We start from the raw sequence: 72089 nt of genomic DNA, 5'->3' as shown, positions 1-72089 counted from the left end.
TTTTGACCTGCTTGAAGCTATAGAAAAAAATTATGACCAAGCCACTAAGGTAGTGAGAAGAATGGATGGTGAGGCTTTAGTTACCATGAGTCCCAAGGAGATTAGGAAGGTTTTCATTCTGGGACCTCTGACTATGTATCATGTGTCCATCAATTTGATAGAGTTGGAAAAAGAATATATGTCCAAAAGGGATGTAGTTAGACAAGGTGCACTGAAAGCCCACATAGGCCAGATTGGAGGCCTCCCAACCATAACATTGTCTTCTAAAGAACCATTCAAGAAATCATGCTTTAATGCCAGGGCAGTAGAGATATATAGCACCCTGTGCAGAGTCTTCGGAGGGGGAGGCACTGCCAGTCCAATTATGGAGTGCAGACATGACTTGGGAAGCAGAAAATGCTAACTTTGTTAGATTTGATAGGCACTTTGCCTCCGAACTAAGATGTCTCATTTTGAGCGATAATCCCAGAATTCTTAAGGCACTAATGCATCTTGTTAGGCCTATGGACAAACCCCATAGTCTAAAAGTTTCACATAATTAGGGAGATATTATCCCATATTCAGTCTCAACTGTCATTAGGGTCTATGGATTCAAAGGAACACCCCATGTACTACCCTATCAGGTACCTTTAAAGGTAGGGATAGCTGAATTTTTGTCGCAGTTGGGAGGAGTGGAGGAGGCTTTTTTGCACAAAAGGGGAACAGGATCAATTTTTCCTACTTGCACTATAGCCCACCAATTTGTGATACCTAAAGAAGGGTGGATCTTTCTCCACAAAATTTTGGATCAATATAAGATGGCAGTGTCTCATGCTCATTTTTGTGATATAGAAGTTTTCTTTAACTCTGCTCTTAGACTTAGAATCAAGCTTCGTCCAGTTCAGCATGAATTCTATTTTCCTGAAGATATAAAAAGAAATGAATATTCTCTCCATGAGCAAGAAATAAAGAAAGAAAAATGGAGAGTCTATTCAAAAGTTTTGGAGTTTATTAATTGTTTTGATAAAGATTACAGTCCTCTTAGTAATGCTGCAACCAATGCAGATAAGATAAATAAGCTCATGAGTACTTTCTCTGAGATAATGGAAGTAATGAATGAGAAGAAACAAAATTTTATTGATTCTTTTCTAGATAAAGCCAGAGAGGTTATGAGAAAATTGGGTTTCACCACCAACATTGGAATGGGCCCATTGGTGGTACGAAAGAAGACAGGATATACTATTGTTCAGCAGCAGATGCCCATTGTACACAAAGAAAAATAGGTAGTTGAATCTACCAGTACTGTCCTGGAAGAAAGACCCCCTGAACCTTCTCCCAAAAGAAGAAAAATAATAAGGGAAGAAGAATCCGCTAATGAAGGTTACTCACCTTCTCAAACTCCAATGACAATTGAGGAAGAGCAGCTCACCAATGAGCAATTTGAACAAATGGGGTCACAAGGAGAAATTTTTGTTACACAAGCAGAAATTGATGAAGGGAACCCCCGGGGAACCTCCTGTGCCAAGTTTTGAATTAACTATAAGAGATTTTAGAGGAAGGGAATTGGACCCTATTTTGGAACAAGCCAGTCAGTATTTTTTGTCTGATAATAGTTTTGTAAGATCTAGGGCTTTCCATCAGTTTGCATGGAGGGTAAACATGCACATTTTTTAGCAAAGTTGTAAGAATATGAAAACAGAGCATCCAAAAATGGATGAGGCCTCCATTCAAAATCAAATAAAGGAACAAATGATGCAAGAGTTCCAGAATATAACCCCTGATGAGGGTAGACAGATGGTAAAAAATGCAAATATTTTATTATTGCCCAATTGGGATATTGCTGATGCATTAATTTTTTATTCTGTATCAAATAATTTAGGACTACAAGACCCAAATAAAGAGGAATTCTTGGGTACAACATTCAGCAATGATCAAGCTGACCTTGTTATGTGGTCCTTGAGAAGAGGATCCAAGACTACTTCATCATAGCCTGATGATTCAGGACTAACAGGGAGTATCATTGTAAGGAGAGTTGTTGATACTTCAAATGTACAGGCAGCCCACATGAATGTGGATTATTCTAAATTTTCCTTGGCCACTGCAAAAAGAGAAGAGAAGGAAATGATTGATATGCACAATAAATATGAAATAGTGGTGCATGCTTATAATCAAGAGGTAAAAAGGAGAATTGAGATGGAAAACAGGGTATCTCAATTGGAGAAGATACTTGGAAAAAGGAAAGTGGGAGAATCCAGTACACTGAGAATTGCATATCCTCCACAGTCATCTGTTGGATTATCCCCTATCATTGAAATACCTAAAACCCCTGAAAGACCCCAATTCTATACTGTAGAGGAATTTGAAGCAGAAAAAACCAAATTACATGAGTGGCAGATAGAATTTAGAAATCAGCAGGAAGAAAAATGGAAGTAGGGTGTGACATATTTGAGGGATAAAATAAAATGGTCAACTTTTTATGATTAGTTGACAAGGATTGTAACCCTCATGGATGAGTTGAATAAAGAAAAGGATGGACTAAATTCTCTTGCACAGAAATGGAGACAGAGAAATAATGATATTACAATTATATGTATATCTGCAGTCCAAATGCCTTATCATCAAGTTGAAAAGATTTTTGATTTATTGAATAAGTTAGAAAATTTTGAGAATGAAAGAGATTCTTACAGAGAAGATTTATACTCTGTTTTTCAAAATATCTTGCTGAAAAATTCACCCTATTTCCTTGTGCTTTAGAATCTGTTGATACAATAAAGGAAAAAGAAAAATGGAAAAAGGAAATGGATGAATTATTCAATAATAGAATAATAAGCATCATCAGTGAGACTGGCCATTGGTTTTGGGCAAAGACAAACGAGGAGTTGGTAAAAGTACAATTGTATTATACTACTATGAGAAAAGAATTTGATGATTTAGAGGAAAATGCAAATTCTTTAATAAAGATACAAAGAGAAACTCTAAGTTTTGATTGGCCAGATGATGACACTTTTAATAAGTGGAAAAATTAGTTTAGTGAACAGATGTGAGGAGACAATGAGGAAGAAGATGCAAAAGTAATAGTTACCCTTGTAATCAGCAATGATGACATGGAAAATCCCCAGGTTAAAGTGAGTTTGCAGGTAATAGAAGATGATACATCACTTACAGACCTCATGGGTATGTACTCTGAAAGTGAAGAATGACTGCAAGGTCAGATCGTGCTCTTGTCTCAACAATTCAGAAGCATAACAGAAAGGGACCCGCCAAGAAATGTTGTTAATCTTTCTATTATTTTGTTTTTGTCTTTCTTTTGAAAGGACACCTGTCACCTTCTTTAGCCTGAAGCTTGTTGCATCTCACACTATTTAAGTGAGATCCCAAGGCTAAAGAATGGTCTGAATTCTATTTTTACTAAGTATTGTTCTTAGTCCTTTTTTTGGTCCAAACATTTGGAAAGCAAAGTTTGTAGTATACTTTTCTGTCAAAATTTCTTAGAATACATGAATGTAGAAAAAACTGTGCTTCTTTTCTGAAGGTCTTTCTGGGTCTATTGTAAAGGATATACCATTTTCAAAGGAAATGAATACAAATTATGAACTGTCCCCATATCAGTTCTTTCTAAATTTTGTCTCCTTTTAAATGCTTAGCTACCTTGATGTTGTGTGAGTAAAAGCTTATGCAATTGATTGCAATCTAGTAGGGTTGTACATCCATTTGTTATTGTTGTTAATTCAATGGATTAAATAAGGGCTCTGATGAATGTGATGAGATTGCTTAGGTATTGAAAAGGATTTTTGAATGAATAAATTCTTATAAGAATTGCTGATAAGAATTTGTTGCAAAGCAACAAATTAGATCTAAGAATTTACTATAGACTCTGAACCCCAATGGATTAGGCACTAATCGAAAGTTTTTCAGCCAAAAGAGAAGTATATTATGACTGGTTTTTTCAAATACATCATAAAATCAAATTTTACTTTTATTTCTTGTAAGATATTCAAAGTTGGCCAGCACTTGCCTGCATGGAATGTTTTAGCTTCATTTAGCCATTGCTGTTGAAAACATCTGTAGATCTATAGAAGATTTCCTGGCCATATCTGTTCAAGGGATGTGTTTACCAATTTGGTAAGAGTTATGTATATGTTTGAGGATTTAGAAATGAAAATAAAAATGAAACTAAGAATAATTCTCATACAATTGTTCCATTTTGAACCATCCCCGGGTACACCTGCCCTGGTTTTTACAGAGCCAAAATAGTAGAAAACCGTTTGAGGTTTTGTTGAAGTTGGGTCCTAGTACTTTGCATATGCAAGTGACAATGAGAATTGGCTATTCTTTAGGTTGTGTATGTACTGATATCTAGGTATTAAGCCTTTTGTTGCTTAGTAGTTTTAGCACTGTTTTAACATTTTCAAACATCAACAGATTCATCCATTCCAAAAATCTTGCAAAGAGAAAAATACAATGCATGAGCCCTAAGGTTAAAATGCATTCTTAGTAATGGTTTAGGGATGTTGGTTGTAATCACATGCAAAGTACCAATTTTAGCAGCATGCTCGTGCAGTGGCCCTATTCTTATGTAAACCCTTTGTGCATCATAACTCGCTTGAGAGTCATCCATATCAATAGATTCATGCATAGCATGGTTAGGGTTGAGATTCAAAACTTCTCTAATTAATTTAGGGCAAACCCTAAAAAGGTTTACTCTAGCATGGTTCTTTACCCACCCCGTAATTGGATCATATTTGTCGGCAAAATCCATCAACAAGTCACTATCAAAGAAAACTATGGGGACTATTAATTTACCAGTGTCAAACTCCCATACATTGCTCATAGGAGTGTCCAATTTTTGTTCTGAAAACCATTTTCTAAACAACTCTAGACCTTGCACGGAGACCTGGGCATCTCATACTCATTTAGCCTTGTCATAAAAACCCTCTACTATGGCTACCCTAGGGTGTTTAGGAATCAACTCCCTCCCCTTTGTTCTTTCATGTACAGATAAAGGAAATTGTTCTAAAAAGTCATCATTCAGAGAGCGCTTCAGATAATTAGTCTGTCTAGCTAACTCTTTACATGGAAGCATTTTGAAATCTTAAAATTTCTATCTCACCAAAATATTACTATTTAGAAGCTTTAAAAGCACTTACCTGCGAAATTTTTCTTTGCTTTGTGAAATTCTTTGCTACAATTCATTGGATTTCCTTGTGAAATTTTGTGCCCTAGCTCCACAAAATTTTTGTGTTCTAATAGCCTTTTGCAATTTGGTGGTTCAATAAATGATGAGATCATGAATTATATTTGAGCATTGAAATCACACAAACAAGCTTTGAACCAAATTAACTTCCATTAGCCATTTTTTCTCAAGCTGCATCAAAATTTCAAATCTCATCTATCGATTTCACCGGATCAGATGGCTTTAATTCATAAATGTAATAAGCTTTATGCCCTTACAAGTAGGGCCACGTATTACATTACCACTTATCTAAATTGCTTAAATTTATTGCATCTTAAAATAGTGGGTAAGTGCCAATCTTTGATCTTCGAAAGATCAATGTTGACACTGATTTACAGTTGACTAAGGCCTAGTGAGCCATTTTAATTAATAGGAAGTCTTCGTGTGAGTTTATGCCTTCTGATAACCTCCATGCAAGAGGGTCCCATATCACCTTCTCAGTGAATGAGTACTTGACATCATTCTTTCCATGTGTCAAGTTGGTGCATTCCCTCTTTCCTTATTAAATGAGCATCTTCAAATTGCAAGCTTGCACCAGTCGTCAATTTTTGAAAGATCAATGGTGGTAATGCTAGAATTTTGTAAACCTTGCAAGATGGTAGAAGTGACGTTACCATGGACACATGTTTGCATGGTGCATACCTACTTTGTTTAAACTTCACTCAATGTTCTTTATGCAGGAAAGCGCCCTTCGTTGATCAGGATAGGATCAACGGTGTGAAATAATTCTTCATTTTATGTTCATATCATCCATTGGGACCAATAAAATGACTCTTCTTATCCCTCATTCTTTGACCCACCTAACTACTGCATTTATTTTTGAGGTTTCCATGCCTATAGAAAAAATACTTCCAGCTAAGGACAAGTGGAAAAACCACATGGCATGACTCAGTGTTCTTCCATAATTTGGCTGCACTATGACATGCGTCACAAAGGCGCATACATGCATTCCTTATTTCCTAAGTAGTTTCTTAATGCAGGCATGCACCAGCCCTCAATCTTTGAAGGATTTATGGTCTAATAAAACTTCAGTTGATTTGGAAAATTAAACACTTTATTTGCATAACTGGTAGTACATATCAAAAATTGTTTTATAGCTTGGCACACCGTAGTACACACTGACAATTCTTGGCTCCACCTTGCTATGTGTCAAAAAATTGCTTGCCTGCATTATTTATCTCTCATGCAACTTGAAAATGCGGGCATGCACTAGCCTTAGATCTTTTGATAGATCAACGGTCATAGAATCAGGTGTCTTGAAAACCATGTCGACTGAAGTGACAAATAAAAACTTCCATCTATTCCAACTCATCTGACACTTGCCATGGAAGACATGTCAACATCATTCTTGGAAATGGTGAGCCCATGTTGTCAAGCTATGCCTCGTGTCCTATTTACGCTTCCCCACATTATTTAATTCTTGAGCACCCCCTTCTTGTGGGAAAGCGCTAGCCCTTGATTCAAATGAAATCGATGGTTGATGCTTCTTTGTGATAAAGGCATATCTCTGTTAGGAACTCAACCAATGACATCACAAGAAATCCAGAATGTGCATGAAAAGTACTGACAAACTTGCAAAAAGTTTCTGACAACTTATGACTCCCCACAAACTTTACGGTTCATCAAAACTTAGGAAAGGCAAGGGGTACGTGTAACCAAGTCACATGCCCACATTATTTAAAACCTTGCATCTTAATATTTCTTGAATGCGGTTCCTGTTGATCTGAATAAGATCAATGGTCACACAAAATATGTATTATAAAGGATATTCCTCAATAAAATATAGAGCCAAACACAAACAGAGCATGGTCAACAAGACTTAAAACAAGGCTTTTAATATAGACATGCTTGCATAAGCCTAAGCTTAGGAATGGGTGATATGCCTTAAAAATATTTTTTCTGAAAAAATATTTTCAAAGGTTTTCAAAACTAGGGTAAAATAAGATAAGGCATTAAGGTTTCTTACACACTTATGATTTTTTGAAAAGTTTGCAATGACACACCTTGAGAAAATGATAGAATTCAAATAATACAGAGACTAGGACATGAACTAGGGAAATCTAAGGGTTTGAAAAATACAAGGAACAAAACCCTAATTTGTAAGACACAAAGACTCAAATGATTTTCCACTAAAAATTTTTTGCTAGTCCTAAGGTATTTCTTGAATAAGTGTAGTATCTACTTTTTCTACTAGTAATACTATTTCTACTTTTTTTTCCATTCCTAGCATGGAAATACAAAGACAATTGAGACAAAGCCTCAACTGAGTAAAATAATTTTGAGTAGAGGCAAAGAGAAAGAAGAGGAAATTGATCTTGATGAGGAGATTTTTATTCTAAATTGGAACATATCCAATCTTAATCCTGACCAAATGCATAGATTTGGAGAGCTACTTTAGAAGAAAGCTAAGCAACAGAGGCATAGAGAAGAAAGAAATCAATAAGTTCAAGTGCTTGAAGATGCAAAGAATATTCTAGTAGAGGCACTCAACATGAAGGTTGAACTTCTCAACCAATTTTGGTTCAATTAGCATGGGTAGTCCAAAAATTCAATGAATATTTAAATGGATAGGAGAAATTGTTGTAAAGAATAAAGAATAAATTTTTGGAGCTAATTGCACAAAACATTCCAAATCATCAAGTATCTCTATCTACTATTCTAAGCTCATTGGAGACCTCTTGCAACAATGTGACTTTATTATTCGATAAACTCTATGATACTTCAATTTTCACCAAGGAAATCAAAGATAAAATTTGAAAGATTGATGAAGATCTAAAGGTAAGTGCACAATAGTTACAACTTGACCCAAGTTATAGCTCTATCCAGTACACAAAGATCAAATTTTTAACTAATATGAAGGCATAATTACTAAGAGAAGAAGACAGAATAAAAGCTATGCTGGTAAACATATAGGGCATGATTCTCCCAAACATGGATGCATTGTAGAAACATATCACACGTGCTAAAACCCTTATCCATGATAACAACTTCTCAATTATAGATCACATGATAGAACTTTTAATAGAAGTTCAAGTTGCATTGCACATATGCAAGGTGTTGCAAGAAAATTGGGACGAGACAATGGCATTGATTCTCAAGGTACATTTAGATTTCTTGTCACATTTTTGCATTATTGTATATACAACATACATCTTTGGCATTAATGTCAAAAGGGGGGAGAAGATGTGTATTGTAAAGGGGAGAAGATATGACATAAAGGGGGAGAATATGTATATATCAGATATGAAAATATGCAAAGTTTATTTTATATATATATATATATATCTGTGTGTGTGTGTGTGTGTGGGAGAGCATTATCATATCATGTATGTATAGATACTCATAGATACATCTCTTATAAAAGCAATTTTGAAAAACCTCAAAAACAGAGTACTCTACTGAGTCGGAGACACAATATGATGAATAAAAGGTGTTCTTGAACTTTTTGAATTTAGTTTTGACTAATAAGTGTTTTTTTCACTAATGCCAAGGGGGAGATTGGTGGTCCAATCATGTTTGTTATTAGTGACATACACCTATTCAAACAATATCTACTGAGCTTATTGTACAGTTTCTATTGAGTTCAAGGAATAGTATTCATTTTGCATCAAGCAATTTCTACCAAGTTGGTGATTAGTAGTGTAAATAGAGAATCTTAGTGTATGTTGAGTTCCTCAGTACCAACCAAGTTGTGTAGTGCTTACCAAGTTCACAGTTATAGTGATGAGAATCTAGTGTTGACCGAGCCACTCAGTCTTAACTAAGTGATTTATTTTATACTATGCTCATTGTGATAGCATTGACTGAGCTATGTAGTATGAATCAAGTGTTTTAGATTATATGTCAAGTTTCATAGTATTCACTAAGTCACCAGTGCAGACTCAGTTTAGATTACTTGGAAGTGATCAGTATCGACCGAGCTTCTATGCCGACCAAATGCATGATGATGCCAAGCATTGATAGTAGACGAAAAGTATTAGAACCTCACTGAGATAATCTTCAAAACCCAATTTCTTGTAGTTGGGCCGACCTTTTGTATTTTGTGTAAACTTTTATTGTAACTGACTTTGTTGATTTGTAATTTGTATTGGTATATATGTAATATTTTGTATCACATCCAATATATAGTATGGAAGTAATGTAACAAGAAGAGAAGAACAAAAGTGTGAAGCACAAAGACTATAATAGTATAAGGAGCAACAAAGATTTATCCATCATAGCAAGGTGATCATTACACTCAAAGGAATCTCACTCAACAAACCAAGTTGCAGATTAGAGATCAACCACTATTTCATCCTAATAGGTGGATCAATTAAATCCTTTTACAAGGTAGACTTAATAGTCTTTTTTAAATCTCTTTACCGAGTGCATAATTCATTGTATGTTTGTAAATCCTTTGGCAAGGTGGACCTAGTAGTCCTTATTGCTCCTAATAGGGAAGATCATCAAAAGTGATCATTGTAAGCCTTAATAGGCCAAATTTATATTACATTACTAAAGCTTGTGGGTGTCATCACCACCCTAATTTTACTTTCTATTTGGAAGTTTTCTAGCTCACCATATTGTGTGTCAAAAGTGTTATGAATGTTTTGATGATTTCAATTTTTCATACATGCAATTAGATAAAAATATACATGAAGGAATAAATGCTAATAAAGGATTAAGCTTTATAGGTTACTAATTCACCCCTTCTCTCTCAGTAACTTAGCTTATCGCATATATTTCCAATAGTTTAGGCCTAACTTGGTTTATCTTTCCTATTCTTTGGTAAAAAAAAAAACCCTTTTTAGAATTAGGAACAAACAAAATACATTGAAAACCATAACTAAAAGGGAGATATACCTATAAAATTCAGAGGGAAATCAATCATTTAACTATGATTTTCCAACTATTGTAATTAGTTATTGTTCAATAACATTGGGCATTCCAAAAGTTAATTAAAGAGAATAATTTGTTTACCAACACCCATATCTTTGACACCCTATAGGGTACCCTGACCAGAAGTCGGGAGAAGAGATCACTTCCCCTAGGAAAGAACTCAACAAAGACAATAGGAAGAAAGGGATGCACAAACATAGTAAGGCTAGATTGGAAAGGCTAGACCTAGCTAATAATCAAACTGGTATCTACCAATGAATTGAAATGTTTGTGGAGTTTTCCACCAAGGTCATGCACTTTGCAACCACAACCTTGTACTTCTTGTAGGCTAAGAAGGATGAGAAGGTTATGGGAAAAGCTATTGAGACCACCCGATCCATCTATGGCTTTCTGGTGGAGGACTGGCTAAAGACCATCCTGGACAAACCAATTAAGTGGAAGGGGGGGGGGGGGGGGAGAAGTTAGGGATGTTGTTGAGGAAAAGAAGAAAGGAAAACATGGGAAAGAAGAGGTTAGCCCCAATTCTAGTGTTTTGTATGTGTAGGTTTTTTTATGCTAATTACTTTCAACTTGATACCCCATTGGATCTTAAATTTTAAGATTATGTTAATTAAGAGTACCAATTTGTAGAGGATGTGGTAGTACATTTTACAGTCTTTTATGGATATTAGTCTAAGGTATTATAGTATCGTTAATCATGCTATGGACATATTTTATTTTTTGAAGTTTAAAGATGGCATATGATAGACAACTATCTGAGGTTACCTTCGGTTGATTGTTTAGCTTGTTTCTTACTTGGGGTCAATCCCCCATTCTTTTTTGGCTACTATCTAATACTTCAAAAACATAAATATTATAAATGAACTGAATTAGGAAGAAAACAAAGAGGTACAGTTTTCATTTTTTGAACAAGTTATAAATAGTTGATTACATCACACTAATAATAAGTAAAACCTTATTTGGGAACATCATAGTGGTATCAAAGCATGATCCTTCAATACAACCAAAAAAAAGGCACAAAACGATCACATGCAAACTAAATCACCAACATAAATATATGCTTAAAAAATTTAGATGAAAACTATTTATCTTTGGGTGCATTGAGCAAACCAAATCATGGACAATAAATTTTGTGATAAGGGAAAGAAAAAATAAAGGATACAAACCCATCACCCAAGATGCAAGCAATACCCAAAGAAATGTATCTAGGGCCAACCTTAGGTAGTAAGAAATTTAAATGCATGGTAAATACACCCAATAATACCTAAAACAAATATGGGCATAATGGCAAGAATACAGTAATTACAATATGGATAAAGAAAAAGAAATTTAAGACATCAAGGAAAAAGTTCATATCCGATCTAATATTAGAAGATGGTTATTTTTTGCATTAGTTGTGGAAGACAAAATTATGAGCACGAGGACTTGTGATAAGTTATGGAGAGCATAAATAAATTAAATGCACAATGCAAAAAAAATGGGAAATAATTAAAACATAAATTATGATCTCATTCTACTCCTACTATAGACCATTAGGAAGAAACATGGGGAATCATTCACAACTAGACTATGCCAGCATTAATGTATGACCTAACATAAAACAACACTCATTATATATAGTCAAAATATTAAGAAAATAAAATAGTAGTAGGTGGAAATGAAAGAGGTTATTTTTTATAGGAATTATTAGTTGATATTTTTTGGAGATCAAGCTATGTAAGAATTGAATCAAATCAAACAATTCTATCATCAATACAATGAAGGTAGCAGTAGGAAAACATCGTATCTCTCAATATTTGTAGTGCAACATAATATTGCAACACCAATTGATACTATTATGATCATAAACTTTAAATATTTCCATTATAGTGTTGCAAGTTACTATTCTCATTGAGATTAAATCAATAATTGGCCTATATATAACACTAAAATAGTGGCCCTCTTGACCCAAATTGGATCAAGCTGAATTTAGATAGTTCCTCTATGGAAAACCTAGGTTAGGTAGGTTGGGTGGCCTTTTGAGGACTTAAAAGTGGACATGTTGGCTTCGTACTTGATCAACTTGGGGGTCAAAACTACTTATGTGGCCAAACTCCTAGCCCTATACCATAGTTTTGTTGTTCTAAGTAGGCAAAATGTGAGGAAGGCTATCATCCAAGGGGATTCATTAAACATCATCAATATTTAAAATAAATTTGCAATGATAGGGTGGAATGGAGATTATGTGATGTTTAAAATTAAACACCTACTAAGCAACTTGGAGGAGGCATCATTTCAACACACCTTTTGAGAGGGTAATAATGTCACCAATAGGTTGGTGAGAGTGGGGAAATTTATGATAGGGTTCAAAATTTGGTATGATCCTATGTTCTTCCTTTTCAATGCATATGATTCAATGTATCATTATCACACCAAATTTTTGCATTAATGATATGAACATTATTACTTTTAATGGGGTCCATTTTCCATAGCTTTTTTATGAGTTGGATTGTCATTTCAGATTTTTAGTTAAAAGTGGTCACGACAAAAAGTTTGAGTTTATTATTCTTTTTTGTTTGTGGGTTTGTTTGTTCTTGAAGTGGTTTTTATTTTCTTGGTTTATTACAACACAATTATGGGTGGAGAACCTTATCATATTGAGCTTGATAAGTGGGGAGAATACCAAAATGATAAGGAGCTCTGGGATATCCTTGAGAAATATAAATTAACTAATTATATCACTAGATTCAAGGGCTATAACCTTAAAATTTCTCAAAAAAATTTGGAGTCTTGGAATGGTGGCAAGGTCATGGTATGTTATGTTACATTTGTCATCACTCCAAATTTATGTTATGTTACATTTGTCATAACTCCAAATTCCATATCTGCCATCACTAGGCTAAGTATGAAAGGGGTCAAAATTATGAGAAACAACAAAATATAATTCAAGGATGCTCTAGAGGGGTTTAGGGAGCCATGAGAAATAATCCCTAGATTGCATCATGGGTTTAATAGAGAGGTGATGGACAAGGTGTGGAAGGCCCTAGTGAAGGTTCTTATCCAATTTGTCACCTACGAGGGAGGGTATAAGAGGTTTCATTCGCATACTTTTACCATGTTGAATGACTTTCCTAGGAATGAGTTTTTTTTTCCCCTTTTTGTATTTTCTCCTCCCTTTCCCTGTCAATTAAAAAATGTAAAGATAAAGCTGCCCTATCTAAAACACCAAACACTTTTACTCAGGCTCCCATTGGAACATGACCCTTCAAGACATTGCTCACCTAGGCCCTAAGCTTAGTAAACATATTTTCAAGGATATTTCCTCCATGGTGAGACAATTCCAAACACCTATGACTTCCTCTAATTCTAGGGTTAGGACTCTACCTCCCTACAAAGATAAGAACAAAAAGGATGAGCTCCCTAATTCCAAAGATGAAACTATTGAAGTTTCAAAGGACTCAAAGAAAGGATTCTCAACCATTGAACCTAATTGGACCCCAAAGGCTTTATCCCAATTTTTTTTACCCCTCTTTCCTTGGGTTCTACTATGTATCCCCTAACACACGATGTATTTAAGCTACCTAGATGACCCAAATATGTCTAGAGAACCATCTCCTAGTTTAGTTCCAAAAAAAGATGACAAAACTATTGATTTGGATACTCTTACCCTCCACTCTCTGAAGATGGATTCACTAGTAAATTTTGAATCCATTTTCAATAAATTTTGGTCGAAATTTTGACCCATGTTGGTCAAAAATTTTATAGTTTATTTGAGCCTAATTTGTCATTATTGGTTAAAATTTTAACCAAATCTTGGTCAGAAATTTCCAAGAATTGGTTGAAAATTTGGCCAATTCTAGACCATCCCATGACCAAAATGCCATGGTCATGACTAAAGGATTGGTCAAAATTTTGACCAAATCTTGGTGGAAAAATTTCAAGAATTGGTTGAAAGTTTGACCAATTCTAGCCCATCACATGACAAAGATGTCATGGTCACAACCAAAGGGTTGGTCAAAATTTTGACAAATTATTGGTGGAAAATTTTTAAGAATTGGTAAAAATTTTGACCAATAATAGCCCATCCCATGACTAGGATGCCATCGTCATGACCAAAGGGTTGGTAAAAATTTTGACCAATTCTTGGTGGAAAATCTTGAAAGTTGGTCAAAATTTTAACAAAACTAATTTGTTTATATATATATATATATATATATATATATATATATATATAATGGGTTGTAGTGATACTAAATACCATCAATATGTTAGGTAGCTACTATAGAAATTTTCTATGTGCATGAATCCCCCAAAAAATGCCTACCCGTGGACTCTCTCTTAGATCATCTTCTTTGATCACTTGACTAGCATAATTTTGGAAGAGGCTTGACAATGGTTTCTGTCCTATAGCACATATGTTTAGTGATTTCGAAGTTCATATAATGGTGAGCACTCATCTAGCATTAGGTGGCTACTTGGCACTCTAGTAATTTGTTATGAAACTATCGTGGCTAATGGGAGATTTGATAATGAAAGCTTCAATTGACTCTCCAATAGAATCAGTGTAGGAGCTCAAGAAAGACATATTTTCTACATTTTGAATATTGGCATTAGCATCATTTCTATTGGAGGGTCGTGAAGCATCCCTATTGCTATGTGAGGGCTCCCCAAAGTCATCTCTATGAAACTTTTTTGGCACAATTTTCTAAATGGTTCAGTAGCAGTTGTCATTCCAACATGTTGTTGTAGTTGTATGAAAAGACATCTGAAGGGCAAGCTATCGTCTAGCTATTGGGGTGCTTATCATGAGTGACAAGGGAGATTTTGTTATTAAAAGATCCTCATGACCATCGAATGAAGCCATTCCAAGAATGAGCAAAGGATGAATGCAGTACTAGATTCCAAATGAAATCAATGACATTAGATCTATAAGAGTGGGATGAAGTAGTAGCCTATTTGCTATGCACAACTCCCTAAAGATGATTTTCTTTCTCACTCCATTGGCACAAATTCTGGAGTGTGGTTTGACAGTGGTTTTTGATCTAGTGTATCATTGCAGTGATTTGGAAAGTGATAGTAAGGTTAGAGCTTGTATCTAGCACTTGGGATGTTTGTGCAAGTGAGTAGGGGAGCTTCTATTATGCAAGCTTTGTTAGAAAAAGAAGAGCTAATAGCACCATCAAAAACCATAAACAAATCATTAAGAGAAAAGTTTGAATCCATAAACCATTAGGGGCATCAAGTTTGATATTCTTAGGGAGCTCCTTCAAAGAATCAACCAGCACGAGGATGCACATGAAGATCTTCCATGCCAAAAAGTTTTCAATACAAATCGAATCATTATTATAATAATCGCCAAAATTCAAACTCTCATTGGATCACTACATCCATAGGTTAGGTATCTTCATTGGGTTGATGTATCTGTAAGACATGTGTCTTCATGGAACTATTGTGCTCATAGGTTGTAGGCTTTCACTTGATTGCAATAAGAGGTCATCTTGTTGAAAAAGGTGCATTACAATGGTTATAATTTATCATGGTAATATTTAAGAAGTTCATTAAAAGGATTTACAATAAAGAATTTTCTTCCTATTCATAGATGCTTCCTAGTTATTTTCCTAAGGCACTCTAAATGGTTTGTAGCTACTGCATAATAACCACTAAACATGAAGTCCCAGGGAAGGTGAGCTTAGGTTTCTTTCCATCTTTTCTCTAAAGATAGTTGTATGGAATTGAAAATACAGCTATAGGCATAAAATTTAATGTTATTTTTACAATAAGAGACCTACATATGTAACTATAAACTAGCATAGAGTATGAAGAACTTGCATGACATTTCCCTTTATAATTTTAATTTCTATTTGAAATAGTCATAATCTCTTCTATAAAATTCCCAAGTTCCATCATTTCTCATACAAAAGAATTCCAAAAATTACTAGGGCATTAGTTTCATTATTAAATTCCTAACTTCTATCCAAAAATTTCTTAGATAAAATAAGTTAGAGATAATTGGTGCCAACTACTTAAGGAAGGCTCCTAATTTCCTCAACACAACACACTAAATGGATCATTCCCTAATTTATCATTCAGGACCTAAGGCCCCTGTACCACTTAGTAGAGATAAAAAATTTGTTATTTCTAAAGATACATGGATCACCATCATTGTTTCAATGTTGGACACAAATAGGACAACACTACCCTTTCATCTTGGGTCACACTTATGTGCCTATGCTAATAGAAAATGGATAATTTAGGGTAAGAACTCAAGCTCTTTAAAAAATCTATCAACACCTCCATCACCTTACACCCTCTAGGATCTTTATCGACACCATATCCCCATAAGCTTCCAAAAGTCTTAACTCTTAGCCAACTAAGTGATTTCAACTATTAATAGGTTCTACATACTATGGTGGGCTTCAAAATGCCAATACAAACTCTTACTATGAGACTCTCCCTTATAACCTCCCTTGGAATGTAGGGTAAGAACTCAAACTCTTAAAACATCCATCAATACTAAAAATAGAATCAAATATCCATTATTGAATTCTTTCAAATTCCAAAACCTTAAGTTCTGACTAGTTCCTCAAGGCATATCACTCGAAGACCCTGCTCTATGCTATTTGGCATACAACCCTCACTCAAGATACAACTCTCAACAATCCCAAGTACCTCCACCAAATCAAATTGAATACTTCATTACCTTATTAAGATATTTCAAACAACTGGTGTTTAGGTTCTTAATGATTGAGGAGATCTTTAAATTGTTAAAACCCTTGTGTTGCTGAGATTTTCCTTGCTGACCACCATGGCTAGTTCCTACACTCCAATAGACCATCTTTCCTTCTTACCCAAATGGTTGTTTAGTATCTTTTGATTGAAATAAGCCCTTAAAAATTCGTGCAACTCCTTCACTTACCTCTACCATGTCCATAAATTACTAATTCATTGTGCTATTCTTTGGAACAACAACAATTGTTGATTCATGGAATCTCCATTACAAGACACCAAGATATTGTGTTAGAACTCATAATAAGGCAAACCAAACAACCAAAAAGAACCTTTCAATCTTCCCAATGTTCTACAATGATAATATGCAGTTATCTATTTTGAAAACACGTGTAACTTGTTGCAATCCATGAATACATATTACTTTACCATAACAGTGTTGTTAGTTATATATAAATGTTGTCATGCCTTCAATTACTTTCATAAAGAAGTTTAATAAACATAAAAAACATGATATAGTAAGGAAGAACATACTGCTATAATCAAATACCAAAGCATGTAGATTTTATTATCTAAGAAATGAATACAATAAAGTATTCTAATAACCCATGCATGCAACAATGATAAAGATACTCATGTCAATGCCATATGTAAGGGAACTTAAAAAAAAATTACAACCAAAACTCCAAAGATAAGATGTGAAGGCAACATTCAAGCATCAATTGTACTCTAATAGATTGTAATGATTGTAGGATATTCAAAAAATGGATTTTCTAGAAAAGCCTTACAAGATTTTTTACAAACCTCCTCAACCTTTGCCAATATTCTCCCAACCTGTGCTCGAATTAGTTCTTTGGAACTGGTCACAGGTGTCTATCAAAACATAAATAAGAGTAAAATTTTCTTAGATTTTCTAGTTGTAAGTGCACTAGTAAACACATTGGTAAAATGGGGAAGCATGTGAAAGGCATGTGAACTATTTGAAAAATGCCTAAATGATATGTAGTCTCAAAAATTGAGATGATTGCAAGATATGCACAAAATGAATTTTTTAAAAAAAAATTAGAAACTTCTAAGCATATGAAGCTAACAGGGGCTAAAGTAGGACTCCATAACCTTTTCCAACCTCCTCCCAACTTGTACCAAAATAGGGCCTTTAGAAAAAAGCTTTTGGGTAGATGTCATAGTTACCAATGTTTTGATAGACATGTATGTAAAATATGGAAGGATACAGAGGTCATCTAAATTGTTTGACAAAATACTTGAAAGGGATGTGGTCTCATGGAATTCAATGATTGTAGGATATGCACATTATGGGTTTGTTAAAAAGGGTATGAAAAATTAGAAACCTTTAATCAAATGCTATTGACATATTTAATGCCATATTTAACATCCTCTCTAGCATCCTAACAGTCTATGAAAAAATGAAAGCCTTAGGATTGGACATGGATTTCAATCAAATTATAACCAAATGTGGATATTTCTTAGATTTTATAAATATAAAATCCCTAATTGACTTGTATGGAAATTGTGGAAACATAATCAAAGCATGAAGTGTTTGATAGTCTACCAAAAAAAAATGCCATCTCATAGAACATCAGGGTTGCAGGATATGCACAAAATGGATCTCCTGAAAAGGCATTGTATATATTTAAACAAATACTATTGGAAAATGTAAATTTTGATTCTGTAACCTTTGCTAGCATCCTACCTAAATTGTGGAAATTGTTAGATTTTATAACTATAAAATCCTTAATTGACTTGTATGGAAATTGGGGAAACATGCTCAAATCATGAAGTGTTTGATAGACTACCAAAGAAAGGTGTCATATCATAGAATACTAGGGTTGCAGGATACACACAAAATGGATCTCTTGAAAAGGCAATTTATATCTAAGTAAATGCTATTGGCAAATGTAAAGTCTGAATCTACAACCTTTTCCAGCATACTACAAGCCTGTGCAAAATTAGAAGCTTTATAACAGAGTATATAAATACATCAATCTATAAAAAGTGGATTTTCCTATGATGTTTTTGTTACCAATGCCTTGCTAGACATGTGTGAAAAATGCAAATATATACATAGGGCATGTGAACTACTTGACAAAATGCTTCAAAAATATGTTAGCAGATGTAATTTCGTTGCTACGAGATATGCACATAATGGATTTTTATATGATACTTTCAAACTCTATGAAAAAATGAAATATTGAGGAACATACTCTTACCATGCAAGCTTCACATGGGTTTTGTTTACATGTAGTCACACAGGTTTAGTGGATGAAGGCTTTAAATACTTCAATAACATGAGTGACTCTTATTGCATTATGCCTAAAACCAAGCAGTATGCATGCTTGACCTCCTTAGCAAGGATAGCTATCTTGAGGAAACTCTAGACTTTATCATCAAAATTCCAATGGACATGTTTCCTCCATGTGCATATTACATAAGAATATATAGTTGGGATTATTTATAGAAAGTGTTCTTGTTGAGATGGATCTGAGAATGCCATAACTTATGTTCTTGATATCAAACTTGAATGTAGAAATAGGTAGGTTAAAAGAAGCTCATATAGAAAGGAGATTGATGAATGATATAGAAATTAAAAGATACCTACAAATTGAAGAATATAAGGTGTTTGATTGAACAAGGAAAGGATAGAATCATCCCACCAGTTTTATTATAAGGAAAATCAAATTAGTAAATGTAATAGAAATTTCCTAATAGGGAGGAATGATAGTGGCTGATGTTTCTACATGCTAAGTGATGTGAGAAAATACAGTTGGCATAGAATCTTAGATACACCATTGTATTAATTTGAGAAATCACATGCATTTATAGAAACCATGTGATTGACATGATTGTCGTAGGATATGTCAAACCACCTATGCAATAGTTTGTTCTATATACCATTGTACTAATTAAGATAGACTCATTGAAGGTAACTTTAAAGTGAAGTAAAGCATGGGATGCATGGGAAGGACATATATTAGAGGATAATGGATCAAATACAAGATAAGGGAAGCAGATAATAAAAATTGACAATGAGCATAAATGAGATGGAGATGGCCATGGGGAAGTATTTAGTTTCTAGTTTTTTGTTTGGGTGAAAATGCTCATCTTAATGTTCATGCCTTTTTTTAAGATACACAGAAAGTGGGTATTTTGAAAAGGCTTTACAAGAATTTAATCAAATGCAACTAGTTGGAGCAAAGCCAAACTCCTCAACCTATGCAAGTGTTCTCCCAGCCTGTGTTCAAATCAGAGCTTAAAAAAATAACGTAGTAATCCATCAAAACATAATTAAATATGGAATATATTCAGATATCATAGTGGGAAGTGAGCTTAAAATGTTGAATCGTGCATAAAACATGTGGATTATTTGATGAAATGATTTAATAAAATGTACTCTCATGGACTTTGACGAATGCAAAATATGCACAAATTGCATTTTTTCAAAACACATTGGAAACTTTTAAGCAAATGCCAACCTACTCCCAACTATGCAGGATTGGAAGCAATAGAAAAAGGAATAAACCTCCATCATGACATGTTTGTAAGAAGATTTTTGTAAGATGTCACATTTTGCAACACTGTAATAGACATGTATGCAAAATGTTGAATGATACACAAGTCATGTAAAATATTTGAAAAACATTTCCAGAGGGATGTGGTTTCATGGAATTCAATGATTGCAGGATATGTACAAAATGGATTCATTGAAAAGGATATAGAAACTTTTGATTGAATTATATTGGTGGATGTAATCCTATACTTTACAACCTTTGTGAGAATCCTAACAGCCTATGCAAAATGAAAGCTTTAAAATTGGATATGAACCTCCATCAAAGCACAATCAAAAGTGTATTTCTGTTAGATGTTGTAACTATAAATTCCATGATAGACATGTATGCAAAAAGTGGAAGAAAACTCAAAGCACATGAAATGTTTAACAAAATTCCTTAAAGAGATGCCATCAAACTCAAAGCAAGTGAAATTCTTGATATACTTCTTTAAAGAGATGTCATCTCATGGAATGCCATTGTTGTAGGATATGCACAAAATGGGTCTTAGAAAATATAGTTTATAGATGTTAATGCAAGCTTCAAAACCTTCACCAACATGTTACTAGCCAACTAAAAATAGGATCTTTCAAGTATGGATACAAATAGATTTATTAAAAAATGGATTTATTTAAAAATGTTGTAGTTGCTAATGTCTTTATAGAAGTGTATGTAAAATGTGGAAACATACACAGGGCATGTGAACTATTTGACTAAAAATACCTCAAAAGGATGTAATATCATGGAATGCCATGGTTATTGGAAATGGACAAGATAGGTTCTGCAATAATGCTACCAAACTCTTTGAAAAATGAAGTACTCTAGAACATATCCTGACCATGTTAGTTTCACACCTATTTTGTTTGCATGCACCCATCCAGGTCTAGTGGATGAGGGATATATATATACTTCAATATCATGAGTAACTCCAATTTCATTGTGTTGAAAACCAATAACTATGTGTTCTTGGTCAACATTCTTAGTGGAGCTCACAATCTTGAGGAAACATTTGAATTTTGTCATCAAAGTACCAATTAAACTTTCACCCATTATGTGGGCATAATTCCTTAGTATTTTTTGATTGCATAAGAACAAAACAAGTAGTAGGAAATAAAATGACATTTAGAGAGCCTCTAGTGTGGCTAAAGAAGCCATAGTATATAAGTGTAGATGAGTTGGTTTGAGTTGTGGGTTTTTCTTTCCATAGATTCTAAATTTGATCCTCTTCAAGAGGGACTACTTATGAGCTACACCTTTCTAAAACCCAACTTACCAATATGTAGGATCAAAATGAAATAGGTTAAATCACTAGACTAAACCACATATGCTCTAAATATAGAAAAAGAGGAAAAAACCCACCACCACTGAGAAACAAACTCAAGCTAAAAATTTAACTCAAACCTGCACTATAATTCACATTTGCAATATCCTCTAGTGAGAAATGTTTGACACAAATGTTCTGTTTTCATGACTCAAAGGTAGTCACTCTATAAGGGTTAAATATTAATGCTTGGTTTTATCAGAACTAAAATCTTCACAATATATTTGTTGGTTACATGGAGAATAATTTATCATAACCAATTACATTAAATGACAACCATATATTGTGTATAAAGGATTGAATTTGAATGATTGTTTTTTTTTTTCTTTTTTCTAACCTTGAGTTATAGAAAGTAAGGTGCCATCCAAGTAGTGGTTGTTTCAAAAGTGCTATTCATTTAAGGCAAAAAATTAAAAAAACATATATTGCTCTCTTATAGCTCCTTTATGATAAAATAGGACTGACCAGAGAAAATTTTCTAACTTTAACACCCAATCTTCCTGCTATGACTATAGTAATGCCACAATTTCAATTTATTTCAAATTTGTAGTTAAACATATAATGGTTATTAATAAAAAATTATTAGTTAGAACATGTGCTAGATAAATATTTCAATTTGTCTAGTATTATCATATATTAAAAATTTCATCAATTTGTTTAGATTGGCTATAGTCATAATGTTTGTTAAAATAAACTAAGTAATCAATGCTAATCATGAGACGGCTCGCTATTGAGTTTGTTGTGAATGTAGGAAATATTCAAGACTATGCTAAGTTACTAAGAGGGGAGGGGTAAATAAGTAACTTCTAAAATTTCTATACCAATTTCAATTTTGAATCCAATAAACCAGGTAACATTTAATTTATCTCATCTAATCTAATTGAATGCATGTGAAACTAAAAGTATAAAAGCATCCACAACACTTGAACACAATGATTTGGTGACCCATAAACCTTCCAAATAGAAAGTAAAACTAGGGTGGGGATGAAACCCACAGAACTTCAATACTGTAGCATAAAGTTGGCCTGTTAAGGCTTACAATGATCACTTCTAATGATCTAACCTATTGGGAACAATTAGGACTGCTAGGTCCACCTTGTTAGAGGTTTTACAAACACACAATGAAGTATGCACTTTATTAAGAGATTTAAGAAAGACTGTTAAGTCTACCTTGTGAAAGGATTTTGACTAGTTCACCTGTTAGAATGAAACAATAGATCTCGGACTTACAACTAGTTTGCTAATAGATATTCCTTGAATGTACTGATCACCTTTCTATGATAGATTTTTCACTACTACTCCTTATGTTGATATGGCCTTCAAAATATTACCTATTTCTTATATTTGTATTCATGCACCTGCATTACATACACATTTTATTATCTTCCATTTAGATGTGATACAATACATTATATATATATGCCAATCTAAATTACAAAATTACAAAGTCAGACATCTTACAAGTTAATACATATATAAACAAGTCAACTCAAATGAAGACACTTAGGTTCTGAAGACTATCTTGGTGAAGTTCTAATACTTGGCGTCCATTGTCATTACTCAACATCATGATGCACTTCGTAGATGTAGAGGCTCGGTCCATATTGATCACTTCAATGTATTCTTGAACTAGGTCTACACTGGTGACTGGATACATACTGTGTAACTTGTCATAAATTGAATCACTTGGTAAACATGTAAGCTTAGTTTACACTATCTTTGCATTACATGAAATGTGAACTTGGTAGAAACTTCAATGCTCAGTAACCACTGAATTGCTTGGGTTGAACCACTAGATTGAATCTACTTGGTTTAAACTATTGGGCTTCACACTGAGTGAATACACTTGATAACCACTAAAATGCTTAGTAGCTACTAGATTACATGGAAAACACTATAGACTGTTCAATGAGCTTGGTAACCATACAAAATCTAAATAACTGTGTGTCACTAATAATAAAATTGACTGATATGTCAACAATCTCCCCCTTTGGCATTAGTAATAAAAACACTTATCAGCCAAAATCTTATATACATCACCATGTGATACTAGCTTGATAGAATATATTGTTTTGAGATTTTTCAAAATTTATCTTTGTAAGGTATACTATACATCATCTATTATATACATTCTCCTTATAGTATATTTATCCCCCATACTATGTGTCTCTATATATAGAATACCATGTGTCTCTATGTACAGTATACCATGTGTCTCAACAATAATCTCCCCCTTTTTGACAATGATGCCAAAGGATTATTTAGAACTTATCTACATGGAGACACCAAAATGAGATAAAAAAATAGAATGTACCTTAAGAATAAGTGCTAGGGTTTTATTCCAATTTTCCTACAAAATATTGTATGTATGTAGAGAAATTTTTACTTCTATAGAGAGTTCTATTATGTGATCTGTAATAAAGAAGTCGTTGTCATGGATTAATGTTTTTGAGTAAACAATATGTTTCTACATTGTATCCATGATGGGAAGGATCATATTCTAAGTATCAATTAATGATGACCGGATCCTTGCTTCTTCTCTTAACAACTTTGCCTACATGTCTTACAAAAATATGATCTTCATGTGATGTGCAGAGCTTGAACTTTGGTCAAGTTGCAACTGCTGAGCACTAGCTTTCAGATCCTCATTGATTTCTAACAATTTGCTCTTTATTTCTTTAGTGAACTTTGAAACATCACATAACTTCACAAAAGTGATGTCACATTGGTGCACGATGATTCAAAATTGGTCAAAATTGATGAAAGCTCAACTTTTTGAATATAAATTTGCTAAGCAATGTGCTCAGGCACTTTGTTGTCAAATTTCTTTTCAACTTTCTCAATTAACTTATCCTATCCACTACTGTCTTCATTGAACTTTCGGACTGCTTCTACTAATTGTAACAAAATAGGTTGAAAAGAATCTACCTCAATACCTATTGCCTCAAAAAAATGTTTTTAGCATCATCAATAATCTTATACTCTCTATCTCTTTCTTCTCTCAATTTTTGTTGTTTTACCTTCTTCTAAAGGAGTTCACCAACTATGTGCATTTGGTCCATAGTAAGATTATCAATGTCCCATTTGGGAATTTCTATTTTCTTATCTAGGTCTATGTCCTCCTCTATCTCTTTTCCTCTACCCAAAAATCTTGTACTCGATTGAACCTTAGGTTCAACTATCCTTGTACTCAATGCCTTTATATTTGGGATGGAAACAATTGTAGATATACTAAGATTTATAGCAAAAATTGATATAGTACTAACCAATGGAATACTAATAGGAATGCTTGTTGAATCCAAAATTGAAGTAGATAAAATTGTACTATCCAAAACTAAAGTACTTACTACTAAAGAGCTGAAAATTGTAGAAGACACTATATTCATAGCTGATGACTTAGTAGTTGAAGAACTGAGAGGTTGCAACTTGGTAGATGAAGTGGAAGCCACTTTTTCTATAGATACATTGAGTTGAATGGGGGTGAAGAGTGATTGGACATTTGAAGTGTCTATGCTTATCAGAATCAAACTTGTTGAAGTTGTCTCCAACCATGATATAGCTACTGGTTTTCTTGGAGAGTGAGGAAATGCGGTAGTGACTGCAGTTGCTATCTTCATTGGGTTAGTCTCCTCATCATCTTCTTTATCTTCCTCTATAGCTTCTACCTCTTGCCCCTCTCCTTCTTCATCTCTCTCATTGTCAAAATGTGTAGGCTTAGTATAAGTTTCTTCTTCATCATCATCACTGTCATCATCATTATCCTTAACATCTACTAGGAAGTCACTTGGTTTATGTAGATGATAAACATTATTCCACATGCTAGTGGCATTCTTAACCACATATTCTATATCCTTGATCAAAATTAAACATGTATTAAACCTAAGAGTCATTTTGTCTTCATTTTTCTTCAAAGAGTCTTTTACCTCAGCATTCATCATGCTCGGTAGCAACTGCCTTAGCGTTTGTGCATAAATGTCCTTTTTTGTTTACATTGCAAAGTCCCATCTTGGCTTTATTTTCTCTAATAATTCATTAGAGATTTGAAAGGCTATTTGATTTGGTGAATACTTCCATTTTCCCATTTTGATCAACACCAATTCTTCCAACTATTTCTTCTCTGCCTCTATCCTACTTTCATACTTCAAATATTTGAAGTTTGTTATGCATGCACCTTCTTCCATCTATATCAAATTTTCTTGGAAGGTGGGAGGAGGTTTGCTAAGGACAATAACAATACCTTTCTTCTTGGACCTCCTTTTGAAGACTACAATGGATGGCTTAGGGTGATTGGTGATGATCACCTTTCCTTTCTTCTTCATAGGTTCTTCTTCATTTTCTAATTCCTCTTCATCCTCTACTTCTTCTACATCTTCTCCTTTACCTTTAGTTAACATGAGAGGGGTGTTGGATTTCAGTTTAGTTATCCTCCTCTTTCCCTTGTTAACTACCCGAGGGAGTTTGATCTCTAGTTCTATTCTTTCTTTGGCCTCATCATAGGTTCCAAATTATGGTACCTTTGGATCAATAAGTTCATTAATTAGAGCCTCAATAATATCCTTTGCTTCATTAATATTTACCTCATAAGGAAGCAATTTTACCCATACAAATTATGGGCTTCACTGCCTGAATGTAAACTTTGTCACAATCAACGATAAAGCATATATCATCTTTGTAATCCTCAACCAACTTCTTAGGTATTCTAAACCTATTTTTTATTTTCTCTTTGAAAACTTTGAAGTAGTTGTCCATAATGCTAACATAGCTCTCTCCCATTTCTACAATGTATTCATTTATCTTATATAATATAGGCACATGTTTTCTCCATACTACCATGCCTTTAGAAGGGAAGAACTTTTGAACATAAAAGAACAAACATGTCAAGAGTGAACCAAATTTATAGGGGTTGTTCTTGGATGTCCTGATACTCTCCATATTCTTGTTGAGCTACTTCAACAATAGATCTATCAAGTTATAGGATAGATTGTATTTCACTACTTTATAAGCCAAGTCCATAGCTTCACAAGATACACTGTTGAGACAACTCAAACTATATATCTTATGTGCTATGACATGAATCCCAAATTTTAGTTCTACATATATTACACTACTAATTTTCATGCCTCTATCATTCCACTTGGCTAGGGTTTTCTTTTCTAGATCAGCTTGACCTAGGGTTTTGGTGGTTTTAGCTTTGGTGAGCATAGGGAGGCTAGTGATGCAATGACTCATTTTCTTTGTAATCACAACAGGTTGCTTAAGCCATAGCTGACCATTATGCACCCAACCTAGAATGTATCTAATCCATTTGATTTAAAAACTTCAGGGCATGTGAGGAATATGAGTTAAACCTTTGTCTTCCAAATGCTTATACTCAGGTTTAAGAATTCCATTAACACATAATTCACCTAGGGCATCATCTATTTCTAGGGTTCCAATTTCTTGAATAGAAAACTTGAAATGAGTATGAATATCATCAATAAGGATTATCTTTGGAGCAATATGTGATTAAGCTCTGGCTGTATCAAGGGTTTCTGCAATCGTGAGCACAAGTTTAAAGTTTGACACTTTCCACTCAACTCCTCGAACCAACATCTCAGACCCTCTCTTCACTCTATTGCTGCTTGATGCCATTTTACTTAGTAAACTATGAAAACATTGATAATCAACTACAGATTCACTTAAATTTTCTTGATCACTCTATAAATCACTTCTTTGCAATAGCACTAAAGATTTTACAAAGGTAGCTAGGTTGACATCATGCTTGACAGCTTGTAATCCACTATTCTATTGATTACTCAATGAAGGCTTTGTGACTTGGTAACCATGTGTGTCTTGTTACTCTTGACCTTGCTCAATAGAGTCCATGACCTAACCTTACTCAGTAGAGAAGGTATCTCAATGATAAGTGATATTGATCTTCCTTAGTGATCCTTTTATATCCTGAATAATAATTTGGATCTTTATCACTTTTCAATTGGAACTATTTGAATGTGATCTTGATAATGTAGCTCTAGTTCTCCTTTGGAAACCTAGTTGAAAATGGTGGAGTCACCCACTTCTTGAGTGACATGACCATCATTACTTGAACTAGCATCCTCAGTAGATTTAGGAATCCATTTTTGCCTCATCTACTTTTGAATGTTATTTGCTTTTTCCTTCTTTTGATCTTCAATTTTACTTGTGTTCATGCAATTTTTGGCTAGATGACCAAGTTTAGTACAAGTGAAGAATCTTATGGTGGTATGTCTTTTCCTTGTGTGATGTTTAGCATAATTCATGCAATGTGTCCATATTCTCCATAGTAATGACATCTACACCAAGTGTTGTAGTCCCAACCGAATGTTTCTTTCATAGTTTGCTCTACTAGATTGAATGACTTACTTCTACAATCTAATGCCTTGTGACCTTGTTTCTTGCATTTGTAACACTTGTCCTCAAATTTTGGTTTCTCTTTGCATTCATTAGCCTTGTGACCATGCTAACTACAATTGTAGCATTTTCCATTAAATTTTTCTTTACAATTACTCCTAAATTTGTTTGATGTATGACCTAACTTACCACAGTGATTGCAAGTAGGTCTTTGATTCCTTTCAGCACCTTGTTTGGAGGATTCACCTTCTTCTTTGAATCCAATTCCTACTTTACCCTTTTCTCTATAGAGATTTTACTTATTCAGTTGAACCATGTCTACTTGAGATTTCATCATTCTTTCATTGATTTGCTTCTCAATGTTTAAGTCATTTTAAAATCTTTCACTAATTTTCTTTTTAGATCTCAACTCATTTCTTATTCTTTCATTGATTTGTCTTTCTAAATTTAGATCATTTCTTAATCTTTAAGTAATCTGTCTTTGGCTCATGATTTCCTCATTTTATTTGGAGATTTGATCCATAAGATTTGCATGCTAAAGGGATTGATTATGGATCTCATTGTTTCTTTCATAAATTTCTTCTTTTATCTTGTTCCTTCATTCCAAGATTTCACACAACCTTGCTGACTGAATTTCTTGTCATCTTTTCAGCTTTCTTAGTTCTTCTTGTAGGGAACCATTCTTCTCTAGGAGTTTTTTGATTGCATCATTTGCTTCATCTGAACTGCTTGAAGGGAAAAACTCTTCAATTCTTTCTTCAATGTAGAGTTGGTCATTTATTTGATTTGCAAGTTCCTTTCTTCTTTTTAGGGATTGGGAAAGTTGCCCCTTAGCTTTCATGAGCTGTGTAATGGCCATTTCTAGATCCAACATTTCATTTTCAATTTTCTTATCAAGTCTAAATATTTCCATTATCCATGATCTTTGCTCAAGTTGTTAAACTTTTTCCTCAAAACCACAAAGATCTGATACAAATTGTTGGAAATATTCAAGACTATGCTAAGTTACTGAGAGGGGAGGGGTGAATTAGTAACTTCTAAAATTTCTATACCAATTTCAATTTTAAATCTAATTAAACTACTTAACATTTAATTTATCACATCTGATCTAATTGAATGCATGTGAAACTAAAAATATAAAAGCATCCACAACACTTGAACATAATGATTTGGTGACCCAGAAACCTTCCAAATAGAAAGTAAAAGTAGGGTGGGGATGAAACCCACAAAACTTCAATACTACAACATAAAGTTGGCATGTTAAGGCTTACAATGATCACTTCTTATGATCTACCCTATTAGGAGCAATTAGGACTACTAGGTCCACCTTGTTAGAAATTTTACAAACACACAATGAAGTATGCACTCTATTAAGAGATTTAGGAAAGACTGTCAAGTCTACCTTGTGAAAGGATTTTGACTAGTTCACCTGTTAAAATGAAATAGTAGATCTCTAAGTTACAACTAGTTTATTGATAGAGATTCCTTGAATGTACTAATCACCTTTTTGTGATAGATTTGTCACTACTGCTCCTTATGCTAATATGGCCTTCAAAATCTTTATCTGTTACTTATATTTGCATTCATGCACTTGCATTACATACACATTTTATTATCTTTCATTTATATGCGATACAATACATTACATATATATACCAATCCAAATTACAAAATTACAAAGTCATCCATCATACAAGTTAATACACATATCACAAAGTCAACCCAAATGAAGACACTTGAGTTCTGAAGACTGTCTTGGTGAAGTTTTGATACTCGATGTCCACTATTATTACTCGGCATCATCATGCACTCAGTAGATGTAGATGCTCAGTCCATACTAATGACTTCAATGTAGTCTTGAACTTGGTCTACACTAGTGACTTGGTAGATACTGTGTAACTTGTCATAAACTAAATCACTCAGTAAACACGTAAGCTCGGTTTACACTAGCTTTGCATCACATGAACTATGAACTCGATAGAAACTACAACGCTTGGTAACCATTGAACTACTCAAGTTGAACTACCAGATTGAATCTACTTAGTTTGAACTGCTAGGCTTCTCACTAATTGAATACACTTGGTAACCACTAAAATACTTGCTAAATCAAATGGGAAAAACTATAATTCACATTAAACCATGTAAGAAAATAGAGAGTAGAGAAAATTTTGGAAGAAGGATATGTCTATGATTTTACCTTCCCCATAAAACCAATGTTAAGGGGTAGATCATCAGTTACAAATAACATAAATTGCATTTCAATTGGTGTATGTGTGTGAGTTTTTGTCAAAGTATCGATTGCTTAAGATTTTGCCTTATTTTTTATGATTCAAACCACAATAGACTTATTCTTCTTAAATAGCTTTGTACACAATTCTTTTAATTTGATATAAATTTTAAAATAAAGTATATATTTCAATTCTCTCCAATATTATACTTAACAATATGGTGGGTTCTTATTAAGATAATATCTTATACTTTCTATAACAATCAACTACTTGTTTGTAGTTCATCTTTTAGTCTGGATAGGAATGCTTCCTATCCTGTCTCTTTTTTCTTCAGTTCATATAGGAATGTTTCCTATCCTATATTTAGTCTTGTTTCTATCTTCATCTTCAGTCGACATTGTTTCTTTTAGAAACAACATCCTTGTAATTCTTTATAAGGAACACATTTGTTCCTCTATTAATCAATCATTCAAAAATCTGTTAATCTGCCAATTCTTGAATCTTGTAACATGGTATCAGAGCATAGGTTTTAAATTTTTTTGAATATTTTATAATTTCTTTTGAAATTATCTACTCCAAAAAAATTTAAATTCTTTCTGAAGCGTTTCTTGGTTTATTACATACTTCCTAATACCTAGATCCGACTAGGCTTTCTGAGACTTAATTTCTAGCAGCCCACATTTTTTAATTTGATCTTTTCATGCCTGGAAAACACATTTTTTTGCAACTCCCATCACTTTCAAAATGCGTAGAAATCATGGATGATTTCACTACAACTTGTGATTTCTCCTGGCCTTGTCGGATTCGTGACTATTGACACCTTGTTTCATGGCTAGATTTGTAAGCAACAGTTTACAAACAATTTCTGCAACCAAATTGACTTTTTTTTTTTTGAAGCTGCAAAACGCTTAAAGAAAAACCTTTTTTTCTGCCATGATCATTGCTACAGGGTTTTTCTCTCTAACCAACCCTCTTGACTCTCTTTGCTAGCAATATCTTCCATTTTTAGGTGTTCTTTTATCCAAAATCTGCCAGTTTCTTCATTTTTCAACCTCCATGTCTACGACTATTTTTTATGCTCAAAACCCTAATTTTTGGGTCTAAATTTTTCTTTTTGTTTTTAGATTCTTTGTGGGTTTTTTGAGACCTCTTTTGGGTCTTCATTAAAATTTCCTAGGTATCTCATTTTTTGTGCCTCAATTTTTAGGCCAGTAGATTTACATTGATTGCAAATTCCTTCTAGGTTTTTCATCTACTCTTCTGGGCACTTGTCATTTTTTCTTGGGTTAGCCTGAAAATTTTTTCAAACTTCATGCAAATGGTATTTTTGACTAATCTAATGTTGGAGGGTAGTCTATGATTCAATGGCAACAATTATAACCACTAGAAGAAAAACATATTAACCATCTTTGAGTGTCATCATTTAGATGAGCTTGTTCTAGGCACAAAGACTCATCCGATCTTTGACCAAGCATAATAGGACAAGTTTGATGATCACAATTGAGAGGTTGTTATGCTTCTTAAGCTCTCTATTATTGATGATCAACTACCATAGATTCCTTTTAGCAAGTCAGCTATAGAAATTTGGAAATATCTAAAGGAGCTGCATGAAACATCTGATAAAAGTCGAGCATTCTTTCTGAAGAATCAACTATTCTCCATTATTATGGATGAACGTATGTCCTTGCAAGAGCATCTGACAAAGATTAAGGACATTTGTGATCAACTCAAAGCTATTGGTCAAAAAATGGAGGAAGAGGATATGATAGTCATCACTCTAAAAAGTCTACCATCATACTATGAGCACTTCATAGAAACAGTCAACATTACATCAACTAATGTTGATATGAAGTTTCTAGAATTATGCACCAAAATTTTGCAACAAGATCGTTAGAAATAGTAGTTTGGTAGCAGTGCTTCTACAACCTCCTTAGAGCAAGCATTTGTTGCAAAATCTTTTCAACAAAACATTGGCAACCATCAATCTTATCAACCTTCCCAGCATCAACCTTCTACTCAATCCTTAGATGTCTCTACAAAGAAAAATGTATAGTGTAATTACTATCACAAGTTTGGCCATATGAATTTTGAGTGCCGAAAATGTTTGGCTGCTCAAGCAAGGAAAAATGCTTCCCAGCCAACAACACAAGTTGTCGAGCTTCTTGATCAAGGTGAAGCTACATTTTTTGCCTTCTAAATCTATTTCTATATTTTCTAGGTTTGTTGATTTTCTCCTCAAAAATCATTTCATGTTGTCTGTAATACGCAAGGTTGCATGAGATTCTGGGTTTTACCTTTTTTGGATAAAAATGAAGTTTTTAATTTCAATTTGTTTTTAGTCATGGCACTCTTCTAGCAAAGCTTCTTGGTTTCAGCATTCTGTAGATCTATGGAGGGTCTTGGTTATCCTAGAATGTTTTGACATCTGTACATTAACCATTAAGGGAGGGTATTAAGATAATATCTTATACTTTCTATAATGGTCAACCACTTGTCTATAGTCCATCTTTTAGTCTAGATAGGAATGTTTCCTATCCTATCTCTTTTGTCGTCAGTTCAGATAGGAATGTTTCCTAGCTTGTCTTCAATTTTGTTTCTATTTTCATCTTCAGTCTACGTTATTTATTTTAGAAACAATGTCCTTGTAATTCTTTATAAGGAACACAATTTTTCCTTTGTTAATCAATCATTTGGAAATCTATTAATCTACCAATTCTTGAATCTTGTAATAGCTCTAACCAGGGAATGCAAATTAGAATAACTATCAACAATTATCAAAGTTGACTAGATTGTAGAAAGGTTGGTGGTGTTTTTATTTTATAACACCAAAAAACATGTTTCAAATTTTCATAAGTTGTGGCCGAAACAACTTCTCCAGATCATCCTACAACAATGTGGTGTACGCTGAATTTTAATCCTCACTTCTATAATGATTGATAAAATAAAGAAGGATACAACAAGCTAAGGATTCTTCAAATTCTTATAAGATGCACATGTAGTTTAGTTTTGAAGCAATCAAAATACATATCCAACACACTATAATATGCCTTGAACTCTAATGGCATTGTTAGCAATAATTACCAGGAAAAGTGAGTGAGAGATTGAAAGAATCACAAGGCATAACCTGCATGTTGCTCAATTCTAAAGGCATTTCTAGCTATTACAAGGGAGGTTATATATTATCTCCAATATTATATGGTGAACTCTATCCTTGCAATGCAAAATAACATTGCTAATTGTAATCAAAAGCATTAGAAAAAGTTTTAGAACGTTTTAAAATTACAAATTTATATTTATTATTTACCTATCTAATGAAAATGTGATGCATGTTGAGTTCCAATGTTTTTTTTTAAAGTATTGAATATGATCTAGATGACTATGTGGACAAGGAGAAGTGATAAAATAAAGATGCATACAATGAAAAGCCAATCCTCTATTCGGAAGCAACATGGATGGTAGATGGACTAAGGCTTATTCAACTAGTTACAACTTGAACATAATTTTTTATTTTGAAGCATGGCATCTAGAGCTTTAAAATTTATTTGGAGCTACGATATTCCTATATGGTAACATAAGGAATACAAATCAAACATAGCTTATCTTTGTTTTATACAATGTCCTTACATTGATCAATTGTTTCTCTTATATTATGTCTTGAATGAATTGAAAAATTGAAAGTACAGCTTGCATAGCTTTTGGTAATAATGTTTGCCTAGAATTAATAGTTGTTTAATATGCTAATTGTATCAAGTTGTATTTAGTCAAACTATAAGACCATCTAGTGAACTGTGGGATCCTAATGTTATTTGATTTCATGGACATTGGAATCTCAGTGTTCCTATGTAATGTTCCTTATTTCTAAATTCTTATTGAGAGGAAAAATATAGATGAGGGCCCTACTTGTCACAATCATCATTAGTTTACCTTTTTCATGATGAAAATCTATAAGTTCCTTAAACTAACGAATTGATCTACTCTTTAACAGTTAATGATACACCCTCATATAAATAGATAAACAATCTAAAAGTACAACTTTCAAGAGATAGAAACATCATAGTTCATTACAATCTACTTGGTGGAGTGATTGTCTTGATTGAATTATCACTTCACTTTTTTCTTTAAACTTTATTCAAGTTACAATTTAATCTCATTTTTGTTGGTACACAGACATAGGCTTATAAAGTTGCTTTATGCCATCAAAATTTGCTAGCTGTTATTGAATGCACTTGGCCAAAAACTCATACAGTCAAGTATCTTTAGTAATTTCTTGTTTGGAAGGAAATGTAAAGGGGGATCTAATTATCAAAGTAAAATTTGTTATAACCTCACACTAAAAACAAGCACTACAACACTAGAGACCAACTTATGATGGCAATGACATTTCATTGTAAATTTTGCAAATTTTTTTGAATGATCCCTAATGTTGTCGATATTGCAACTAGGTTTTCGATACTATGATGACATCAAGTTCATACATTTAAAGAAAAAATGGAAAAAAAATTTATCCCACGAAACAATTTCATTCACATTTTAGAGGAGCGATTGTAGGAAAACAAACCAATATGAAAAGGAAAGAAATCAACAAGGTAATGTAGGGTTTTTTTATTATTTTTCATTGGATCTATTTCTGTGCCCTTATGATTTGGTGGTTTTTACATTGATTGTGAAGTGGGGATTTTTTATTGTGGTTTCTACTCTTGTGCCCTTGTGATCTACATTTTCATAGTCATCAAAACTAGCTATTTCTCATCAAAGTGTAAGATAATTCATCCAAGTGTAAAATTTGGCAAGATAAAAACTTGGATGGATTATCTTGCACTAACCTTTCAATTTCTACTGCGTTGCTACAAACCGATGCGAAAAACACACAACGCCCAAATAACAAAGTAACCAAAACACACAATGCACCCAAATCATATCCTTTTTTTAGTATGGGCCTAATTTGGCCAAAATTTTGACCAAATTGGGAAGCCCTAAGTTGGTCAAAATTTAGACCAACTTAGGAAAAAAGAAAAGAAAAGTATTTAAAAAGCCCATTTAGGGCTTGGTTGAAAATATTGGTTGAAATTTAAGTGCAAATCTACTATTGATTTATGTTATAAAAGGTTGAAAGTGGTGGCTAGATAGCTCCTATTTCAAATGCACATTTCTTGAAGAAAAAATAACAAACTGGAGGCTATTATACAAGTAGAGAGAAAATATGTGGATTGGACAACTCGCCATAGGGATGAGGTGTGATGGGAAGAGGGAAGGGAGCTGGGAGACAAGATTAATAAGAGGAAAAAGATGGAGGAACAAGTGGAGGACATAAAAAGAAAGTACTCTTTGAGGAAGAGCATAACAAGGTGCTAAAAGACTTAGTGTCTATCAAGAAGGAGAAATTCTAGCTAGGTGAGAAAATTAACAATATGGGCACTCAAACCATCCATGCCCAAACCAAGATGGAAGTGGAGATTGGGATTTAGGCTCACCTAGAATAGAGGAAAGAAAATAGGAAATGGAAGGAGGAGACTCTAAGTAAATATAAAGGTCTATAAGAGACTTCTCTAACATTTAGTGAGTTCAAGATTTGTCACCCTAAATTCTCCTTGTTGGACCAACTCAAGTAGCTACAAAAGTAGGCAGTTGGTTCATGTTTTGGTGCTAGTTTTTGATGTTAGTTTCATTGTTGAGTGGTTGCTAGTTGGTGAAGTGCAGTTCTTGATTTTGGTTTTTGGTTTAGTTAACCATGGTATTTCATTTTATTAAGTTATTTTTTCATGCCTTATGCTAGAGGCGGCTTAACTCGTCTCAAAATTTTTTTAGTTGGCTCAAGTTTTATTTTGTTCTAGCTAGGATTACGTGTTTTGATTTCGCTTATTTTAGCTACCTACTAGTTTTGGTGGGGTGACTTATTGTGATCTTTGTGGTCAATTTACTATAGAATTAATGTTATTTTTTTTGTTATGGATTTGGGTGCTTCATGCTTTAATTAATCAAAACACTAAAATAACATGTAGGATAAACATACCCACTAAAAAACAAAAATGGTATTGTGAAAAAATAAATACAAAGACCACATCCTTGTAAGATTATGATCAAGACACAAATAATAAATCATAAAAAATGAATCCTATGATGAGAGAGAAAACAAAACATAATAATCATAGGTATGTTGAAATGTATGTAGAAAGGTAATGGTAAAAGACATTGGATTAATGATCTAAAACAAAACCTAGAATTGGATTGTTTGATGATGGTTTTGACCAATCAAATAATTACCAAGGAACAAAAAAATGCCCTTTCCATTATTAAAATTGCTATGTGCATATAGTAAACCATGTGAAAAGAATATTACACATTGTGGAAAAATAATGCAAGTCATTTATATATTGAGTAAAAAGTAGTAAGGGAGTTTCATATCATTTATAGGTCAAACCACATTACCAAAGGATAAAATCATAGGGTGAGAATCTATTTATTTATTTTAACAAAATAAATAAAAATATAAGAACATAAACATGTAAATTGCCAACCATATTGACATTTGGTGAGGTTTAAGAAAAACTTGATAATAGAAGGAGTTTGGAAGTCTAAATTTGACCATTAAGAGGGATATACAAAAGATTTTAGGAAATATAGAAGAGATTTAAATAAGGCCAAATATTTTTGGGAAAAATGAAAATATAGTAATAATTTTGTCATTAGGACTAGTTCTATTACATTTATATATTAAATTAAATATCTACAACAAGTTCTAGTAATATTAAACCATATTAATACTTGATGTTCTTGTAATTTTGAATAGAGAAAAAATGGAAATGAAGGTTATAAGTTATTACCTTCAGGAATAGACTCAAATTCAAATTTGGAATTATAAAGAAAGTTAATTTAAGCCTTAGAGTGAGACATTAATCATAGTCTATTGTGATTAAATTCATGAAGGATAGGGAGCGTGAACATGGGGAGGAATAAATCAGTCACATTGGGGCAAGAAAATTCCAATATGGATTAAGATTTGAGCAAGCCCCCAAATGAGAATGTCCAAACTCAAGCAATAGTAAATCTACCATCCACTAGAAAATTGAGCATGTACCTAGTGGGTATGGAGTGTGCACAAGGGGAGGAGTAAATCATCATATTGAGACAAGATAATCTTAATATAGACAAAGACTTCAAGGAGCCACAAGTTGAGCATGTCCAAAATCAAGTAGCACTAAATCTACCATCCATTATAGAATTAAGCACATACCAATTGGTTAGGGAGTGTGTGTAGGGGTTGAGTAATTCAATCACATTGAGGCAAGACAATTCTAATATGGATAAAAATCTAAGGGATCCCAAAGTTGATTGTTGCTAAACTTGAGCAATAGTAATTCTACTATCCACTATAGAATTAGACATGTGAGAGAAAGTTTGCAATGAAGGGGGAACTACTAGGGTGCCCTATTGTAGTACTAGCTAAATGAGAGCTTCTAAAATACATGTCTTCAAGAACTTTTAATTTTAAGATAGGGAAATGTAGTGTGACACTTATGGTTGAAGTCAGTAAAAAATTTCCTTAACCTTTTCTTATTTCAATTTTTTTTAAAAAATCTAACAATGTTTTAACATGTATACTTTGTGTCTACATCTTGTATTCATGCATTAATGTGTTTTATTTGTGTCTTTATTCACATATTCTTGTATAGGCCAGCATATACTAACATGTGTACTTTTACAAGTATTTAACACAACAAGGTAAGATAATGAACAAGATTACAACTCAAGCCTCTCACATCAATTTCTTGAGGACAAGCAAAGTTGAGAGGGGTGGACTTGTCATGAGCCCTAATTAATGTGTATAATAAAAATATAATTTAATCTATATATTCTATTCAAATACCTTATTACAATAATATTATACTAATTTAATAAATAATAAATAATAATTATGAAACTAAATCAATATTATTAAATCATCTAAACAAATAATAATAATATTAAAATAATAAATTAATAAGAATATAATCAAGCAATATTATAAATAATTATTTGATAGAATATAATAGAATATTAATTATATTATATAAGTAAAATAATAATTATATAATATGTTATGTCCTATTACATTATTAATAATTGTTAAAGTATGATTATTAGGATTAGCCAATATATTAAAAGAAGATGGAACCTTAAGTCTAAACATAGATATTACAAATGAAATAAATTAGGAAGAAGACAAAGAGGTGTAATTTTTTAGTTTTTTAGCTAGAAATAATTAGTTGATTACCTCACACTAAAAACAAGCACTACAACATTAGAGACCAATTTATGATGGCAATGACATTTCATTGTAAGTCTTGCAAATTTTTTTGAATGATCCCTAATGCTATCGATATTGCAACTAGGTTGTCGATACTGTGATGACATCAAGTTCATACATTTAAAGAAAAAATGGAAAATTTTGTTATCCCACGAAACAATTTCATTCACATTTTAGAGGAGCGATTGTAGGAAAACAAACCAATGTGACAAGGAAAGAAATCAACAAGGTAATGTAGGGTTTTATTATTATTTTTCATTGGATCTATTTCTATGCCCTTATGATTTGGTGGTTTTTACATTGATTGTGAAGTGGGGATTTTTTATTGTGGTTTCTACTCTTGTGCCCTTGTGATCTACATTTTCATGGTCATCAAAACTAGCTATTTCTCATCAAATAGAAACTATGTTGATAATTCAACAGCCGCCCCCCACACCCCCCCCCCCCCGCCCAAAAAAAAAAAAAAAAGGCCCACAAATTTTAGATGATTGTATGAAATGAATGCACATTTGAGTAGAAAGAAACTAGAAATACATTGTGTATAGATGATCATATGAAATGAAATGGCCATTTGAGATGATAGAAACTAGAAAGACATTGTGTACAGATGAAGGTATGAAATGAATTATTTTGGAGTACTCAGTAGAGACACTCAAAATTATAAAAAAAGGACACAATCTGCACTCTTATAAAATAAATCACCATCAATAAACACATATATTGCATCCAACAACTTCAATTCAGTTCAATTTTTATTCATATCTTCAAAAAAAAAAAAAATTTGAAAGGGATAAAAGATGTTAGTGCACCATGAAGGGTGTTGCAAACTACAAAATAGATATGTTGCATCTAAGAGTGCATTTATTTGAGGGGCTTACAATTTATTTCACTAGATCAATTCAATTAATCTATGACTCCTTATGACCTTAGCAATATTGATATCTACATTTAATTCTTAGAATCTATTTATCCACCCATACCTTTGTCTTGTACATGAATTTGATGATATGGATGTTCCTCTTCAAGATTACAAGCACAATTCTAAAAAGGGTCAAAGCAGAACAAAAAATCATTGTTATTTAATGTGCAACTTAATTGATAATGATTGATTTTTATGTCTGAATAGACTTAATTATGTGCTAATGAATATTCATGAATTAGATAATGTGTTAATGAATGTTGATGATTGTTGTGTGGTAATGAATCTTATGTGTTAATGAATGCTACATTTTATTAATTGATGAAAGAATGAATGAATGAAATTAGTGCTGGAAACTAAAATTGAAATAATTGTTATATTGTCATTAATGTCAAACCTTATTGGTGAGATAGTTTGCTATCTGATTTGAGTGTCATATCTATTTAATTAATGAATAGTATTTGAGAAGTTGGTCACAACAAAAGCACTTAGAAGAAAGGTTGAGTTATGAAGAAGAAACTACAAATGGACACTTGATTAGTTAGAATTTGAAAAGATAAAGTAATTATTTAATTATAATACAAGAGAAGAAGATACTTTTATTGAATTCTTGAAGAAGTGATCGAAGATAGAACAAACATACAAGCTTGACCGAGCAACATAGAAGAAGATGAAGGAAATAAAATACATGTTGAGTGATGCTAGTGCTGATTGAGCCACAATATGTGCTAAGAAAAAATAGTGTTGATTGAGAATTAGTATTGATTGTGTGATAGTTTATGTGTTGACCAAGAAAATTAGAAGTGATCGAGTAATATAGTGATGATCGAGCATTAGAACACAGTGTTGGCTGATGAACAACATTTTAACAGTTTATAAAAAATCATAATCTCCAATTGAAAAATTCAATTTCTTGGGATATGGAAAGTTTCTTGAAGATAAGGATGGATGAATTAGAATATTTAAATAAAGGGAATCGTGTTTGTGTGTTTCTATTTTAGGAGAAGTTTGGAGATGTTTCTAGAATAGAAAGGAGACAAAATGTTGGAAGAATTCAATGGATATGATCAAACCCTAACATCTACAATGATGTTTAAGTGATAAAAGATTAGAATTGCCTATTTAATGAGGGACAAGAGCTAACATAATTAGGTTAGAGTAGTTGTTGATGCTATTTATTGGAAAACTTAAGAAGAAGGCTAAGAAGAGTTGAGAAGAAGTGAAGAGTGATTTCTTGAAAGGTTGCCAACTGAATAAGAGACTAAGATGACAATGAAGGCAGTTTAGTGGATCAACATTTGAAGCAAACTAACACCTATATTTACAAAGTGAATTGTATTTGCCAGATCAAACTTTTTGTTACTTTCTAGCCATTGTATTAGCATTGAAATCCTTTAATCAAGGTTGACCTAACATTTTTATGTAAATCCTTTAATCAAGTTGGCATTCTAATGGAATGTTCTAAAGTCCTCTAACAAGGCCACATTTACTAGTGTATTTCATAACCTTTAATAGGGTTGGCTCCTAATAGAGCTCATTTTAGAATACTCAAAAGATTGATGATATGTTATTGGTAGTTTTTCCCAAATTGGGTTTTCACATTACATCCTAGTGTCAAACTTGTGTGGATTTTATATGTGATGATTTATTGTTAATGTTTACATTCTACAAGTTTTTTATATTTAGAATAGTGGACTACTAGTTGATGCTACTGGAAGTTTACTATAGAGGTTAAGTTAATGAATGTGAAGATCTAAAGTAGTTTAAGGGCTTGTTTGTTCAATTGGTACATCTGGATCTTGGAAATAGTTATATGTTAAAGGGGAATTTAGATTGATTTTAGGGGAGGAGGGGTGGGGCCAAATGAGCTTCCACCTTCATGTGGTTGGCCCTATTTAGTACAAAATACTAATGTATTCTTGAAATGAAGTAAAGCTCAATAAGGATTTTCCTTATATGGGGTCTCAAATGTACCTAAACACATGTCACTAATTATTTTAGGCACACAAAGATTAAAATGTTATATTTTGGTTGGTGTTATTCATTCTAAGAAATTTTAATTTTTTGTGATTCTAATAGTCTTTTTTATTTGTTTGCACTTTGTAATGATTATGTCTATATTAACATGATATGAATCATCAATGAAGGTTGGAGAACAATAAGGGGACATAAGTAGGACACAATGAGCCTCATAATGGATTATAATCAAAATTGGGTGGTTTTCAAGTGGAAGCCTAAGTGAAATCATAAAAAAGTAGAACTCTATTTAGTACGAGTTAGCTAAATAGGGTTGTAAAAAAGTGATATATTCAAAAGTATGGTCAATTATTGGTGATGAACATTATGAGTAAGCTTGAATCTTGAAAGAAAGATAGTTGAAGTAGGGCCTCAATTAACCATGTGCAACATTGAAAAAAAATCAAGAATATATCATGATTGTGTAATTGTAAGTTTGAAAGAAGTCTTAGATATCTTGATCTTTAACAAATGAGAGACCCAAGTAGGTCAATGAAAACTCATCATGCATAGTAGTTTCCATTTTTTCTATAGAGGATGAAAAAATCCTTATGAAAAGTAAGACACTAAGATATAGAGATGGCCCAATAAATGAGATTCCTCTTATTGGAACATCTAGACATTTAGATTAAAGTACCATTTGGTGGTCCAATCATGAGAAGGAAGTCATTTGTGTTGTTGTTAAGAACTATTGATCTATTGTAATAACTTATTGATGATGATGATGACAATGAAAACGATGACGATGATGTTGTTGATGATGATGATGATGATGATGATGATGATATTTTTGAAGATGATGATCATGATGATGATATGGATGAAGAAAATTAATGACATGAATGAAATGTACAGTTATGTGATCAATGCTTATGCCATTTAATATTGATTTCCTGATAGAAATATACACTTATGTGATGTTAAAGGGGAATTTAGATTGATTTTAAAGGGGTGGAGGGGGTGGGGCCAAATGAGCTTCCACATTCATGTGGTTGGCCCTATTTGGTAGAGAATACTAAAGTATTCTTGAAAAAAGTGAAGTTCAATAAGGTTGTTCCTTTTCTAGGGTCTCAAATGCACTTAAACACTTGCAAATAATTATTGTGGGAACACAAAGAATACAAAGGAAATCTTTTGGTTGGTATTATTCATTCAAAGCAATTTTTTTTGTGATTCCAATATTCTTTGATTTTTTTTGCTCTTTGTAATGATTATCTCTATATTCTCATGATAGAGCTCATCGATGAAAGTTGGAGAACAACGAGGGGTCATTATGGTCTTTGATAATTGCAATCACCTTCTTGAAGGTCACTTTCAAGACATCAAGCTTGAATATGACACAGATGAGTCTTTGTTGTTAGTTTTGATCCTCCCACATGGCCATAATTTGAGTCATGAGAGTCATCCGCTCTCTTTTGCAAGTTGAAAAGTATAGAAACAAATATAAACACTTTTTCATAATTGCTACTTCAATTATTAACTTAAAGAAGAGAGCATATGAGCACTCTTGTGACTGTTGAATTCTATCCATTGTGAGGAGGATTGAAGACTAACAACATAGAGCTATTTGTGTCAAATGAAAGTTTGGCATCTTGAAGGCATTCTCTTAGAAGGGTACATCCCTATCAAATACCACACATAGGTTGTCACAATTGTGATGAAAAGACATCATAAACACAATACAACAACTCATTTTCAGACACCTACTCATTGTAACATCTATCAAAAATACAACATATCCATTGGGCAACTATCACACATCAACATCTGATAACAATACAACAACTCAATTTTTGACAATGACACATTGCAAGGTTTTGATAGCTATCCATCCCATGTATAACAATTCCATCAGACAACTATTGTACAAGTTTGTCACAATATCGGTAGACTATTATGTTGTTATGACAAGTATGTCATTCCATATGGCTATCTAAGGTGTGGTATGTGATAGAATTTTCCATCATAATTGCAACAAAAATACAATAACCTGACTTTCTGTCGCACAAGTGATAGACTGTATTCGATGCTTCCATTTGTTGATCCTATGGTAGATATCTATCATAATTATGATTTATTTCCATCAAAAATTAACCTCAAACATAGTAGTGATTAATTAAGTAAAGTCCTATTTGGAAACATCATGCACTAAACTTCCTAGATAAGAAAAAGTTGAGAGACCCATTTTGTATATACTCAGAATCAAGCATTATTTAAAATCCCTACATAGAGACCCCATAGCCTAATTTACATGATTTATTTTCTGAATTATATTTATTTTCACATGGAATATCTTTTCTCCATGTGCAAAACCCTCTGATTTTTTTACAACCACAACTATATTGTTTGGTAGGGTCCCCTAAAGACAAACCCAAATGCTACCTAGTCATGGGTGAACTTGTCCATCACAATTCTGAGCTCTCTTTAGCTAAATGTTCTCAATAGTCAAGGTTGTGCATGAAAAATGTGGAAAAATATGTAAATATACTTCTATGAATTCTTATACCTAAAATCCTTCAAAATAACACCACGAAAGCACAAGATCTCAAGAATCGACTCATAGCTTCCTATCATCAATGTGCAAAGACCTTCAAAGATTTGTAGTGGTGGCTCTCATATGAACATTAGCCTTGGTCTTCACAAGTACATCCAATGAATGAAATATTCAAATGATCATGAACATGCAAGATATCTCCAAGTCTCCAAGAAAGCTTCAAAAATTGTTTATCATAACGGTAGCATAAGAAGTCATGATCTTCTCATAAGAATGTGCCATGTCCTCAAGGAAATCATGAAAACTCCAAATAATGGTGATAATAAAATTGCCTCTTCCAAAATGAAGGAAGGAGGTATCCTTATATACCAAATCTAAGAGGCATTCCCAAATTGGAGGAAAATGAAAATGAAATAAAAATGTGTGACCCACATAAGAGAATGTGCAATTAGCATTTAATTAAGAGATGTGGAGTGTAAAAATCCATAAAAATTATAAGATGGGGGGTGTTTTTATTTAATTTAAATGTAAAATAATCCCTTTTCTTATAAAATAAAGTGTGTGACATTCATTTAATTATTTCTTTTAAAATAATAATTGTTTCACATAAAATTAAGTGAGGAGGGGTTTTATTTAATTAAAAGGGAAAAAATTCCTTTAATTAAATTTTAAAAAAATCAAGATGATCCAACCATTTATTTAAAATTAATTAAATAAATTAACTCCAATTTAATCAAGGAAATTGATGTAAAATAATAATGATTAATTAAATAATTTAAATAAATTGAATAATTCAAATAATTTAATTTGATCAAAGGAAATGGTGACGTAAATATTGATTCAAGCTTGAGATAAATTATGAAACTGGGGCACATAGTCAAGGTGACCATTTTAGGGTGCATACAAAGGTATGTGATTATACTCAAGCTTTTGAAAGGCTCCACACCTACTTCTCCCCACTTCTTCCTCCCTTGGGATGCAGTCTATGGAAATTTGAAGAAACCAATCTCACGAAAGAGTGATATTAAGGTTGTTATTAGGGAAGAAACCTATCATCTCTCTGGTGTCATTTATCATTTGTAGGAAATTAAGATCTATTTTTGCAAAAATATGACCTTGGACTGTTTTTGATTAAAGCTTTTATTGTATTTTTACAAAATAGTCATACAAAAATGAGATTTTTGAATATGCAATTTGCCTTTGTGAATTTCGAAATCGAAATCCATGAATCCATGGTTTTGATCAAATCATATTAAAATGGTTTAAAGAAAATATTTGTTGGATGGTGTATTAAGTGCTTGGTTTTTTCTTCAAATTTAAATGTCCCATTCTTTCATGTATTGATTTCCACATAAATCAATAATAAATTTGTAACTTGTCAATCCTCAAGTATGTCAAACTTTGGAAGTTAAGAGGATATCATAACTGTATAGTTTCTTTTTTTCTTTTTTTAAATGGAGGTTTTAGACCTACAAGGCAACCTAGCAGGGCACAATGCCTATGAGCTACAAACTAGTGAAGGCCACCACGGATGCACACATACCTGAAACATCTTTGAGTTAGAGCCAAGGACTGAGGGACATCCACACCATCTAAATCACCTAGGGAATGATCCTGACTGTGTCCCTTATGGTGTCGGAGTCTTGCACTTAGCAAGACTTGATCCCTATTGGGCTCCTTGTGAGCCATTCAACTTCACCAGTAGACCAAGGGCCCATTGACATTGTGTATGAACTTTGACTAAAGATAAGACTATTAAAATTGTATGGCAATGACTTAATATTTTATTCACAAGATTTTGTTGTTATTTGTAGCTAATTTTTGAGGTCTTTCTTAGACTACTTGATGACAAAGGGCTTATCTTGTTGCACTTTTCCTTGATTCATAGTCAATAGCTTGAAAGAATGTCCTCTCGTAAGAAAGCAGTGATTTCTTTGTTTATTCTAAACCACTAAATAGTCTACAAATGAACAAATTAGCCTTATATTTTTGGCCACTTATAATCTAAATAATAAAATATCTACTAAATTAAATTGGGCTCTAACCCTAACACTAATTGAGTTATAAACCAAATCTAACACTAATCCTAACTCTAATTGAATACTATACCATATTGAACCTTATCCCATATATTAAATTAGCAATTTAATCTATAATCCTTAGTGTGATTCTATATGTAATCCTATAAAAATATAAGTCTAATTATAATTTGGACATCAACACAAAGTCAAAGTGTAATTTTATTTTGAGAACTTATAGATGTTGATACTACTAGATACACACACACACACACACACACACACACACACACACGTTTGTGTGTGTGTGTGTGTGTGTAAAGCAAGCTTGGAGATATCTAAAAAAACTACATCTAAAGTCTAAATTCTAGATATCTCTCAACTACTAATAGCGAGTCTCATAAACTTATGTCTATAAATATATAGATATATACCCTCTTTTGAACATTTTTTGATTAAACAAAGTAAATTTAGAATAGAGATAAAACACAACTTAAAAGGAGTTTCTAGGGAATGAATAAACAACTTTTTAGTACTAAACAATAAGATAGTAACTATAGATACAAGGCATATTAATTAATTATGAATTACAATTAAACTTTAAAGAGTTTATATAGTTTTTTAGAATATTGTTCATCTTTACCATGCATTTGAATAAATTTGATCTTTAATATCTGCTGCAACATATTGTAGATGGTTTTTTTGTCAACAAAAAATACAAAAAAATGATTTGTAATACAAGATTATAGTAAAATTGTAACATTTTTATTTGTAACAAATAATATTATTACAATAAATAGTTGAACACTTAAATTTTGAACATGAAATCAATATATTTACATTGAACCCAAATCTAAAACAACATTTTCCTATAACAACACAACAACAACACATATAGTAAAATAAAAGAAATATATGACCAAAAACAAAACAAACCGACCGACCAACCATCTATGATGTGGGAGACGAGGTACGGGGATTGCTTTCATCTCTATGAAGGTAATCCCTAACTCGTCGGTTACCTTTGTCATGTCCATCTGCTCACGCTTCATCCCATTCGGAAGTCCCAACTCAAATGAATGAAGTAAAGAAGCCAAAACAAGCTGAATCATCCGGCTTGCCAATGGAATCGCCGGACACATTTTTCTTCCAGATCCAAATGGCATTAGGTCAAAGTTTTGTCCTCCAAATTCTATCTTGCTATTCTCTTCCTCCAGAAACCTCTCGGGCATAAATTCCAAGGGATTGTTCCAAATTGAAGGGTCCCTCCCAATAGCCCAGATGTTCACTATCACCTGACTGTGTTTGGGTATCACAAATCCTCCTATCTCGCACGAGCTTACGGCTTCGTGAGGAAGAATCACAGGGACGGCTCGATGCAATCGGAACGTCTCCTTCACACGGTCAGATTCTTCCAGTCTTCTCTTGCAACCGACCACTTCATCCATTTCCTGACGGAGACGCTTTAATTTCTCTAGATTGCGAATGAATTCAGACATGCCCCGTTCTACTGTTGTAATGCTCGCTTCAGTACCCGCAGCAAACAATTCTTGACAACCCGAGATATTGATCAGCAAACTTGACAGATATTTAGAAACCTATTCTAAAATTAACATATTTTTGTTTCTCTCGCCATCAGTGCTACTCACAGATATCAAGACCCGAATACCATTCATAGTAAACTCTTCACTTCTGAAATCCAGCAGAGCATCCAGAAAATCTTTCTCCGAGTCGCTTTGGCTGGTGGCGGCAAGTCTCTTCTATATGAAGGAATCAGAAAACTCATACAATGACCTTAAAAACCCGGTTGCCTCCCGCGACACGCCCTACGGGTCGACGAACAGAAGAAACGGAAAATAGTCCGCCATATTGGGCATTGCGACGAGCTTCACTATTCTCCAGATTGTATTTTTAAGCTTTACAGAATCGCAGACGTTTGTGCTGAAGATCATGTTGCCCAACACGTTCATAGACGTGCAGAACGCCATATGAGTCGAATCATGTGAAATACATGATCTCTTCCGAGGCGTTGTAGAGCATACAAACTTTTGGTGCTGAAAAGCTCGACTATGGCGCCGGTTTGGGCCGTATTCACCCCAAAGAAGCGAGAATTTGTGATGGGAAAAGGACTTGAACGCTTCCATTAATGGCCGCACGGCGAAGTTGTGGTCGTGGATTTTAAGGACCTCCTTCGCCATGGCAGGAGAGGAGATGACGACTGTTGTTTTCACGCCAAGACGGAATGTCATGATTGGGCCGTATTGCAGAGAGAGGCCGTGTAGAGATTCCTGCGGCCTCTTTAGTAGCTGAAAGAGGTTTCGCAGAATAAGCCAAGCAGGAGGTCCGGGAGGAAGAGGAAGAGGAAGCTTTGATTTCCTCTCCCTTCTCCATAGAAAGAAGCAGTGAACCAGCGGTAAGCAAAAAATGATACCATGAAAGCAGCGAAAGCTCCATGACTGCAAACTAGGAGAACCTCGTTCCATTTTGGTTTGAGTTGTCGACTATTTTGTAACGGACGGGTGCACAGAAAGTCAACGCGATTGGTTCGGACGTTAAAGAAATTCCCAATTATTATATTTAGATTTATTTAATCTGATTATTTTTTATTTTTTTGTATCAGTTCTTTGAGGTGGTCTTCACTCATTGGTAACTCACGGGCCTCGTGCTTGGCTAGGTTACCTCACAGATCTTAACCCTCCATAAAAAAAAATATAGTGACAAGTATGTGATTTTGTTATAAAACTAACTTTCAATAAGTTTCTTCCAAATCTAGACTATCATTTGTTTGAATATTTTTAATCTACATTCACATCTATTTTTATACATTTGACATTTATTTTGACTTATTTTTGTATGTTAGATCATTTATTATGCACATCTTCACTTGTTTTCATGTATGTAACATTTATTTAAATACTTTCTTATCTTTCAAGTTTAGACATGCATTCCTCACATTAATATTGAAATTTATTAGATTTCAATTGATTCCACACTATATGGAGTTGACAAACTAGAAATTTTTTTAAAAAAATATTTAATTTTTTTGAAGTCCTACTTACATAATTTTTACCATTTATGCATACTACATACATGATTTGGATAATTATTTCTATGTTGTTTTATATTTATTGACACCTTGAAATGATTCAACCTTCTAGCACTCTCTATAATCATTCACTATAAGAAGATTTTTATATGGTGTGCTAAAATATATCTAACATAATTAGTTAGATAAATATTTAATTTTAATTTCTATATTTAATCTTAACAAGATTGTTAAGATGCAAATGTAAACACGGTGCAAACATGATCATGTGTAGACAAATAAGTTAGATCATTGCTTGCTAACATATAATTATGGATAGTATTTGAGAATTCTCATAATTAAGAGGACAATTCATTTAAAATGGGGCCTTCGTCTGTTTGAATAATTTTAATCCACCTTTACACCCATTTTCATATATATTTTTATTTACCTACACTTGTTGTTATATGTTGATCGTTTCTTATGTGCATCCTCGTCTATCCTCACACATTTAAAATTAATTTAAACATTTTTTTTCTTTCCATGTTTACACATGCATTCCTCACATTGATATTATAATTTATTATTTTAAATTGATTCCACAATATATGGAGTTGATACACTCAAAATTAAAAATATATATATATATATTTAAAATTTCAAAGTCCCACTTACACAAATCTTATTATAAGAATACTTCATAGATGTTTTGGATAGTTATTATTATATTTTTTTCATATTTATTGATACCTTAGAATAATTCAACATTTTAACACTCAAGAATCATTCACTATATGAATATTTTTATATGGTGTACTACAATAAATCTACTGTGATTAGTTAGATACATATACAATGTTTGATTTTCACAATTAATCAAACCAAGATTGTTAGGATGACGGTGTACACATGGTGCAAATGTGTTCATGTGTAGATAACTAGGTTGGATCAATGTTTGATAACACTAAAGTATGGACATTATTTGATTAAATTTCGTAATCAAGAGGAAAATTCATTTAAAATGGGACCTTTATATGTTTGAATAACTTTAATCTACATTTACACCTATTTTTATATATTTGACAATTATTTAGTCTTGTTTATATATGCTTTATCATTTCTTATGCTTGTCCTCACTCATTCTTATGTATTTAAAACTTATTTAAACACTTTCCTATTATCAATGTTGACACATGCATTCCTTACATTGATAGTGAAATATCTTGGCTTTGGATTAATTCTACACTATATGGAGTTGAAATATTCAAAAAAAAATTAATTAATTAATTTTAATTCTTCAAAGTCTAGTTATATAATTCTTACTATAAGCATACTTCATATATGTTTTGGATAGTTATTGTTTTGTTATTTTAAATTTATTTATACCTTAGAATGATTCAACATTCTAGCACGTTCAAGAATCATTCATTGTAAGAAGATTTTTAAATGGAACACTAAAATAAATCTAACATGATTAGATAGGTATATATATAGTGTTTGATTTTCATAATGAATCTAACCACAATCATCAAGATGAAGATGTGAAAATGGCACAAACATGATCATGTGTTTATAACTAGGTTGGATCAATGTTTGATAATACTAAATTACAAAACATTATTTGAGTAATTATCATAATCAAGAGGAAAATTCAATTAAAATTGGAATTTCATATGTTTGAATAATTTTAATGCACCTTTACACCTACTTTCATATATTTGACATTTATTTAGATTTTCTTTTAAATGTTTAATCATTTCTTATGTACTTCCTCACCTATTCTCATATATTTAAATTTTATTCAAACACTTTCCCACTGTTGATGTTGACACATGAATTCCTCACATTGATATTGAAAATCTTGGTTTTGGATCAATTCCACAATATATGGAGTTGACATAATCAATTGAAAAAAAGTGTTGTAAATTTTCAAAGTCCTACTTATACAATTCTTACTATAAAAATACTTTATATATGTTTTGGATAATCGTTAATATGTTATTTTATATTTATTGATACCTTAGAATGATTCAACATTCTAGCATGCTCAAGAATCATTCGTTATAAGAATTTTTTTACATGGTATACTAAAATAAATCTAACATGATTAGCTAGCTTAATATTTAATTTTTATTTTCACATCTAATCTTACCATGGTTGTTACAATGAAGATGTAAACATGACAGAAACATGTTCATGCATAGATGACTAGGTTAGATCAATGTTTTATAACACAAAATTATGGATGTTGTTTGATGAATTATCATAATCAAGAGGATAATTAATTTAAAATGAGACTTTCATATTTTTGAATAATCTTAATCCACATTTACAAAACCATTTCATATATTTGACATTTATTTAGACTTATTTTAATATTTTTGGTCATTTCTTTTGCACATTCTTACCTATTCTCATACATTTAAAATTTATAAAAATAATTTCCTACTTTCCATGTTTACACATGGATTCCTCACATCGATATTGGGATTTGTTTATTTTGATTTGATTGCACACTATATGGAATTGACACACTCAAAAGTCAAAAAAAAAATTCAAAATTTTCAAATTCCTCTATATATAAATCTTACTATAAGCATTCTTCATTCATATTTTTACTATTTATTGATACCTTTGAACATTTTAACATTCTAGCACTCTCAAGACTCATTTACTATAAAAAGTTGTTGATATGGTGTACTAAAATATATCTACCATGATTAGTTAGATACATATATAGTGTTTTATTTTTATAACTAATCTAGCAAAGATTGTTAAGATGAAGATGTACACATAGCACAAATATGATCATATTGTTAGCCCCAATTGATAATGTTGTCATTGAATGTAAAAGAGTCATACGAGTTGTGATGTTGTCATTGATGTCAAGCCTTAGTTGGTTAGACATTATGCTAATTCATACCATATCATTTGATTAATGAAGAGGATTTGTAGAAAGTATGAGGATAAGTATGACATTCAGTGGGTAGTTGACTGGGTTAGACTATGACAGTATAATATTGGTGTGATTATTTTACCATCATGCAATTTTGTGATTTAGTAATGAAGATCATGTATATGAAAGACAAGTTTAACCATCCAAACTACAAGGAAAATGAAGAAATATAGTATGAACTAAGTTACTACACTAGTTACCTAGTACCTAGAAAAGAAGTGTTAAAGTTTAGTGTTAACCGAGTAATTTTAGTGTTAATGAGTGGTGAATTGCTTAAGTAAAGTTTTAGTGTTCATAAAGCTTGAAAAAAATAGAAACTTAAGAAAAGACTTAATCTTTGGCCAACATTGAAAATTAATAATGTTCAAGAAGTTTAAAGAATAAAATCAAAGTTAGTTATGACATCTATGGTTGTAAAACTATAATGAACATTTGATTAAGGAGATTTAATAGAGTAAAGATGAGCACAAAGTTCAGGGAAAAGATGTATATGTTGAGTGTCTAAATTCATTAAATCTAAAATATATAATTGAGACTTAGCAGAAAAATATGGAAGATTCTAGAATGGAAAAGTTCACTATTTAATGAGATGAACAAGATTGTTTTTGTTGCTGATTGTACTTGAATTAAATTATGTTGGAATTGAAGTTGAAGAAGAAGAAAGACATAACATGAACCAAGCATTAAAAAATTGTGAAGATCTAGTAGAGGAAATGCTAAGTGAAATTGAAAGTTTGTGAATCACCCAGATAGAGATTAGAAGGAAGAGATAGAGTGAAGTAGAGATCTGAACAAGAAAGGTAGTGCTAAAATCTAACAGATTAATTCATTGTTACTTTCTTATCATTGTAGAAGATAAAATATATTTACCGAGTGGACCTAAAAAGTGTTTGAAATCCTATATGATAGAAACCATTAGTGATGTTTATAAGTGTTGAAAACAATTATTCAATTGTATGTTTTCTTTAATGTTACACAAAATGTCAAGCCTTTACTAAGTAGTCAGTGATAGTCAGGCTCACTCATGCATCAAAGGAAGTTTCCTGTATATGCTAAGGATTTATTTATAACAAAGTTTAGTATTGACCAAGCTTAGTCCATTAATAAAATGAAGAAAGTATTGACCAAGTTGGGTCAGTTAACATTACAACTCCTATTTTAATTAAGGTGGGTCGGTTATTGAAGAGATCCTCTGTGTTCACCAAGTACTCAATTCTATATTAGCCTCAACATATTTAGTCTGATAAATTTATGTTAGAGTAATTAGATATTTTCTAATTAACTCTAGTCTACTTAAGCTAAACTTTAGGCATCTAATAATTAATTTCTTTTATTAATTATTATGATACAACCTAGATTAAATATTCTTCCTATATTTAATAATTACCTATTAAATTATTAAATACCCTAAAGAGTTTTACATTACCCTTTCAGGTTTTCATCTCCTTTATAAGGATGATCTCTCATTGTAAACATTAACTTGAGATAATTCATTTTTTATAGCAATTCATTTTTTTGCTCATCAAGAATGTCCCATCTATGGATTTTTCTATTCAAGCTTCAATAGCTTTTAAATTCTCTCTTCTATAATAGGTGTTTGCATGCAAGTGATTCTTGGGAGTTGTGGGGTTGATCTTTTATCAACTTCAACATAGTATTAGAGCTCCAAATTTTCATGCCTCTATTTTGTTGGTGAGAGATTTGACATTTTTTTTTAGATCTAAACTTTTTGAGGATATTGGATCTAGGGGGCCACTCATTTTTGAGGCACTTCGAGAAAAAAAAAAATCACCGTGGAGCTCAGAGTGTTCAAAAACCCCCATTTCCATATAAAATACATCCAATTTGGACGGTATTAAAATTTGAGGCAAAATTTTTTCTACACTTAGGTCATTTTGACTTGGGCACACAAAACAAGGTGGTCTATATCTGCACAAGCAAGCTGACTTATTTTGTGGCATTAATGGAGACAACTATTTTTGGAGTCTTCTATTTTTCATTTGTTAAACTTTGGGAGGCTATAGAGGGTAGCTAGCATGACTTTCATTGATGTTGCCTAATATTATTGTTACCGGTATGAAGGTTGAAATTGATGGATGCATCTGCTATTGGAGTAACATGTCACCTTGAGTGGAGAGGAGAAAATTTTCCATTCAGAAAAAGATGTAGTTTTTATCATTGTGAAATATTTGATGGAAAAACTTGGAGGTGACACTTGGTGAATTTTTTTGGATCCTTGTGATCTTTGACACTCCCATCCTTGGCTTGTGCATTATTGGAGATTGCCTTGACATACGAGTTATGTGCATAGCAATACATCTCGCTCCATGTCTTGATACTTGATGGTTTCTCTTTTGCCATTTGATTCCACATTAGCCCACAAGATCCCATTCTTATTTGGGTCTTATCCTTGATAGTGACATGATTCATGGAAGATGGGATAGTTTTTATGCCCACATGTCCTTCTCCTATGCCTTTGATAGTGGTATTCTTTAAAGGCTTTTTGGCACCTCCCACATGTAAAACTTGTGATTGTGCACTCCTCCAAGCGGTCCTCTTCTAGTCAATTGACTGTGAGTTGGCTATATAATTTTTGGGCTTGTCTCCAACTTGGAATGACCACAAGTTACACCCTCCATTCATTAGAGATGGGCCTTTCATTTTGGCCATTGATGGGCAGTTTGCATGAACCATGTTTTTCCTTGGATTGTAGGTCACCTCAATTTGTGATTTTATGGTGATTCACCTTTTTTGTAGGACCACTGACATGCCTTGTGACTTGGTAGAATTTGGAGGAGTTGAAAATGATTTGGCAAATTTGTGGCAATTTGACATTTATTTTTAAGTGATCTTCATGCTTGTATGGAGTGCTGTAGCTTGCAACCTCCATGCCTCCACCTTGGGTTCAATGCCTTGGCTGCACCAATGTACTCTATGGACATATGGAGAGTGGAATCTTGTCCACTGATTTCCCTTTCATCTAGTGATAGTGTCTTTTGCTCCTGTTATTTTTCTGGTGGTTGGATTTTTTCCCTATAGGGGTCATTTTATGGCATTTTTTTGCCTCAATGGCCATTTGACTATCAAATTTGGGCTCATCATTTTCTGATGTCAACACCATGTTAGCACTGCATCACTACTTCCTGCTACCTCCTCAGCCTCTATTTGGACCTATCTTTTATTTTTAACTCATATCTTGGGCAAAAGGTCTCAATTTTTTGCAAAAAAGATATCATGGAAAAGCTAGTTCCAAGCCTATCACTGTGGTATAGTTAGTTTTCAGTTTTGATGCATTGTTTATAGCTTTTTCTAATGTCAAAGTTTAGAGTTCTTTTTTGCACTCTAGGAAGCATATCTTGAGCATCTGATCTCTAATTTGGGAATTCTTTATATCATTGGAAAGCTCTTTATAAGCTCTTTCTAGTGATGCATGTTGTTTTTCTAGATTCTACTCTAGGCACATTCTATTTGGTCTTCTACATTTTTGCATTATGGTGGATAACTTGGTTTTTTAAGGCTTGGGGATCGATTTATTTACTTTAGATGATTTTTCATGACTTGTACTATCTATTCTATTAGTCATATGCCTTTTTTAATCTTTGATGAGACCTTTTATAAGATTTTTTTCATATTGCACGTAGATAAAGTGCCACTCATTTCTTTTTGGGATCTTTTTCATCATTACGACCTATTACACTCACACTACATTATAAAGTGCCATGAGGGGAATAGTTTTTTTTCCTTTTAGTGCCCTCTTCCTTTGTCAAGTGAGTGTACCTTCCATGACATTATCCCCATGATGTGTTGATGACACATGCCTTTATAGATGTTTGTAACTCTTCCTCACTCTCGATGTTCTTGGTTCTTTTTGTAGGAGAATTTTGGCCCACTTTCTCAACTTCTTATCATCTCACCCTATCTGCCTTGGGGGGGTTCTTCCATTGTTTCTAATGCTTCCTTGGTTTGATGGAGTGAACTATTTATTAAGTATTTAATCCTATGTACTAGGAAATTGCAGTGGTTGGATACATATGCATTTCAGTGAGATGGATCATTTACCATATAGACACTCTTCTTTTCATTCCTACTTTGGGTGTAGCCTTCTATTTTAGAGGAGGTTCTATAGATCAATAATTTCCTTTTGACAGAGTTTGTGGGTTCTTCATGCTTTAGTGGTTTTCTTCATAATCACTCTTTGTTCCTATCTTTTGGGACATTCCTCTAGTTGGAGGCTTCTTTAGTCCTTCACTAGGTTTTTAGCTATCTATTTTTGGAGTAGATTTTTTCTCACCAATTTTTCCCTATTTCTCTATTTCATAGAGATTTGGTTGTGCTTGGGCACCTCATCAGGCCTTATTTTTTAGGACCCAAATCTACTTTTAGTTGTAGTTTCTAAGTTTTTAGCTACTCCCTAAGTTTATCTTGAGGGGAGATTTTAGAGTAATTAGATATTTTCTAATTAACTCTAGTCTACTTAAGCCAACCTTTAGGTATCTAATAATTAATTGTTTTTATTAATTATTATGATACTACCTAGATTGAATACTGTTCATGTATTTAATAATTGCCTAGTAATTATTAAATGACCTTTTGATCTCCTTTATAAGGATGATCTCTCATTATAATCATTAACTTGAGATATTTCATTTTTTATAGCAATTCATTCTTTTCTCATCAAGAATGTCTCATCTATGGATTTGGCTATTCAAGCCTCCATAGTTTTTTGCTTCTCTCTTCTGTAACAGGTGTATGCATGTAGGTGATTCTTGGGAGCTGTGGGGTTGATCATTTATCAACTTCAACAATTTATTTGTTAATATAAAAAAATTTAAGGGATGAAAATTGTTTGATTAAAAAAGTATTCAAGATGACTTGAAAAGGTGAATCATATATATGATAGGTCAAGTTGAGTATTGAAATGTGGAATTGAAGAAGATGAATTAAGGAAGAAAATTTGAAGGATATCTATAAAGGACAAAGAATCCAAGTTGACCAAGCTGCAAAGAACATTTTGATCAAGGAGGATTAGGTAAGCAAGCTAGAACTCAAATGTGAATCAATAAAGTTAGTTGCATTAACAACCGGGTCAAGTCATTGTTACTCTGTAATAATTTTAGCAGTTGATCAAATATCCTAATAGAGTTAGCCTAACAACTATTTAGCAAGTCCTCTAACAAGGTGGAATTTCTAGATTAAAGCATCTGAGGACCTCTAGCAAGAACACTTCTAATATAATGAATTAAATCTTCTAATAGGGTCACACCTAGCAGTGTGTTTTTTAACCTTTTATAGGGTTGGCTCCTATCAGGGCTCACTTTAGGAAGAGTGAAAAATAGTAACAAGTTACAATTGGTGGTTTTCCCAAATTGGGTTTCTACATTAAATCTTGGTGTCTCTTTTGTTCATGTTATTTCTTTGATGTTTTTGCTACTAAGTTAATAAATGATAATTACATTAATATCTTAAGATCTATTTATCTATGCTAATCATGTAATAGTAATATGATCGGTGTTAACTAAGTTACAACATAATATTTAGTGTTAACTAAGTTACAATAGGATTTGGTTTTATGTTGTGTTGACATCATAAAAGGGACTTGGATATATTTTTGTAGTAACTGATTCACCCATCCCCTCTCAGTTACTCCATTCCATTTCCAAAAATTGGTATCAGAGCTCTTGGTGCTTGTAGATAAGGTTTCAAGAACCTAAGCTAAATATCAAGATGTCTTACAGAAGGGAATGTCCTAAGTTGAACACAGATAACTTCTAAGCATGGAAGGAACTCATGAAGCTACATTTGGAAACCATTGGAGACACATGCCTAAAATACCTAGAGAGCAATGTATGTGGTACTTGTTGGACCTTTATTTATGGACCAAATTGTGAAAAAGAAGAATCACAACATAATGATGATTGACATTGCTTCTACTCTCAATTATGTTGAATTTGATGAAGTCAAAGATTTTCCTACTACTCATGAAATGTAGATCAAGCTAAAATATATCTATCAAGGAGATGAAAATGTGAGGAGAGCTAAGGAAAAAAGTTTAAGAGGTTAGTTTGATCAAATGAAGATGAAAACATTGCACAATATAGTGAGAGAATCAAAGTGTGAGTGCAATCAAAGCCTTAGGAGGGGAAATAGATGATATGACAATTAGAGTTTCAGCTATTCAAGAAATGAGATGCAATCCCATAAATGATATAACTTTGGATGCACTAGTGGGAAGTGTTGACACAAAAGTCTGCACCCTTGCTTGAGGTATGACCCTCAAGACACCTTGTGTAACATGGAAACAACCTCCAAGTGTGGGACTTTTTCTCTAGGATTGAATCTCTAGAGAAGGTCTACTTCCTCACTATTAGGGTGAACCTAAACTAAAACTAGGGAGGGAAAGGGAGAAGGTGAAATGAAAGAAAATGAGGAAAGGGAAATGTGGTGATGCATCTAGATAGAAATTTGGTTACAACTCTACCTATAGATGTACTATACATGAATGTTACTCCCAAATACACAATACTTGTCTCAAATCTTCTCTTTTAGAATTCACATGAAGGTAAAACTAATGAAATTCTATAAGGAAACAAGTTCAAAAGACAACATTCAACAATGAGGTACACATGACATGCAAACAAGAAAGAATAAAAGAAAAATAACTGATACAAGGAAAGAGTTTGCACAATGTATTAGCTAAAAAGATAAGGTAAAGATGAGATTTTCATCCATATAAGGAAAAATGGTTACAAATACATAGCATAATGCTATTTCAATGAACCAAAGAAAATCAAAGAAGAACCCTTTGAAAATATTTACAGCTACCTTTTAAAGAGTTAAGGCATAGCTTGAATCTAACTTGAAGTTCAAACCCCAACCCAAGGTGCAATCAAGTTGTAGGGAGAAGCAATAAATGAATATCAAAACTAAATCTAATTATGAAATACAATCTTCTATAATGAAGTAATAGGAAGGGCCAAAAAAATGTACCAAGCCATAAAATCATCAAATCCAAAAGATTTGATCATTGCAATCCATATGGAGGCATGGAGAAGCATTAACACCATGGAACAAGCCCCAAAATGTTAGTTTGCAATGAAAATAGGGTCCAAGTTGTAATTTGTCATGCCCACAACAAATGAATTTGTGCCATTGTCAAAAAACATGGGGCGAGATACCACAAGATGTTAATCCACCATGAAAAGAATCAGATTTGCCTCGAAAGATTATCCATCAATGTAGATCTTCGTTTTGGAATGAATGACCTAGATGTTGTGAAAATGTCCCCAGTGCATGAATACAACCCAACCATAGATCAAGATCCTCTTTATATCAAATGGATGGCCTGGATGAAGCAAGGAATCTCCAAGGATGCATCTAAGTTCAACGGTCATTGCATCTTTTCAAGAGCAAAATAAAACAATGCAAAAATACAAGAATCGTCTGATCAAAAGAAGCCCAACATAAGAAGAATCCACCATGTGGCACAAGTCTAATGGTCAAAACAATTCCCAACACATAGTGGAGGAGGTAGTAGTAACTTTTCCATTTTGTGGAAGTCAAAAGTGGGACTTTCAAAAATAATGAAGTTAACTATTTCAGAATGACCAATAAAGTCATTCTCCAAAATGGTGAAAATACTTAACATGAAATATTAACCCCAACCAAATCACATGTTAATCCACAACAAGAAAACACGCCATTGAAAATATCTCTAACTAGTTATTAATGATGGGCTAAATTGGGGGCAAAAATGGCCAACGTTCTTGCTGACTCAAATGGGATGCTTGTCTGCTAAGCATAGATTAGCGACCTTAAGAAATCCATCTAGCATGGAGTCACTAACAGGAATTGATGCTTTATCCCACTTGTAACTTCACAAAATTCTACAACTAGGAAAATAAAAAGGGATTCAAGGAGCTCTAGAAAGCTAAGGACAACTCTAGAAAAGGGATCAAATGTCCTCGTGCACTTCTTGGAAAGCTAGAAAACTCCTACTCTAATATTTACAAGTATATACAAACAAAAAAGATCAAACAAAGCCATTGACTGGCTTTGTGAAGTAGATACTCTTCCTCACAACTTGATTTTTTCTTCCATGCATGTGGGTAGCTAAAAATAGTAGCCAACATGAGAGACATACTACTACATGGAACACCTCCTTCCCAATGTTGAAGACAATGGAGCTCTCCAACACTAGGGCATTACTTTTTTGAGAAAAACATGCTTGTGCTTTCTTGTGATCTTCACTTGCATGCTCAAGAGTAAGCATGACTAGGGGAACCTTGCTAATTTGTTACAGAGCTAGATTCCTTATGGGGTATCCTCTTGATGGCTTTAGGTCTAGGAAATTATCCTTGACCATATTGTCCTCTAAAATGGTAACATACAACTAGTTTGGAAGTGGCTCCATCTCTTGCTCATGATGTCCATGAACTGCCTCCCTTGGAGCTACTAATATGGTGTGGCTCTAGTCTACTTATTGTTGTTGTAGAACATGTTTCTCATTTATGGGAGATGATGAATCAACATATATGGAAGAGAAGATAGCATCGAACTCATCCAAAAGATCATCCTCATCATTGATCTCATCCATTATAGTTGCAATAACATGCATAGGTTGAGAGGCAACCTCATGCATATTAGCACATTCCTCCTCAAGGATAGAGCTATCCTTGAGATCATCTTTTTCATCCTCCATATCATGGAGGATAGTCTACTACAATGAATGATCTTCTTCCTTCTTAGCTTGCAACAGATTTTCATCTTTTGGTAAAGGTTCCAAATCCATCATCTATTCCTCAAGAGAAGGATCAACCTTTTCAACTTCTTATTTCTCAACAAAAGAGGGAAGACCTTCAAATGAGAGGATGGGATCCTCTTCCTTCTTTTCAAATGCTACCTCTTTTTTCTCCTTAGTAGGCTATAACTCCTCCCATGGAATCTTTGTGGCCTTTGTTTTACTCTCCCAAAATTCCATGTTTGGGCCATCAAGAGTCCATATAATTAGTCCACCCTCAAAGAGTGAAATTGTGATAGGTATGGAAGGCTCATGAGGTCATTTTTTTGTACAGGGAGTGGAGAAGTTATAGTAGCAAGCTCTTGTAATGGAGGGAGCTTCTTGAAGCTCGGGATGACATACTTTGGAGAAGGGGCTCCCTCTGCTTCCTTGGTCTAAAAATGAGTTGACTGGAGCCTTATTTCCTCCTCACTTGCTGTAGCAACTTGCCTTGCAAGATTATCCTCAAAATGTCTCTATTTCTCCCTCTCTTCTTGTTGTTGTTGGAGATAGGCCTAGGCATATCCTCCTCATGTCTCTCTATCACTTGTTGCCTTGGAATCTCATCAAATCCTATCATAGGCTAGCAATTTCTCATCTTTCTCATGCAACCATGAGTTCATTTTCCTACTCCTTTCCTGGAACTTGCAGTCAATCTTCCTTTAGGACTCTAACATCATGTCTTTAAGCTCCTTATATGGGAATGTTGGGACTGGTGGAGCAAGGGTAGGAGGACAGTAGTAATTCTAAGCATACTAGTGAGATTAGGGCTCAGATTGAAATTGGCAATATGAGGGTGGATAGTAGTTATTTCTATGAAATGGGTCCATGGTTACAGCTTCATAAAAGATGCAATGTCATAGAAACATTTTAAAAATCACAAAAGCTCAAAGATGATCTTTACATACCAACATTATTTCTATTTGAAACTAGTAGATTTTCACTTAGAGAGGTCATAGTGTTTGATGAAATGCCTCCAAAGGTTAATGGTACAAAGAATGACATCTAAATTCTTAGTAAATGGATTTTGAAATGGCATCCAATAGAGTTGTGTAGCTGAAAAGGATTGTCCCATCAGAAATGCCAAAAACTATGTTATGACTGATGGAAGTTCTGGAAATTTATTAAATCTTTGAATGCTTTTCCCATTGAGCATGCCAAAAACTATAGCATGACTAGTGGAGGTTCTGAAAATTGATTGAATATTTGAATGCTTGTCCCACTAGGTGTGCCAAAAATTGTTGACACAAAAGTCTACACCCTTTCTTATGGTATGACCCTCAACTAACCTTGTGTAATATGGAAATAACCTCCAAGTTTGGGACTTGCGATCTGAGGCTAAATCTATGGAGAAGGTTGACTTTCTCACTATAAGGGTGCACCTAATCTAAAATTAGGGAGGGAAAGGGAGAAGGGGAACTAAAATAAATTGTAGAAAAGGAAAAGTTGTGATTCACCAAAATAGAAATTTGGTTACAACTCTACCTACGGATGCACTACACATGAATGTGACTCCCAAATACACAAAGCTGTGCTCAAATATACTCTTTTAGAATTCACATGAAGGTAAAACTAATGAAATTCTACAAGGAAACAAGTTCACAAGACAACATTCAACAATAGGGTGCAAATGGCATGCAAACATGAAAGAATAAAAGAGAAATAACCCATACAAGGCAAGAGTTTGCTCAATCTATCAACTAGCAAGATAAAGTAAAGTTGAGATGTTTAATCATATAAGGAAAAGGGGTTACAAATATAGACCATAATGCTACTGCAATGAACTAGAGAAGAAAAAAGAAGAACCCTTTGAAAATATTTACAACTACCTTTCAAAGAGTTTAGACATAACTCGAATCTAACTTGAAGTTCAAATCCCAACCCAAGGTCGAGTCAAGTTTTTGAGAGCAACAATAAATAAATATCAAAACTAAATATGATCATGAAATAAAATCTACTATAATGAAGTGATAGGAAGGGAAAAACAAATGCACCCAGCCTAAAAGGATCAAATCCAAAATATTTAATCATTACAATCCATACAGAGGCATGGAGAAGCATTAACACCATAGAACAAGGCACAAAATGTTAGTTTTCAATGAAGAAATAATCCTTGTGACATGTCATAGCCACAACAAATGAATTTGCAACGCTGTCAAAAAATGTGGGGTGGGATAATACGAGATGTCAATTGACCATGAAAAGAATCAGATCTGGCTTAAAATGATGAGCCATCGATGTAGATCTTCATTTGTGAATGAATGACCTAGATGCCACAAAAAAATCCCCAACACATGAATAAAACCCTACCATATATAAAGATCCTCTTTATATCAAATGCATGGTCTAGATGAAGAAAAAAATCTCCAAAGATGTATCTAAATCTGATGGTCATCGTATCTTCGCAAGAGCCAAATGCAACAATGCGAAAATGCGAGAACTGTCTAATCAAAAGAAACCTACCACAAGAAGAATTTGTCACTCAACACAAATTTGATAGTTGACACAATTCCTACTGCATGGTGGATGAGGCAGTAAAAACTTTACCATTTTACAGAAGCCAGAAGTGGGACTTTTTGAAATAGAATTTTTTTCTATTTTAGAAAGACCAACAAAGTTATTCTCCAAAAAGGGGAAAGTAGTTAACAAAAAATATTAACTCCAACTAAATCACATGTTAACCTATAGCAAGAAAACAACCCATTGAAAATATCTTTGATCAGTTATTAATTGTGGGATGAATGGGGGGCAAAAATGGCCAACAGGAAGGTTGATAGCCTTTGAGTTAGATAACTTTGATAACTATGTTCCTAACTCTAGTAGTATTGAGTCTACATTTCAAGCTAAACTACCACTCAAGAATAATGGTGGAAAATCTAAAAGAAAAAAGTCTAATAGAGAAGATTAAGATAATTCTGATGATGACCTTGAAGTCATTGAAGCAATGCTTGCAAGGAGATTCCCTAAAGGCAAAGGAAAGTACAAAGGTAAAATGACCCTAATCTATTTTTCTTGTAAAGCAGTTGGTCACATTGCTACAAAGTGTCCAAACAAAGAAGGAAAAGAAGAAAAGAAGCATGAGAAGTATAAAGGAAAGAAAGATTTCAAAAACTACAAAGACTACAAGGATAAAGTAACAAATCTTGTTAGATGGCTAAAGGCTATGATAGTAGTGATGAAGATGTTAGTGTAAATAATTAATTATTATTACACTTTACTTAAGTTTACTTTGGTTAATACATTATTTTATTATTTATTGGATAAACACCTAGAAGTATGCATACTCATATGAATTCTCTTGTTGAAAAAACAAGAGTTAGTAACTCTATTTAAGCACGTGGTGTGTACAACACAAGAGTTTGCATATTTATCTGAGTTGTCATGTAGACAACATAGTTTTTCACACTCTAATTAAGCACATTTTGTCTATGACATCTTTTTACATGACACACCTATGTAAGCTTATCCTCTCATCATTGCACTAACTTTTGTGCTCAATGGAGGATAATCCACTTTTGGTAGACATGTGCTTAGTTGTGAGACTTATCACTTTGTTGACTTCTAGTCATTCTAGAGGCCTTTGTAGTTAGGCACTCCTAGTGTGTATGTACATCAATTCAATTTCATATTGTTATTCTGATCATAATTTATTGGTCCATATTGTGCTAGTGCTTGAGCTTCTTGATCTTGCGTGATTTTTCCCTAAGAAAAATTCTTACATGGTATCAAAGTTGAGGAAGCTTCTCTTCAGCATTGAAGACCATTCTTGCTTCACCTCTTGGAGGACCTTGATTCAGATCCAGAGTATCAATAGCTATTTGAAGTCTCTAGAGCCAAAGTGGACTTGACCATTACATCCAAAGCATTGATTTGGTGAATTTTGACTATAAATTTTCCTACCCTAGGCCATAGTCAAATCTAAGGAAAAAATATTTTTTTGCAATCCAGAAGTTGAAGGCCCAATCTACAAAATTGGTATGATCTCTTGAGATCTGTGCAATTAATTTTCAGATCTACATTTTTCATTTTCTTATCCTTTTGGATCCACAATTTCTTTTTAGATTTTTAGTTTATTTGTGAAATTCTATGAAAAAAATTGGCCTTTTAGGCTAGTAGGAGAGATTTTTTATAGGTGAAGATTGGAGCTTCCTGGTGCAAATCAGATATTGGCATCACATTTAGAAGGTTATAAAACCCCCAAATCAACTTTTGTTTGATCAAAATTAGACATCTCAGGTGAAATTTAGAGTCATTTGATTTTTGGAGGTGTGACGGTGGTGATTCAAGAAAAATAATTATAGAGGTGATTTTCAAACAATGATATCTCCCTTCTATGGACTCCTTTTTCTTCAACAATTTTTTTTGTTTTGTGGTAGAATTTCATGATCTACACATTGGTGCAAGATGTTTAAAATCTCTATTCATGAATCCCATTTTTTTCAAACTCAAAGGCTTAGTATATGCTCATTTAGACACTTTTTCAAGTTCCTATTTTTTGAAAGTGCATTTTTTTTGTCTACTTTCTAGATCTGCAATTAGATTATAGGCTTGTGTAGACACAGATACTACTTTTAGAAATAGGTTCTTTTTTGCATTGTATTGCTTTGATTAAACTTCAATTGTTGTATATCTGAGCTACATTTCTAAGTACAAGATTTGAACTCCAAGAGGAGGTTATAAATAATAAAATCAGAAGTCCACTTTTGTCCATTTTAACAAGTGGCCTATTGTAAATGCACTACATATAAAGTGCCAAAAGAATCATTTTTGAGGGGGTTCTTTAATTGAGTGAATAGGGGAGTGTGTGTTGTGTTCTTGTGTCTCTCTTTCTCTCTTGTGCTCTTTTAATTTTTTGCACCATGAGTTAACCTAAATCTCCACTTTTAACTTCACACAATTATACAACATGGAAATATATTGTATGGATTAGACTAATGGAAAAATGGTTTAAATTTATTTTTTGATGGTACAATTGTAAAACTCACTGATGTTGCTGCACAAGTTGATTGGCAAGTTAAAGACAATCAAGCTTTATAAATTATTAGGAGTTGTGTTCATAGAGATCTCTTCTTCCACATTTCTAGCTTTAAGGGTGCCAAGGGTGCTTGGGAAACAATTTGAAGGTTTGTACAATAAGGTGAATGAGGAAAAGGGATTCAAAATTGAGGATGATCTACTTCTATTAGATCCTAAGAATTTTGACACAATTTAAGACTATGTCAACAAAGCCAATGAATTGAGAGCACTACTTAAAGATTGTGGTAATCCCATGAAGGATGATAGATTTATTCATCACATCTTGAAGAGGCTACCTTTAGAGTATGCATCTTTTGTTTCAAGTTACAACACTCATAGGTTGACTATGGGAAGTGCCTTCACCAAGCCTACATTTGATACATTCGCAAAACTGTTGATGTTGGACCAATCCAAGTTAATAGATATGGGAATTCTCAAGTCATCCAAGTCTATGACATTAGTGGCTAGTAATGAGAACCAAATAAATCAAGGTGGAAAAGGTTTTACCAATAGCAATAAAATGTAGTGGAAGCCAAAATCACAATCAGAGACACAACAATATTCCTCCTCACAATAAGGAAATTCTTCTTCCAACAAGAATGGAAACAACAAAAAGAAGGATAAACTATTTTGTGAATGTTGCAAGAAACCAAATCATGATGAGCATCATTGCAAGACTAAGAGAATAGATAAGTTGGAAAACTTATGTAGGAAGAACAAAATCAATGTGCCAAATGCTTCCAAGGATTCAAATCCATCCACTTCATGGGGAAAAGGGCAAGCATTTATGGAAAGTTCAAGTTCTTTAGGGAAATGGATTCATGACTCAAGTGCCTCATATCATATGGGTTCTTCAAAAGGACACTATTCTTCATTGAGGTAGTCTAAGGTATCTCACATCTTTGTAGGAGATGATACACAAGTGGAAGTTGAAGGGAATAGATAAGTTGAGATGGAAAATGGAGAATTCAAAGATGTTCTCTATGTTCCTAAACTTAGCACTAATATCCTTTCAATTTACCAAATCACTCACTATGGAGGTGGCAATAAAGTTGAGTTCCTTCCTAGTTCAGTAATGGTGTGAAATCTTAAGGATGATTCATTGGTTGCAGTGGGTAAAGTTAATCATGACACAAGGCTTTATTCTTTCTCCAACTTTGTGCCTAAGTCTTCTTCACATGCCTTTTTGACACATTCACAATCACAAAGTAAATTATGGAATGAGTGGTATAGACATCTTTCCTTCTGCTATCTTCATCAACTTAGCTCAAAAAATATGGTCAAAGGTCTACCTACAATCAATTTTTCTGTAGGTGAATGTTCAACTTGTTCAATGGATATGCATCTCAAAGAGAAGATTGACAAAGGGAAGTCTTGGAGAACATCAATTATTCTTGAATTGGTTCACATTGTTCTAGCAAGACCTTTTTCAATGACATCAGTTAGCATGGGTCCTTATGTCCTCACTTTCATTGATGACTTTTCACACTACACATGGGTCTACTTTCTTAATCACAAGAATGAAGTGTTTGATAAGTTTCTAGCCTTCAAGAGTCATGTTGAGAAGCAATCAAGTAAAAAAATCAAGGTTCTTCATATGGACAATGAAAGTAGATATGTGAACTCAAGACTTGGAGACTTTTGTGAACTTGAGGGTATTGATCTTCAGAATCTCATAGCATTTAGTCCACAAAAGACAAGTGTTGGAACAATGTGGATTACAACTCTTAAGCTAATGGCCAGTTCCATGATTCAAGCTAAGTCTCTTGATCCATCACTTGAAGTTGAAGCTATAAGTAGTGCCAATAAAATCCTTGATAGGTCTCCTCATAATGTCTTAGATGGAATGACTCCTTTTGAGGCATGGTGTAGAAGAAAACTAGTTATGAAACACTTCAAAGTTTTTGGTTGTCTAGTATGGGCACATATATCTTCAAGGGAATGCAAGGAAGCACCACCAAGTTCTTGTACTTTAATTGGATATGAAGAAATTGTTAAGGCATATAGAATTATGGGTCTTGACACTCATGGACATTCATAGAGAGGAATGTTCACTTTCAGGAAAGTTTACCTAGCTTATCCTCTAATCATCTCCATACTTCATACATTGTGGAAACTAATAGTGACAATAGTGATAATGATTCAATAGGTTAAGATATTGGGGACAATATTGATAGATGTAAAACAAGGTCACAACATTAAAAAATTCCACATGCATACATTGCTATAGTGATAGGTCCATGTAATTTAGTACAGTTGGATACACCTTGTCTTCTAGTTCTAGAATTAGGGGATGACTACAGAAGACATAATTTAGTCTTTTTTATTGAGTCCTACATAGTAGATTTGGGAGAAATTATTGATGATATACATCTTCTCTTTGATGAAGAAGATCCTTCTTCAGTTGTTGCAAGGGAACACTTTGACCCTCTTGTCCATTCTCTACATGAAAAGCGTTACTTGGTTGATATGATTATGGATCCTTATGTACAACAGTTGCAAGAGGACTCTTTATCATTCGAGGAGATAGTTGGCTCTTTGGGATATGTTCTACATCCATCCTTGCTAGATCTGACTATGTTGCTTTTAGTAGTGTTGGAAGGGGTCACCGTTAGTATTGACATAGGGACAGTTGAGTAGGTTTTTAGAGACGTCATTCATCCTTAGGATTCTTTCTACACATTGGAGAAATATCTCATCTTTACATATGACATTGTTTCTTCCTAAAGGGAGGAACATTATTCAACAGTCATGGATTAGATTCTACATGCAACTTGGAGTAGCTATCACTAATCGGCATTCTACATTCAAGGTGGGGGGGGGGGACTACCTTGTATCCTTTCTTCTTCTTCTTCTTATTCTTTTCTCTTATGGGGGGACTTTTTACTCTTATGGGGTTTTATCCTTCTCTTAGTTCTCTATTATATATACATGATGTATGGTGTAATGGGTGGGTCTTGATTACTACATCCATCCATGCATCTTGTCTTTTCATCTCTCTTTTTTCGGGAGGGTTTTTCCCATGAGGTTTTCCCTCTTTCTTCATTTTAAGAGAGATTGCATTACATTTGTACATGGGTACCTAACATGTCGTAGTATCTAGGACACATCATGCATTTTCATTATAGCTTTTGTAAGCTTAAGTGCATTCCCCTAAGTTGCACTTAAGGTGGGATGTTAGTGTAAATAATTAATTATTATTACACTTTACTTAAGTTTACTTAGGTTAATGCATTGTTTTATTATTTATTGGATAGATACCTAGGAGTATGTGTCCTCAAATGAGTTGTCTTGTTGACAACATAGGAGTTTACATATTTATCTAAGTTGTCATGTAGACAAAATAGTTGTTCACACTTTAATTAAGCACATGGGGTCTACAACATATTTTTATTATAATTTTTAAAAAAAAATTATTATTACACTTTACTTAAGTTTACTTAGGTTAATGCATTATTTTATTATTTATTAAATAGACACCTAGAAGTATGCGTACTCATATGAGTTGTCTTGTTGACAACACAAGAGTTAGGAACTCTATTTTAGCACATGGTGTGTACAACATAGGAGTTTGCATATTTATTTGAGTTGTCATGTAGATAGAATATTTGTTCACACTCTAATTAAGCACATGGTTTTTGCAACATCTTTTTATGTGACACACCTATGTAAGATTATCCTCTCATCATTCTATTAACTTCTGTTCTCAATGGAGGATAATCTAATATTGGTGGACATGTGCTTAGTTGTGAGACTTATTACTTTTTTGACTCCTAGTCATTCTAGAGGCCTTTATAGTCAAGAAATCCTAGTGTGTATGTACATTAATTCAATTTCCTATTGTTATTCTGATCATACTTTATTGGTCCATATTGTGCTAGTGCTTGAGCTTCTTCATCTTGGGTGATTTTTCCCTAAGGTAAATTTCGACAGAAGATGAAATGGTAAATACATTGCTATTAAAGATGAATCAGATGATGAAAATGATAAGATGGCTATCATTTATCATATTAGCAAAAATGAAAGATGGATTTTTGATAGTGGTTTTTCTCACCACATGACTAGTGATAAATCAAAATTTGAGCAGTTGGAATACTATGATGGTGAGAGTGTCAGCTTTGGAAATGATGAACCTCTTTATGTAAAAGGAAAAGGTTGCATTACATTGACTAATGAACTTACATGTGACAATTATTATTAGGTTGAAGGACTTAAACAAAATCTACTTAGTGTGGCATAGTTGAACAACATTGGATTCAAGATAGAATGGATGAATGGAAAGGCCAACCTACTGGATGGGAAAGGAAATCTATTTGGGACTCACAATCAAACAAAATGTAATCTATTCTATCTAGATCCAACTGAAAATTCATGTTTCCTAGCTCAAGTAGAGGACAACTGGTTATGGCATAAAAGGTTGTGTCATGTGAATCTTGATAACTTGGTCAACATAAGAAAGAATAAAAGAGTGAGAGGTATTCCAAGTATACAGAAACTTGATTTGGGCATGTGCAAATATTGTTAAATTTAGAAGATGGGAAAGACGAGTTTCAAAAGTAAGAATTATCATTGTAAAGAAGTTCTAGAGCTGGTTCATACAAATCTTTGTGGATCTATTAGCGCTGAAAGCTACTGTGGAGATAAGTATTAAATTTTATTTATTGATGATTATTCTAGGATGATGATAGTGATGTAAGTAAAAGACAAATTTGAATCCTTTCAAAAATTCAAGTGGTATCTGGCTAGAGTGGAGAAAGAAACAAGAAAGAAATTAAAATGTCTAAGGTTAGACAAAGGATGAGAATTCATCTCAAATGAATTCAATGAATTCTGTAATGAAATAGGAATCAAAATATAGGTATCTAGACCTAGTATACCTCAGCAAAATGACATAACAAAAAAAACAAATAGATCCATTATGGATTGTGCAAGAACACTGATGATAAAGAAAAATGTTGCAATCAAATATTGAAAGGAAGCAATTAGTATAATAGTTCATACCTTAAACCAAGTTCAACCAAAGAAGGAGACATGTCAAACACCTTATGAATTATGGTATGGCTATAAACCTAATGTCTTTTATTTCAAAGCATTTGGAAGTAAATGATATATCTTGAAAGAAACAAGGAAACACAAATTTGATGTAAAAAGTGATAAAGACATATTCTTAGGATACTCCAACCAAACCAAAGCATATAAATGTTTGAATCTTCCTACTCACAAGATCATAGAAAGTGCACATGTAAAAATTGATGATTTTGCATAAAAGAGTGAAGGAAAAAGCATAAAAGAACTTGAAAAACTACAAAAACTTTATGTACTTTGAACCTGATACTTTACTTGAAATTCAAGAAAATGCAATTGGAAATCAATAGCCTTCACCACTGGAGCCCCCTAAATCTCTAGTTCAACTTGGGTTGCATCCAATGCAACCTAAGTCACAGTTGGAAGGACCCAAGTCTTAGTCAAAAGGACCCAAGTTTTAGCCAATGCAAACTAAGTCATAGTCTGAAAGATCCAAGTTATAGAAAGTGGGATTAGAGCATGATTGAGAAGATCATCTTGAACATGGTGAACAAAGTGAAACAAGTTCTAAATCCAAAGAGAAGGTACCTATACTTGCTAGATATGTTAGAAGGAATCACACACCTAAGAAAATCATTGGAGATCACTTAAAAGGCCCAATGACAAGGAACAAATTAAAAGGTACATGTTTGCTTACTAAGTTTGAACATAGAATTGTTAAAGATGTATTAGACAATGAAAGTTGGATTGAGGCAATGAATGAAGAGATTGAACAAATTGAAAGGAACAAAAATTGGACTCCTGTTCCTAGACACAAGGACAAAAATGTAATTGGCACAAAATGGATATTCAAAAATAAGTTGAATGAAAATGCAGAAGTTTAAAAGAATAAGGCAATGCTAGTATACAAAGGTTATGCTCAAGTAGAAGGTATTGATTATGGAGAATTTTTTTCTTCTATTACAAGACTAGAAGGTGTTAGAATGCTACTTTCTTATGTTGAATATTAAGGATTCAAACTATATCTGATGGATGTAAAGTTAGCTTTCTTGAATGGAATCCTAGAAGAAGAAGTCTCTATTGAGAAACCTAGAGGTTTCATAGATCCTAACAAAATGGATATGGGATGTAGATTACACAAAACTTTACATGGTCTCAAACAAGCCCGCAGAGCATGGTATAAAAGATTACACAATCATCTAGTAAGAATTGGTTTTCAAAGGACAAACGACAACACCATTCTATAAATCAAGGAAGGACTAGAAAAGAAGATAGTGCTGGAAA

At 33.2% G+C, this 72089-nt stretch overlaps 1 pseudogene; it reads right to left on the bottom strand.

Annotated features, from left to right (window-relative positions):
- Window positions 1-27184: 27184 nt before the first annotated feature.
- LOC149553619 (cytochrome P450 76T24 pseudogene) lies at window positions 27185-48490 on the bottom strand (annotated as a pseudogene).
- Window positions 48491-72089: the final 23599 nt, after the last annotated feature.

Source organism: Cupressus sempervirens, chromosome 6, assembly GCF_028749045.1.
Source record: "Cupressus sempervirens isolate cs-2001-9-10 chromosome 6, ASM2874904v1, whole genome shotgun sequence".
Lineage (NCBI taxonomy): Eukaryota > Viridiplantae > Streptophyta > Pinopsida > Cupressales > Cupressaceae > Cupressus > Cupressus sempervirens.
Note: the sequence above shows the minus strand (reverse complement) of the source record. Positions and strands in the feature narration are given on the sequence as shown.